This window comes from Pelmatolapia mariae, linkage group LG8, assembly GCF_036321145.2.
Source record: "Pelmatolapia mariae isolate MD_Pm_ZW linkage group LG8, Pm_UMD_F_2, whole genome shotgun sequence".
NCBI classification, from domain to species: domain Eukaryota; kingdom Metazoa; phylum Chordata; class Actinopteri; order Cichliformes; family Cichlidae; genus Pelmatolapia; species Pelmatolapia mariae.
Window position 1 is genome coordinate 11,614,744 of NC_086234.1, and position 56,009 is coordinate 11,670,752.

Here is a 56,009-nt window from a genome sequence, read left to right on the forward strand (position 1 = left end):
TTAATCCCATAAATCATCAGTTAATATTTATCCAGCTTCCTGATTCATATAAATTAATGAATAAGGAAGCTGGATAAGACAAATTTGGGCCTTTTTTTTCATGAGACTCTGTGGGGACAGATTTGCTTTTGTGATCTTGCCTCAAGTGGACATTTCAGCAACTGCATTTCTTAATTTTTTTTGGTTCATTTATACAGTTTTTATTATTCAGCAGCAATAGCAAAATGGTTTTCCATGTAAATCTGCTTTATAACACTTCATAGCAAATCCAGTTTTTAACAAAACCAAAACAGAATTATCATGGTACTGAAAAAAAACCTTTCAATGTACACTCTGCTCTATGTGACTGTAGAATTTATGGCGACCACATCTTGTTGTAGTTTTTAATCTTTTGGTATTTGCTGACTATATAAACACATTTACCGGGATAAATAGTTATTTTACGTTTTATAATGTTTATTCTAACCAATAATTAGGACGGACAAACTTTAAACTACAGCTGTCAATAGCAGAGCCTTGACCTAGGGACAGTCATGGCTCATGCAGTCGATTATCTAACAATCGGAAGGTTGATGGATTGATCCCGAGCTCCTCCAGTCCTTGGGCACGATACTGAACCCTGAGTTGTCCCTGACGCATTTGTTTTCATGTTAGTTAGCATCATGTCAGATAAATGAATGAGTGTGGTTGGGTGAATGAAAGATGCTATATAAGTACCAGACAATTTACCTCCCATCTGACTCCAATAACTGCTTTGAGGCGGTTTATATTGCAAGGTAAAAAGACCCTACATAATTCAAAAGAACCATCCACAATCACATGATCCCCTATAAGCAAACACTTGGCAACAGTAGGAAGGAAAAACTCTCTTTTAACAGGCAGAACCAGGCTCGGGGAGGAGCGACCATATGTTGTGACGGTTTGGGGGATGAAGGGAAAGAGAAGAAAGCAGAGAGAAACAGGACAAAAGGGAAACTGTAGGACAGAGCCAGAGTTTAATTATTTCTAATGATTAAATAAAGCAGTGGTGTATAAACAGACAGAGCGTGAAAAGAGATAAATGAAGAAGAAACACTCAGTGCATCATGGAAAGCTAGCTAGTTAAATTAGCTGGATGAGCAGCCTAGTATGATCAGACTATATTTGCAGTATTAACACTTCATAACCAGTGAGCATGGTCTTAGGGCACGAATGGTGTCGGCTGTTTCTAGTGAAGAAGGCAATTTCAGATTCTGGGTTATTTCCCAAGGGTCACCACAGATCGATCCACCTGTCACATATTTTACACTGGATGCTTGTGTCTCCTCTCAGTATCAAACCAGGGATTTAGGTCTAAAAGGGAAATGTGCTAACTACTACATAGAACCACTTTTGCCATTTCTAGAGTAAGCCATTTAATTATTTTTCTTTTTATTCTTAGGGTATTTTTTATTTATACATATTTATATATTTCAGTTGGATTAAAAAACACTGATTATTTTTTGAAATTCATAGTAATCTAAACATGCTTACACTTCACATTTTTTTGCTGATGTAAATCACTCATAATGAACCTAGTTAGAGGACCCGCATCTGTAACTCCAACAACGATTAAATATAACACTGAATAACTAAATGCTGTAAGTCTAGCCTTGGGGAAGAGGCACTTGAATAGGATAACTTTGTCTAGCATCACATCATTTCTTTTGTTTACTTTGATGTCTGACATTTGTTAACTTAGTTCGTTGGATTTAGGACACGAGCAGCAGAGCTGAAAAGCTAGTATTTATATCAATACTTTATAACCAGTCTGCGTGGTGTAGGGCATTGTTTTGAAAATGAACATGTCCTCTCCAGTCTAGAAGGTCATTTCAGATGCTCTCTTATTTCCCAAGTGTCACCACAGCAAATGCATCATGGATTTTTGGCATGTAAAGACAAAGAAGATCCCGGCAGAACCACCTCTGCCATTTCTAGAGTTAAGTTATTTAAATAATTGTGTTTTGAATTCTTCTTTAAATCGTCTTTTATGTTATTATTTGTACATTTCATGTTACATTGAAAATTATAGTAAGTAACTTTGGAAATCTAAACAGTTTCTATTTCAAATTTATTTTGTTGGTGTCAGCTTATTTATAACACAATAGTGATGACTCTTTGCAGAGTCATCATTCCCTTTCTGTGAATTTTTGCTTAAGGTCCCAGACTCCACAGTTAGAACTGATTTCTACATTTCTTCTTAGGAAACCCGCGTGTCATCCGTTTGACCTCTCACCCAAGCATCACACAACACCAGAGAGAGACTGAGAGAGAGAGAGAGAGAGAGAGAGAGAGAGAGAGACTGACTCCCACTGTTCGCGTCGGGAGCCTGAGCGAGAGGCAGAAGCGAAAGAAAGACTGTCACACAGCCTGGCTTGCATGCTTTAACTTGTTCTCATGTAACCGCCCGTGAAGGAAAGAAACAGAAGAAGAAAACAGAACAATTGCATGGATTTACAAATGCTTTTAAATCTCGTGACCACTGACCAGGGAATATGAGCCGGCTATGAGAAGTTGTTTGATCCGACCGGACGTGCGAGCGCTGCCGGCTCCAATAAAGAAACTCGTGGTAGGTTTTATTTCACACAGCAGCCTGCTGTGTTTTCACGGCTGTTTAACCTTTTTTAACATCAGTTTTCTTCTGTGAAACCTGTTGTCTGCGCCAGTTCAAAATAGTTCATGCACTCGCTTCTCTGGCTGTGTGTCTGAAGGGAGCGGGTGCAGAAATGGAAAAGTTTATGGCTGATTTGACTGTGCGCGCACAGTGTATAGCTACGGCCGGAGACATCATAAGTATAACGGACTCCTTTCAGCGCAGAGGCGCCCGCTCTCCCTAAAGGGAATGAATGGGTCACTATGTATTCTAATCAAACCCAAGATTTGACTCATTTTAAAGCGGCGGAGAGAGCCGCGGCTCCTGAGAGTTACCGACAAGAGCGCCAATCGTGGGCGAACATCGTGGAAATCATTCGCAAAACTATCGAGGAAATCTTATTCGAGTCGCAATCAGTGAAGCGGTCGCTTTTATTCTAAACTAACCACAGCGAGGTCTTTGGTCACATTTCCTGCGAGAAAATGTGGCTTCCATTCATGAGATGCAGGATTTTCAACCGTGAGAGACCAAACAAAAGGATTTCCTGCTGACCAATGAGAGCAGGGGAAGCCTCTGGAGGGACGGAGCGGTCCTCTCTTTGTCCAACAACACCAGACCGACCACCGATGCCTGCCGCGAAGCCAGCGTGACCGGGGGGTGTTTGGGAGGGAGACGGCATCTTTTTGAGATTGCGCGTAAAGGCGCACCTCACAGTCAAGCAGGATCTGAAAACACCTGCACATTTATCTTTAACTGTCTGAAAGAATTTGCAGGAGGTAGACATTTAAATTAGAATATGCTGGTGCTTTATGGAGTCATGTAATGTGCTTGGTTAGTGGCTGACACATGCCCCTCGGTGTGAATCACCTCACTTTAACCTCCTTCCCCCTTAACTTTCGGCTTGGTTAAGTTAATGTGCACAGTAGCTACTACAAGGGATTTTAATTACTGTAATCGAGCTTTTAATTGAGCACAGGTAGCACAGTGGCTGCAGTCGTCTCAAACGCTGAGAGAACTTAATCGGCGAAAGAGCACTTAAGTGGCAGGACAATGCAGAGGTGATGGGAAATCTGTCAAGAGCACTAGTGCTGGCTGAAGCAGTTCATTGATTAGATGAATGCCAGGGAATTAATGAAGTGTTTAAAGACCTGAGACATTTATCAAGCAGAAATGCCAAGCATCCTATAGCAACCATCAACTTAAACGATTTGTGTCACCGTACATCTCATATTTGTGGGTTTTAAGGGCAGTTAACTGTGCAAGCAATGTGAAGACGTCATCTTTTTTAAAATTACATATCATGAACTACTAAGCACTCATTCAAAAAATAAATTAAAGAGCAACCAGTGATGAAATTAATAATTGCTATCATCCATAAAGAACACTTATTTTTAAAGCTTATATATCATGTCATGTTGTTTACATGGCGCGGCAGGATATATTCAGTGTCAGTGTATGTGTGTCTGTGCCAGGGTGTGTAGCTGTTTGTAAGTTGACACAGTCTATGTGGGAAGCCGAGTCGTAGGCGTAAGTGTGGTGGGGATTCTCTTTCTCACCGCAGTATATTATTATACAGTGAGTGGGATGGATGATTAAAATGATTTAAATGCCTCGACTGAGGGTAGCGTGCGTGGCCTCTAGCAGCCTCACTGTTTTTGTTTGAGCTCTTTTTAAAAAAAAATTTCTACCCAAAACAGATTACTGGAGTGACTGAAGCACTTTAATGAATTACTCTGGCCAGCCCAAGTTGAGCTATCATATCAAACTTCTGACTGGTGTAGCGTCAACGTCGCTCTTCATACTGGGCTGATGAGGCATTCATTTCGCAACTTGAAGAAGCAGAGCTATGAATGAATAATATTTCTGTCAAGTATGAGAAGAAAGATTTTTTTCAATGAGGCTTTGATTACGTGTAAATGTGAGCACAGCGGGATTAACAGTTTCAAACACTGTTTTTTTCTCCAGTCCTGAAGATGATCACGCTTCTTTCACAGAAAGGATAAGATCAGTTTTGATGTGAAACATCACGTCGGCAGAAAAATGCATATAAATATGACGTGGCGATCATCTTATTGCTAAGCAGACCACAGTCTGTATGTAAAAGATGCCTCGGGTTCTGAAAAACGATGGGGAATGCATGAGCAGATCAGCAGAAGCCAAGAAGACAGAACTTTAAGAGAAAATAACCCTACTTCTCTCCTGATTTATGACCTCAGTATACTTTTCTTTTGTATACATTTCTTTATTTTTGGCCTTATTTACAAGTTTCAAGCCATATTTATTGCCAACACGTTCTCACTCCCTAAGGGTTATTGCAGCACTATAATTATTTTCCAAGAAAAGGTTTAAATTGACGTAAAACACATGATAAGCAGAAAATGACTATGACAAGTCGTTACCCGATAAATGACTGACAAGTGACTCCTCGTCATGGGTAAAGAGTCACTTCCACTTCCACTCCCTGCCCATGACATCTGAGCAAGGAGTGGAAGTGATGTCAATGGCCAAAATGCAGAACTTATAATAAATAAACTTGCGGCTTAAAATTTGTCATCTCCAAACCATTACGTGTCTATATCTCATTTATAAAATCGATGGCTCAGACTTGATGTAAATGATTTTTCTGCTGGTTATGAAGTGGAAGCTGCTTGTACTGAACTTTGCAGCTCTCTTTTTCAGACCTATCTTTGTTCACTGCAGTGGTGAGTTGTGCGTTTTCCTTTGTTTTTCAACCCACCGTTTAGTCCATGAATAATGCATGTTGCCTGGCTCCAAGTGCCTCTACTTTCACCAAGAATCTTTCAAAAGGGGCCGAGTTCGTTTAAGTTGATATGAGATTTATATGTAGATCACAGGAATATAAATAACAAGCTAAAGCTGTTTAAGCAGGGTTTGTTTTTCCTAATGCATTTTTTTATGTATTCAAAATCAAGCATTCTGTTGAGCAAATGACAAAGGCTAACTTTAAGTATATTTCCAAGGATGTCGTTTTATAAACTACACCCAAGCTATAGGCTGTTATATATTGTAAGTTTGATAAAGAAGAAATGCTAATCTATCTTTGTTGGAATTTTCTCAGGGGCAGGGGATGCAATAGACATAGCAGATGCAGTCTATAGGAATTCAATTTAAGTGACCTTTACCATTACGATTACCGTAGAGAATTTAAAAGAAAATATGCAAAGGGCTGTGGTCTTTTCAGAGTCATGGATTTAAGGTCATTAGACACTGACAGTGATGAAACGTATCCCAATGTTTGGACGAAGGCTGAATTACACACCGGATTAGTGCAAGTGCACAAGATGAACCCAAGTGTTTTGTGCAGTGGGGCAGCTTTTATTAGCAGAGAGAAGTGAAGACTTTCATGTCAATCGTGCCATTGTGCATTTAGTGTCACATGCATTTGCCACGTCGGTGCGTTTGTTTATTCATGCAGTTTTAATTTAGGTGTAATTTTCACCGGGATAATCCAGTCCATAAATCTTGAAACGCTTTCATATTCTGCTGAGGCCCCGGCGGTGTCTTGATTTATCAAAATGAACTAGAAAGCGGAAGTATTAATGAACACCGGTGCATGGTCTGTCTTCCTGCCAGCTTTCTTTTGCCCCACATTTCTTTGTTTTCTGTGAGAACTCGTCTGGGACATTTTGCACCAGATGGGGCAACAGTGTGTCCCAGAGAAGCTCTGTCTCATCCCAAAAGCCTCTGATCAGACCCTGTGGCATTTTTTCCCTGGTGGTCAAGGGAAGCCAACTACCCCCCTTTCTGTTCAGATTTTAGTAGTTATTTAAAGAAAAAAAACAATCTGTCTAACACTTTTAGTAATTCTTCTCCCCTCCTGTTATCTTTCTCACTCACCACTGAGGACTTGTCTGTAAAATACACTGAATCACTGTACTTCTGAATGCTGGAGAGATTGTGGCTGTTTACAGCTTGTGCAGGCTTGTTTGTGTTCTCAGTCTGTTATGCTGGGCCCTGAACATTTGATCTAGCTTTAAATGATAAGGAAGCATGGACAGTATCATTGTACATCAGGCAAGTAAAACAGGGTTTGTAAGCAAAGGTGCTCTGATTGCATTGGGAATGAATGGTTCTTTTCTATTCATTATGAAAGAGAGCACATTGCATGTCGGTAAACTTCAGCATCGGGTATGTTGCATACTCTCTGCATATCCTGTATCTGCATGTTTTGTGTAAAATGCAATCGTGTGGTTTAGGGTTACTGTCTCACTTGGCTTCCTCAAAATTGTACCTCACACCACACCACAGATCAGTGCTTTTGATATTGAACACATAGCTTTCTTTTTCTCAGTGACTCACGCATTCCAGCCCTGCACTGATAACTGGCACCCATTTTGTTCTCTTACATGGCCTTTTTCCATCCTGTAGCACCACTGTGTTGAAGCATCTGACCTCTGTCTTGTTTCTTTTAAAAAAAAAATCAGCCACTGCTGCAGGATGCTTTATATCAAGTTTTCACTGGTGCACCGATCACTAGACATATCGAAATATGAAAAAAAATCTGTCAAGTTTTCACCCTCCTTTCAGGCTTTTTACGAAACCTTTGTTTTCTTCAGCACTGGCTGCATGTTGCATGCTGTAGATTCAGTATGTAATCAACCCTCAGCAATACGAACCCCTCCCACTCCCACGACATGACGTCTTTTCAGTTAAGCTGTGTCCTTAGGGTCTATGAGTCTGCTCTGAGGATTAGGGAGAAACTTACATTTTTGAAAATGTCCATATTTAGTATTCACACTTGCTTAAATAGTTTCAGTTCTGTTTAGTTTGAGTTCTGCTTTTCCAATTTTAGATATCTGCGTCATTTTTCTTATTAGAGATTTTCAGTGTCATTGGAGCCCCATTGTGCTACTGTTGACGCATACTGACACATCCATGTTTTCCTTTAAAAGGTGAGGTGTGGTTGCTGTGAAGGCATTATCAGAAATGCAGCGTAGTACAGATTCTGTACTGTTTGGTCAGTTACTGAGTTTTGTGTGGGAGAATCGTATGAAAAGAAGCAGCCATAGCGAGATGAAAAGGTCAGCACGTGTCTTGGTCCTCGCTGTTGTTTTCCACTGTCACACCACAACACATCAAGGTGAAAACTTCCACTGAGCCAGGGTGTCTCAGTTGCTCGCAGTCGCTCATGGCATAGTTTGGTGTGACTAAACCCACCACAGTGGAAAAACCCTATAATACTTGTCTTCCTGCAATGTGCATTCATAAACTGTGCTCACGGCCACAGAGCAGTTTTGTTTTGAAAACTAATCTTTGTGGGTTAGACACCCACTTGGCTAAGAGATTTCTGGTCAGTGTTGAAACCCTCAAAATCTGTAAAGTGTTTACCCTCCCTTCATGTCAACAGAATATTGTCAACAAAACAAAAAACTTCCACCTTCTTTTTATTTTCTGTATTCAAAGATTTTCTCTTATTTAAAACTGAATATTTTTTTTGTGTTTTCAATGTTTGAGCAAAACAACAATTTGAAGACTTTATTTATTTGTCAGAGCTTTATCATTCAAGTAATTCTATGTCCCGTGAAGACTGCACATCTTGCAGACTTTAGTGGAAACATACATGTATCTCATTAGTATGCGAAATAGCTTTTTGCGTCACCGTAAACAAACCGGCTGTCAGAAGCTGTGTTGTTCTCTATGTCTATTTAAAAGTCTTAGGCCATTCAAGCAGTCTATCAAAAGAGACGTCGGCACTTAAAGATGTCGTCTTCAGCTTCTCGCCTGTCACAGGAAATCCTTTGTTGCCTTTGTAAATTTTCATAAACAGACTAGTGTTTTTGTAAGCTTGCGTCTAAGTGACAGCGGGCTTCAGTGTATGACTGAATGATCTGTACTAGAAACAGTATCCGGCTGCATTCTGGCTGTGTTTTAGTGTGGGAGTTGGACTTTGAAATTAACGGTGCGTGCAGGGTGCCCGGTGATAGATGGATCCTCCAATGAAGTCATGTTATGTATTCCTGATGAGACTAGTGAATCAGTGGAGAGGATTTATGTGGCGGTGGAGGAGCAACCACTCCAGAAGATGTTGTCTGTGTGAAGTGGTGGACTGAGGCTGTTTGTCATTGTGCTGAGCATCCAGTGATTAAGCTACCATGCTGACAGACATTCATCTGCTTTATCAAGTGAATGACTTGCATGCAAAATGCATTTGACTCCAGTAAACAATGGGAAGTTTAATGGCAAGTCACATGCTTCATCTTCTTTTTGGTGTAATCCCATAAGTCACAACGATTTGCTAGGCAAACAGTGGTTTGTCTCTGGTTCCTTGCAAATTTAAAGCAATGAATAAAAAAAAAAAAAAAAAAAGCTACTACATGTACTGATAAGTGGGAAAAATTAAAGGAAAGGAAAAAAATCACATGAAAACCAACCTGTTTTCAAGCAGCATGTGAGTTTTAATGTGCAGAAATGATTGTTGTGAGAAACAATTTCAAATTTCTTCAATAACGCAACAAACCGTGTGCTACTGAGATATCTCACTGGGACTTTGAGGTGCTGAGTATGTCTGGCAACTCACGGTTGCGTGACACTGCCAAGCTGGGGGTCATTGCTTGTATTAATGATGCATGGTGAGCTGAACTGGCTTTTATTTCCCACACCATCTGTATCCAGTTGTGCCATGTAGATGGATTTTGGCGAGCTGAACAACCCCCCTTAGCAGCCAGTAGTATGATTTATGGGACTGTGGCACAAAGGGATGATGTGTGCAGAGAAAACTATTTGCAATTATGCAAATATCCACATTCACAATATACATCTTATTTATTTAATGCAAGGTTTAATATTGTGTTTTCCACTAAATATTCAAAAAGAAGTTCAGTGATCTCAACTGTTTTTGTTTAGTAAAAGCAGAGACATTTATATCTTTCAGGAGAACATAAAAACTGAAAAGGGTTGGAAAAGGATGAAAATTTAATTTAGATAATTGAGAAATAATTGAACAACAGAGGTTTGTGAAACCACTAGGTCTAGATGTGTAGTATGATATTAAAATAAGTAGTGATAAAGAAATCTTGGAGCAGAGAGAAAAAATGGCTGATATCGAGAAATCAGACTGAAGAACAGCACAGAGTCACTAATCATAGCAGCACAGGAACAAGCTGTGAGCACAAGAATCATGTGTATATGAAATATTTTAAAATATTTATATTCACAATATTATTGGATGACCACCTTTACTCCTAAAAGCAACTCTTTTTGGCAAGTTTTCTTTAAACAGTCTTCAGGAAGCTCTCAGGAAGATCATGAAGCCTGGTTCTCCGGGCTTCATGATCAATCATTTCTGCTGAGGCTTTAGCCAAAAGTACAGTGGATCAGCTGAAAGGTGAGATTTATCTCTCAGATACTGTGTCTTATCTTTTTTCCTATTTCTTAAGGACATGACTTATATGTTCATCTGCTGTAAAAAGAATAGTTTTTGTAATTTTTTTGTTCTTCACTTGACGAGTTTACTAATTTTCTTAAGGATTGGCTGCACACCAAAGATAATTCATGATTTCCTGTAATAGCTGTTTGGAATCATCTTCCTTTTTTCAAAAATACAATTTGAGGCCTGTCAAACTGTTATCTTCAACATTTGTCATTCTATTATTTAGTGCTGAAAAACTTGTCCAGTGTGACCTTTCATTTTGTGACAAGCAGTCCAAACATTTCATGAAAAAATGAGAACAACTGTTAAACCTACTACTTCTCATCAATTATTCATTTTTCATATTTGTGAAATTTTTCATGTTTGTGAAATATTTAATTAATATAAATTAAAAGAACAGACAAATATATACCACAATTTCTATTAAGACTAATGTGACTTAACATATTAGATTATATCTTACTTTCTTAACTATTCAGTACGCAATTACTTGAGTTTGGATGAGTCCAGCATACCATCACACTATCTATCTATATCTATATATATCTCTCTATCTCTCTATATATCTACCTCTATATATAGATATATCTATATATCTATATATAGATAGATGTGTGTGTGTGTGTGTTGCCATGGAATTTCTTGGGGTTGCAGGGCAGTAGAAAGACAGAATTAGTGGTTCTCTGTGTGTGTGACTCCAGTATCTTTCTCCCAGATGTCACTCTAATGGGCCTCAGCACAGACCTGTGGGCACCTCAACAAAGTAGAGCACCACAGATAGATGTGTTGATTTCCCAATTACCCCTGGCTACTCTTTTTTTGATGAGCAGCTGGGAAACCTTTCAGTGTCCCAGTCATTTCTCACCTGTGAGAAATGACTTAACTGAGATTTTTTTTAATAACCGCACTATGCTGAAAGCTTTTGCTTTTGGTCGTGTGTTACTCTGTGTTACTTGCAATGTACCTTAACACAAGGTTAAAGCTGCAATTAGAAGTACCAACAGCAACAGCTCGGGGGCTTATTTAACCCAAAGAAGAGGATGCATCTTGGCATGCACGTGCAATTTGGCAGCACGTCTGGTTTAGCTGAAAGGCCAACACCGAGTTCCGTTTATCAGACAGGTCCGAAATGTTCAGCTAAAGTGTCAGACGTACCTGCAAGGCTGTTTACATTTTTGTGAATTTTTGGCAGTGAGGACACAGATGTGGCTTGGGTCACAAGGAATTTGTACAAATGTTATTTCCATCGCTTTAGCTATCATTTTGTGGGATTATCCCCGCGAAGTTAATTTGGAGCTGGAGTTTTATATCTGTGCCGGCAGCTGCTGCCAATATGAACCTTTGGTGTAGCAGAGAAATTGTTACACTTTGCAAGATGGATGTGCTGTTGTAGTTAGAGCATCCCTCAGCCTGCTGCAATTCATCAGGATATGGCCAAGCAGGTAGAATTGTGTATATATAATCTACTTCTAGGAGGAACAGGACAGATGTATTACCGTGATTTACCTGACACTCAAATTACAGTGTAAGTAATGCTTCTGCTAGAGGTGAAACATAGTGACAGCCTTATAAATTAAAATATACCATGGAATTAATCCTAGCTATTAAAAGGAGACCTCTTAATGCTCACCTTTAATTTGGAAAATTAACCTGCCTGGCTGTCTGTTAAGCCTGTCCAAGCCTTCGTTACTGTTGAGTCATTTGTATAATGTAGCAGGAAGAAAATAAAGCACAGCACCTTATAAGCTGAAAACCTACAGGCCAATTTAATATTATAGATCCAGTGGGATGCCCTTGAGTAGCCTTCTTAAAACTGTTTGCATCAGACCTGCTCCCTAGTGAGGGAGCCAACTGACTTAGTAATAGCTTACATTTTGTTAATTCACACGTTTTCTTGGCAGTCATAGGCTAAGACTCAAACCATGCTCATAGCTGGCAAGACAAGCTCTGACTGCTAACTAGGTGTGAAACACTATTGCATAGGATTACCATATATGTCTACTAGAGAACCTGCAGAAATCAATGAATTACAGATAAAACAGGAAGCTGCTCTAAACACGTCATGGCCTTTGGTGCTTCTCCTCATCACAAGATAGTAGCAGATGAAAACTTGTCTGACTCCAGTTTTAAGTGGAGATGGCGCCTTGCTGGGTGTCAAGAGCGTCCAAGTTGTATTTGCAGAGAGAGGCTGAATTTCTCTGATTATGTCGAGTTGCTTCTGGAATCCTCAAAACAGCAGGATTTTACAAACATTGTATTTTTATTTCCTCCAGCTTTAGTCAGAGTCTCACAAGTAAACAAGTTTATTTGCAGGAAACTGGAGTTACAAATTAAGACAAATACCATCATACATATTACAAAAGAATCCTTGACCATTACATTAGAATTAAGATAATTGAATTGAACCTGGAGCTGCAATTTTAAACAAAAAAGAAGTTAACAGTTTGTACAGTTTGATAGTTTTAATTTCATAATGTGCTCAAATACATTAACAAAAACAATTAGATAAACTCATAAATCTGTTAACTACCGAAACATTTTTTTCTGATCAGCAAATAAGTATTTTCTTGTCAAAAGATCTGCAGAAAGGGCTGATTCAATGAATAGGAAAGGTAAGAATACTTAATTCATAGGTATATTTTTTTCTTCCCTGGGATGTTAAAGTTGTTTTTAGTACATAATGCTAGAAATGGTGGGTAAGTTGTAAATGTCACTGAATATCTTGTTCAGCAGCAGCTCAGATAATAGTGATAGCAATAAAGAGTTAAATGTTTTCACTTAAGGTGGTAAGATGGAAAATTATGTCCCTGAAAGCTTAATAAGCATTGACCTTATTGATTTTCAAAATACACAGTGTATATAACATAATTCTGTATATACTGTATCTGTTTATGTCAGTTGATATATTGATTGATAGTCCAGTCTCAGATGTGCATGGTGAGATGGAAACACATTGCTTCACTCTAAGGAGTCGGGGCAAGGTTGCGCTCATATGCTTAAAAGCTTAGGTTTAGCAGATACAATATTTATGTTTCTTGAATATTGCTATAATAAAATATGTTTGTAAAACTGATGCAAATATATAATAATATATTTATATATAATAAAGAATATTTCATGTATATTTCCCATTCATGTGGCAGTCATGCAAACTTCTTTGCTCAATCTAGCTGGGAAAAAAGGGGAACTCATTGAACTCATGCTACTATTTAATCTTTTGCTAGTTAAATATATTTATATTGGGGTGGCTGTGGCGCAGTAGGTTCAGTACAGCAGGTCATCTATTAATGGTTTGACCTCTGCATGTCAAGTATCCTTGACCAAGATACTGAATGCCAAGTTGCTCCCAATGCTTTCATCAGAGTGTGAATGCTTGTGAATGATACAAAACACTTAGACATTAAAAAAGTGCTTATATGAATGTGTGTTGGTGAATTGGTGAATAAGACATACTGTAACAGTATAGGTTAGGAAACATCTTCTGATCCTTCAACTTGGTGGACCATAAATATTTGTACTGGTTTCCATGTCATTGTATCTGTAGTGATGATCCAAGCACCAAAAGGCCACTTGACTGAATTTGAAGTCATTTCCAATCCACTGTGGTGGAAAAAACTAAGGTCCACCATGGCCAATACCTTTAACACTTTATCATCTAATTCTTAAAAAAAACAAAACAAAAAAAACCAAAACACAGACAAAAACTGAGAGAATGACTGAAAGTTAGAAATGAGCTCAAATTCATAGTGCAAAAAGAGCACACGACACTACCATCAGAACCAAAAACCACACGGTTGAAAGATCTGTGTGGCTTCCTCCTGGCTCTAATTCTCTACACCTGTGCTCTCAATGCCTTTCTTAAATAGGGTAATGTAAAACCCATTCCCCGTGTTGCTCAAGTGACACTACTGCATAAACAAACAACAAAATACACTTTGAATGAGATCGAATCTAATTTAGATAATTATCTGTCCAACACTTTATTCGTTTCAGCTCCAGTCAAATACTACAATAGTTTGGAATTGCTCTCTAAACACATTCAATGCTCATGCCTTGTTTTGGGGAAGAAAACATGATGAAAATTTTCGCATAGGTCCTTTAATTTCTCAACCTGGACTCTGACCAAGTTCCACTGAGTGTAAACCAAACCTTAAATATATTTATGCATGCACAGCTGCTCCATAAAGTCGTATTTTAGTAGTGGTTCACCCTTTTGAAGTGTAGCGTGATTCCAAAGTATAAAATAGCATTTACAGATGTGTTTGTTAAGAGGGTCACTGGGCAAGACACTGAGCATGGAAAAATACAACTGCAGTATTGTTTTACATCTAAATTTAGTCTTGACAGTCTTAACCACAGCATATGGTTTCTTTTTTAATACAAGTGTTATTGACTGAATATAGTTTCCCCTGAATTTTTCTGTGAGCCAATAGGGATCAAAATCTTTTATGCCGCTCTGTGGGTTGAGAGGCATTCCACTGGAAATGGTAAACATTCCCACTGGATTAATTACCAACTCCTTTTCCTCTGTTCTGTCTGTTTCTTGTCAGAATGGAGGTTAACAGTGGAATGAACTTTGGTCCACATGTAGAGAGTTTGCCTGTCAGGTCTCATAAAGCGCGAGGAGGTGAGTAGGACCAGGTGTCGGTGGATTGTTCAACAAATGAAAAGTTGGATGTCTGAAAGAAGAGGTCAGATTAGGTAAAAGGGACAAGTTCTAGCATCTTGTAGTTGTTTGTAGTGTTGTCTCTTGTACAGATCTTTGAAGTTTTTACAAAAGTGTTATTGCAAGTTAGAAACTTTCTATGTCTATCTTGCATTGTTTGTGAGTAGTCTTTTTTTAAACCTAACTTATAAGAAAACAGGTGCGTTGTTGGGATTCTAATGTTGTCCGATATGTTATAGATGTTTGTGGCTTGTATTTTCAACTTATTGCTATTTTAATCATCTACACCTTACCAGACAGTATAATACACATAAAAATCGACAATAATATCAGCACAAAAACTTTACTTTAAAATTGCAATGGCAATGTGCTGTTGTGTCACCAAAGACGGTGGGATTCACTCACTGGGGACAATGACTTTGATATTGGGATCAGTTAACAGATAGGTACCACCATTTACAGCTGCTACAATGGCTGAAAATTATAAATGACCGAAACTAGCTAATTTCAACAATTATCTGTTTATTTTTAAACTCTACCTTCTAAGAAAACAGGTGGTTTGCTCAGATTTTGATGGTGCACAATATCTTATACATGTTTATGGCCTGCATATTCAATGTGCATTGCTGACAATTTTAAATTCCAGAAGTAAGCCTCCACTAACAGCTACTCTCATTACACTCAGTGTTATTCAAAGAGGCACACAGAGTTCACTTGAGCAGTCCACCCAGGTGTAACATCCACCTAATAATCTAAAAACAACACTGCACATTCCTTTTGCCTTCATTTTAAACAACATGAGAAGAAGGGATGTCACAATACCCAACTTGACACCCAGTTTGATAGCAAAAGAAAATGATTATCCTGCCTACTTAAATGTGCACTGCATAGCATTAATAATAATAATAATAATGGATTGCATTTATATAGCGCTTTTCGGGACCCCTCAAAGCGTTTTACAATACCACTATTCATTCACTCTCACATTCATACACTGCAAACATTTTAGCCTATGGAACGTGGGGGATTTTGTAACAGCAATGCCAGCTGTCTCAAAAGATAACACATTCAGACTAATATTGGATGTTGTTGAACTGAAGCACATTCACCTTTTTAATTATTTTTTTTTTTACCTTTTAAATCCAAACAGATTTGGATGCTGGACTTTCTGGTGCTTTCCTAGATTGGAAGTATTTACTCCCTTGATCTGAAAAGCATGATAGCATTGTTTACATATTGCCTTTAGGAAATAAGTTATCCCCCTGCACCTTAATGCCTTCATTATCTATGCATCAGGGTTCAGGTTCAAGTTACTGTATTTGTACTGGCAGACAGCTTTAGTCTCTCCAGACCTCGAAATGAGACTTTGGAAACCAGTGGCTGATGTCACAGTAGCTATGTCCATCTTTTATTCTATGAACTTTCCCTGTGCCTGTGGTCATCCTTCAGCATGTAAAGATACAACAGAATACTTGTAGCCATATACTACCCCATTCTGCTTACAGTACCTATGATAGACAAAAAATATTTTGTGGTCAGAATTACGGTACTTTAAGGTATCACAAATATGGGTTCTGATAGCATCTCTGTTGAGATCTACCTCATTAATTGTTGCTATGCTGAGATCACCAAGGCTACAGAGCATAAGGATAATTATCAGGTAAATTTGGTGTCCATCTGCAAAATGAGTGACTCACAGGTGATTCAAATGTGCTATTTGTCCCCAAATACTTTGCTATTAAAAGATACAGAAGAGCACCTCATGTGGTATAAAATGGTCTTCTGTACTTTGCAGCATTTAGAAGTCATGGCAGATGGCTGCCCCTCCCTGAGCATGTTTTTGATGGAGGTTTCTTCTAGTTAAAAGGGAGTTTTTACTTCCCACTGTCACCAAGTGCTTGCTCAAAGGGGGTAATTCGATTATTGCAGGGTCTTTACCTTACAATATAAAGCAGATTTGGTGCTATATAATTAAAATCGAGTTAAATTGAATTGGATAAGTAATATAGTTTATGTGGGTTTGTACTCTTTTGAACCCATCTCTACAGCCACAAACAGAAAAACCAGTCACTGTGAATTAAACTAGTATTTCATGACATCTTCTTCCCCATCCCATGCAACTTACTGACAAGTTAGTGCTGTATTCAAGATCTCTGGATCTCTTTTATCGCAAAATCTGTCAGCAAGATGGATTAATATTTCACAAAAATAAGAAGAATAATCAACATAAAGGAACATAGACAGACATAAAACACTTGATAAAAGAGAACAGAGAAACTGAATTTAATTGACTGGAAGATTACTATTAGAAAGCTTAAAACAAAGGGAAAAAAGAACAGTAGCAGGGAAAATGCTGAAATGCACACAAGGATCTCTTCAGAATTATTTTTACTCACATGGGTATAAATTTTCTAAAGTTAGATAATAAGTTACAGACACATCACATCGAAGTTCATCCTGATAAATTATTCATTTGAAACTGCTGTGCGAACGCAGCACTGTTTTGCATATGCCCCTCAAGTTTGAAACACCATTTTATCCACACACATACACCTTAATTGTTTATTGTGTTACAGACAGAGCTCTTCAAATAAAACCATCATCCCTTGTTCAGGGTTTGATGTAAAGTATACTCCCATCCAACATAAGACACATGACCTGTCACTTTCCCAGTTATCATTTTCAGGCCTAGTTTATCCTCATTATTTGTGTTCTGTTTGGAGCCCAGAACAGCTCTTCACAGCACATCCATTACCACAATCAATAATTTAAATAGGAGCCATTGTTTTTCTCTGCTTTTTAAATGACGCCATCATAAGCACTTATTCACCTCAGAAGGTGCTAAGGCTGTGGGAAGCTGCCACTGAAATTAAAATAATGAATAAAAGATAAGATGGTGGAAAGTGCTGAACTGGGACTCCAGCCGTCTGAGATCCCAGCTGAGAAGCAGTTATGAATGCAGGGCAGAGGCCACGTTTCTCACCACCCTCCTCGGGAGTGAGAGCGGCTGATGGTTGTGTTTGTTAATTTGACCCGGTGTGCTCATTGGTCGGGCTGAGGTCAGATTGACTTCCTGGGGATTAGATTCTGATCTTTTGGGCCACAGAGTGTGTGATCCGGATGAATGTGATGGATGACTTCTCCTTGGGTAATATGACAAATGAATCCACTCTAAGCCACAGTGAATACAGATCTTCTCCTTGTTTTTCTTATGTGTGCTTGTGATTTACATGATTGAACTGGGCCACAGACCTTTGGGGGTGCTGGAGAAGGAGTGACATATTCGACAGGTCAGGGTGCTCCTGCTCACTCTATTATCAGCCATCTTTGTGGTACACTGTAGACATGCAATATAATACAATCCCCTTTTCCAGGTGTTGTCTTGTAATCCCAAACTATACTAAGGATTAATTTCATGGTTCAGTAGATAGCTTTGGTTCTCACTTTATTTGCACTAACCAACCTTTTTCAGTTGCTTTCAAATAAACACATCAAAGTTAAAGCTAATAATTCTCTTTTTGCCACGTTATGAGTATTTAATAATTACATTTAAATTGTTGGTTTTAGAAAAATATATTAATATGGGTAAAACGGTTCACCGTCTGTTTTTACAGATTCTAACACTCAACAGCATATTAGCTCTACTGTTGTTTACTCAGATTGTATAGAAAATATGTGGACATAGCCACGGTGAGGGCAAATCCAAAAGCTATAGGGCGCCAAACTGTTAAGCTAAGTAGGTGAAAAATGTCTGTAGTGCCATTATCAGTCAAATTACTAAATGGTAATAGGTGAAATTGTGGGTTACCTTATATGAGTTGCTTCGCTCACTTGTCCAAAGTAAATTTCTCCCAAGAGAACTCTGAGTAGAGTCGCTGCTCCTCCACATTTAAAGGAGACAGCTGAGGGCGACACATGTTAAGGAGCTGAAACTCCTAAACCCTTTATCCAATTTGAATGTTGATACCCTCAAATGAAAGCTGAAAGGCTACATATTATGCCCATGTCCATTATCTAATTATAATTGGAATATGTTTTAGTATACAGGTAACAAAACAAAAGTTGTGTCAGTGTCTAAACATGTATGGACCTAACTGCATCGGTTGGCCTGGGAACCCCTAGACATTTCCCTGGATAAGCTTATCCATTACCTCCTCCTAGATAAAGTTGTTTATCTGATTTTTACTGCATTGCAAACTTCTTAAAGTACATTTAAAAAAATATCAAAGAAATCAAAATGTTTGGATACAAAATATAATACTATTCCCTTGACCATATATACTATCCAGAGAGTGAGCTGCCTTAGGGGACGTTTGAGCTTTCCGAGTGTTTCTTGTTGATGTCTGTTTTTAGGTTTCACTGATCAAGCCCTCCTTGTCCATGGGGCTGCACACCCACGTATCTTCAATAATGAGTAATTACATCTGATAAGGAGTTTAATACATAATAACATCAAGCGAGTAAATTTTCCACGTGTTGGAGCTTGGCGTTCCTTTCATCTAATGCCATAGGGATACTCAACAAACCAGAAAGTAGTGTCATTTATTTTTCCTTCTTATCAGACATACTTACAGATGTCTGATAAGTATTAGTAAGTTAATGGCCTCAAGTGACTGCAAGTAAAAAAATTTGGAAGGGAGAACAGAAAAAGGAATTATATGTATTAATTTTATGTATACTACTAAATATCAAATTTTTAACATGCATAAATGTGCATATTAGGTAGTTCCATAGTGTAGTGGTTTACAAATATTCCTAACAAGGAAAAGATCCCAAGAAGTGGCAGAAATCCCTGGAGTGTTGTATCCGGACACCTCTTGAATAAAGGAGCAACTAAAATAAGCTTTAGATTAAATATAATCTTTCCACACAAATCAGTACCAGTTTGGCTTTAAAGCCAAAGTTGTGTGAGGAAAGAATTCATCAATATTCATGTGTTTCATCAATGCTTCCAAAGATTTTGATCATGTAAATCAATAGAAAATTGTTAAAATCGAGTCATAGAGTGAGTTCTGGCTTACTTGTGCATCAACCCAACATTGCAAGCCTCATTTGGAGTTTTGTTGCAAGTTTTTTTAATGATGCTGATTTGCCAGAAAGAAAAGCTGAGAGCCTTTAACCCTTTAAAGCCGTTCGGCACGCTCCGTTTTGCATAACTATTTTTAAATCCGGGTAGCACTGCAACCACATAAGCTAGCGCAATAATTTTTTTTGCATATGAAACCGGAGGAGTTGTACTTACATCTTATGCCATCAGCTTGCCCTAGGTCACGGTTTCCTTCCACATATAGCTTTGCAAACATTGCATAAAAAGCGCTTGCAGCAACAAAAAAATAATATTCCAGAAACAGGCTTTGCCGATCCGATCAGCTGTTCATAACACTTCCTACGCTGGAACAGACGTCAGCGCGAACTATCGCATGTCCGCCAGTACCTGCCCGAAACCGGAAGTGACGTCATATTCGCGGAAATGTAGTTTTTTTTTTTACTATCATGGCCTTGTAAGCCTATACTGGTGTTTTTAAAAGTTATGTTTGACTTTATAACTTTCTGTGTCGTTTCTGAGATGCTTAGAAGTCAAATTGCACTGCTGGAAATAGTTTATTTTGATGCATATGCTGTTTTTTTTGCAAATTTGCACTATAATATTTATTTTCGTTTTTTCTGCAGTATATAAATATTGGTGTATTTCAAAAATAAAACTATGAAGACACTCAAAATAAATTTCCTGTGGTGGGAAACTATTTTGTACAACTTTTTTGTATTTACAGTTTTGAGGGATAGGCCTCTTAAATTTTTCTAACTAGAAATATATGTTAAAAAAAACAAAAACGTTTTTCAATTTTTTTGTAGTTTATTGCACTTTTTTGCAATTTATGTAATTGCTATGCACTTAATACATACATATTATTAAAATTTGGGCTATAATGGTTGTATTGATGTATAGCAACTTGAAATGCTCCCAAAAATGGCACTACAGCATGTAAAAATATAATATAAGCTCTGGCGGACTTGGTTCTATGGTAGGTCTTAAAGGGTTAAAACTGGGTGTATGACTGGTAGGATTCTAGTGAACCATATTATTATATGTGGATGATCTCGTGGTTTATAGTCCTAGCAGTACTGGTCTCCAGTAGTTCCTTCACATATGTTCTGCTTTTGGTGTCGAGCATGACATCAGATATAACGACTGTAAGAGCGCTCCCATGACTTGGAGAACCAAGGATTGCAAACATCTAGAATTTCAAAAATTAAAATTGTTAGAGAATATTCTTATTATCTCTAATAAAGTCAAATATTTTGGACATCTTATTACAGATAAAATAATGGATAACGAAGATATTTATATGCGATGCTAGATGTTTTATGCACAAACAAACATCCCCTTATGTAAATTTAATGTATGTACAGAAAGAGTGAATATTTATCTTTTAGAGAAAGAGACATCAGATGATATACACCAAATACATATATTACTCCTAACATACATTAGCATACATCACATTACAATAACAGAAATCACTAAAAATATTCCAACGTTACCCTAAGGATGCTAATATATAAATATCACTAATCCAATATATCTAGATAATCAGCACATGAAAATAATAGCATAAACTTCATATAGAAAGCTACTGCAGGTTGTGAAAAATCCTTACTATACAGGATTTAAAAGCAATAAAAACATTTTGACAGTAAGTATTGCATTAAAGTTTGTTTGAAAACAGAAAATGATGTTAACACTTTTAAGATGCATTGAAGCTTATTCCAAGTTTGTGGACCTCTACAGGTCACACTAAAAAAAAAGTATTGTCATTAAGTAAGTCACGCAGTAAGTAAGTACTAGATTATACATTTCACAGGCATTATAAAAAATACCTATGTAAACAGCTCTATATACAACACATATGTGTGGATGAATTATAGAAAAGCAAAGTTTATGGAAACCTAATATAACTTAAAGATGTTGTTATAAGAGAAAATGTTTGTAGCTGCTCGAGTCAGTACATTTACTGAAATTCCTTATTAAGAATAATTAGTAAGAAACATCATGTCCTTATTAAGAAAATCATGTCACTGCTTCTGAGAATGAGATCAGTAGTTTAATGGATATTAGTATAGTTTGAAAAAAACATTGACTGATTAAATAAATTATGTTTGTAATTCCAGGGGAGTAATTGAAAGAAAAAGGTGATCATAGTGAACTATGGTCATATGCAAATCTGCAATTCCTCAACAAGGTAGTCAACTTTACTGTCACAACACTGTGTGGGAAACATCGCTTACTGATAAATTCAGTTTTCATTGTTATCACAGTAGAGTCATTACAAAAGTCTGCTTGAAATGGAATGATTAAAAATTGAAAGACATACAAACAGTAAAATCAGTGGTCAGGTTTGGTAGCTGATTCAGAGTATGTGGGTTTTATATATGCAAAACTGCTGACTTGCTAACACTTTTGACACACCTTACAAGTGAGAGCAAAAGCACATTTAAACAGTAACCCACAGTCTCACACAATTTAGCAGAAGCAGGTTGTTAAACCAGGAAACCGAAATGTTACACAACATTTTCGGGTTTGAAGCCTTGCTATTTTTTTTTAAACCTTATCTTTTCGAAACACTCATCTGTAGATTGATTTATAGACAACATGTTAATGAAAAATTAATATTTAAATATGGGACATATGCATCATTTATTATAAGAGAGCTTCTGTCCCTTTATATCACCCTGGCAGAATAAAAAAGCCTCAGCACAGGAGGAGGCAGTGTCATTGTCATCAGCAGCTATTTATCACAATCCCAATATGACCAATCAAGCATTTGCCGCAGTGTCACATGTCAGAGAGCATTTAATGGCTCTACCACCCTGGCAGTGGCCTCATGCTGAACTTTAATTATTGTGAGTGGCCTGGTTGAAAAACTTTTTTTTTCAGCTGACACAGCAACTACAATTCCTTTCTTCTTCCATCTTACTACTTCTATCACATTCTTCCCCTGCCAGTACTTCCTGTGTTTTTGGTGGACTTCAACCAAATTCAACTTCCTGTCTCTTGGAAATGTTAAGAGAGGTGAGGCAGTAAGAAGGACCAGATGGTTTCACAGATGTGAACGTACAGTAAATCCACGTTTTCAGCTTCTATTAGCTTTTACAGTCAACTTATCAGCTGTTTTTGTACAAAACACCACAACAGGAAGTTGCCTGGAGTCTGCAGGCAAGTAGGCTCATTAGCTGTCTCCTCTGTTCTTCTGTTTTTTTTGCTTATTTTCTTTGGAGGGTTTGTAAGTGGTCCTAAAAGGGAAATGACTTTATAATGGTGTGTGGACAGGATCGTCCCTGAATGATAAACCGTTTCTTCACTATAACAATGGATAGTTGGAATCAGCCTGTCGAGAGCACTTCTGGGTAGCTGCCCAGAAGGACTCTCTGGACAGAATGTGCTGTTCTGTTCTCAAGGTCTCTCAAGTGACTCCACTGCAGGGTTTGCAGTCCACTCTGTCATACTGTTTTCATGTTTTATTTTCCTCCGCACCTTGAGCAATGCAATGGTATTGAGCTCTCTGGCTCTGTCGCCGCAGAGGAAAGCTGGCAGTAGATTTCATTTTTATGGTATTGTCATATTCCACTTATGTTCATCTATTTTTATACCTCCATGCTGTCGATGGCCATGGCTAGAGGCATTATGTCTTTGGGATTGTTTTGGGACTGTACATTACTCTGCCATCCATTCATTAGTCCATCCATTCTAATAAATTTGAGATATTGTTGATAGCTTCTAAATGTTCTTTAGATCTGCAACAACCTTTCACAATGCTGAACTGATTAGATTTTGGTGCCCATAGTAACCCCAAAAAAGCCTCATAAAATACACACGTCACACTTGGTGTGATTGTGTTCAATTTAGTTTTTGTTTATATAGCACCGAATCACAACAAGTCACCTGAAGGTAGGGCTGCACGATTTTGCATAAAATGAGAATCACGATTTTTTTGCTTAGAATTGAGATCACGATTCTCTCACGATTTTCTTTTCCAATATAAATATTTATTGCACTTATTAACTGCACATCAACTTCGTAATAGTTGAAACTGAACATAAAACAATAAATAAACATAAAAACAATAAATGCCTCACATTTTGTGGTTGCCGCAAAATGTTGTACTGCTTGAAATTCCGTCTCCACCGTTGCTCGACACTGCGTGCATAGAGCAGGTAGTGCAATAATAGAAAAATAGTTGCGGGACGGCACTGTGTAGCGTTTGTCTAGGGTGTTGATCATTTTCCTAAATCCCTCGTTTTGCACAGTGTTGATATATCTTTGGTCAGGTGAGAAGTAATAGCCTCCGTAATTTCTTTGTGCCTGCGGGAGTTCGACGTGTATAGGGAAGCGCTGTATAAGGTTCCTGTTATTGATGTTTGGGTGGTTGACCGGGACGAATTTTCTCCTGTCACTTTCTCGTCATCCCTAACGTGTTCTCCGTTGTTTTTTCCCTGCCAATTTGAGCATCACGGCATAGCTTCTGTATCACGTGGTATAAGGCTCCGCCCTTGTCATTTGTTGAGCAGGAAGAGGGAGCGCTTGTTTTCATGCAGATTACGTCCCGGATCATGCGGTACAATCGTCGTCGTCTTTTTTTTTTTTTTAAATCGTTGTCATTTGGAAATGAGATCGCACATAAGTATGAATCGAGATCGCGATTTTCTAACGATTAATCGTGCAGCCCTACCTGAAGGCACTTTATATTGTAAGGTAAAGACCCTAGAATAATACAGAACAAACCCCAACAGTCAAATGAGCCTCTATGAGGAAGCATTTGGTGACAGTGGGAAGGAAAAACTCCCTTTTAGCAGGAAGAAGACAGGACAAATGACAACTCATTTATGCCATGTTCACTGGAAAATCTATGTGATTCAATGATGATGGATAATATTTTATAAGCCACAGATTCAAAGGTGAACATTACTTCCTTTTCTTTATTTTGGTTGCTCTGTTTAGAGATGATCTGCCTGACACCAGGCTCCCAATGTATCCAGACTTGGGATCGGCAGTAGGAGTACAGTGGCTTGTGTCCCACAACCGAGCCCTGGAGCTATGTTCAAAGGTCAACTTTAGTGCATCATTATTCACCATAGCCTCAGAACAGAAGTGGAAGAAATGTCCAGATTTTTCATCATTTCGAATTTGTGAAACTAATATTCGGTGCCCATGTATTACATGTCTTTGAAGCCATCTTTACATGTATGTTTGGATTTACATGGTTGTAAAATGCAACTTGACTTGTTGGCAGAGGCGGTAATTCTACATTTACTACTGTCACAGATATCACAGTATTATATAGGGAGATTATATAAGGACCAACACTACAAGAGAATATAAATGTTTGCTTTCTTCCTTCTATCTTGATTTATTCCTTTATCACCCACATTTCTGATTGAACACATGATTATGGATTGAGTTTCCGGTGACTAATAAATGCTTGAGGATTCAACAATTTTTCATTGAGTCTTTCTGGTGATATGAATCGAGCTCGCCTGAGCTTATCAACTGACCCTGTGCAAAACCTCATATAGCATTTCGCTTCACTGCATTCCAGCCACGAGTGCAACTTCTAATCTGCCTGTTGCTTCTCCAGATAAGTGAAGTTTTAGCTATCATGCAGTGTAAACAGCACTGAATATTAAAAGATAGTCTGACATTTTAAGAACACCCGGAGACACAAGAGGACACAAACATATACTCGGCCAAGTTATCTTGCGGAACATCTTCAAGAGTTTCTTGCACAATGTTTCAAAGAGAAAGCATTTAGTGCTAAACCCAGTAGAAACAAGACCTTTTAATCTTCTCCATGAGTCAAAAATGAAGACATTCATTGCCTGGTATTTTAAACGTTTCCTGTGAGTTCTCCGTAGCCTGAGAAAGCACTACTGGTTTGCTTTGAATCAAAACAAAGACGGCCCATCAGCAGGCCAGCAATTAATTTCCACCATTTGAAATATCAGAGAGCTGAGGAAGTAGGACAGTGCACTCTCTGCTACACAGACTGTTTCTCCAGCCAGGTATAACAATAATCCCTTGCTGTGGTTTGAGCAATGAATGGTTAAAGGGCTGTTGAGTGTTTTTGTCATTCGCTTTCTCTAAGAACGAGACCAAAACGCATGGACATGTTGCTTTTGTGTCACCACTTTTCCATTTTTTTTGTGTGCAAAATCAATGCCAAAGAAAGCAAATTTTCATCTTCAGAACATTAGAAAAGCTGTAGCATAGCCTGTTTAAATTTGATTTGCTACAGCCAATAGCGGGATAGTGATTGCCAACAATAGATTCAGATTGGTCAAAAAATGAGTTACACACAGCGGCTTTTCACACAAAGAAACATTTTTGTATTGACAGAAATAAACACAAAGAAAATAATTGTTTGTGAAAGAAGGGAAAGTACAAAAGAGAATAGCAATTAACTGCTGGTGTGAGGAGGGCTGTTTTTTTTCCAGAGCCGGGATGGGAAGCTTGGAGGAAAGCAGACAGCAGACTTTAAACAAATCAGCCTGATTGGCTGTGCTGATATGTCCCTAAATGACAGGGTAGATAGTATGGAGAGGCCTCCCTTTCATGAGTTATTAAGACTGTGGCCAATTCCATTTGTACCACACAGGGAAGGAGCCGTCAGCGCAGCACGCACACCACTACTACTGAGGCTTATGTATTCAAAGTTAATTACAGTTATTATGAATTTGAGTTATCTGCGTGGTTATGTGTTTGATCTCTCCAGCCAAACCAGTTTTCTGACCTGCGGTCTCCCTACATGAGTGATATTTCATTTCTCAGTGCCAATTTCTAATAAAATCTGAAACTACTGGTGGTATTGATTGTGCGATAATAATTTATTAAGCATTTAGTGATCACTAATAATTTTACAAAGCAAGAAATCGTATTATCAAATTTATCCAGTTTTATTATTCTGTTGTTTGAAAAAGACCTGAAAATGAAGTACTGATGCACACACAAAGAGCTTTTCAACAGGTTTTATACTAGAACACGCACACAAATGGTTTTATACTATATTGCACTCAAATCTGTTCTATTCAGATTTGAGTGTGCACACAATTTTTTTTTTTATTCATAGCTAAAACATCTCAGCCTAGTCTGATATCAAGTTTTATCTTTAAAAAACACACAGTCATTTGCATTACATTTGAGTAAAGACTAAATACATAATTTACATATTTACAGATGAGATTTCTTTCTTCAAAAGAGGTTTATTCTCACTACTCACAAACTGCAGGGCATTGGAGCCTGATCAATAGGACTCTTAGGACAGATACCAATATTTGTCAATTTAAAAAGAAATCCAATATTTCTTATGCCATTTTTCTTCTTCTTTTAAAGACATGAAACATAAACAGATTTCCATAATATTTATTTGTAGTTTTTTTTTATTTATGCTTCACGCGATTCTCCTCAGATCAGCTGGTTGTTGTGTCTGTGGCATTTCAAACATGTGTGCTGCCAAGGGAAGCTGGTGAGCGCCTGGTGAACAAACTATGCAAAGTCAACACCCATAATAATATTGATGATTGAAGGGTGTTTCTCTTATTTATAGATGTCAGTACAGATAGATATCAGCCGATTATATCAGCAGTAAAACTATACCTAGATTTTTGTGTTTCCTCCTTAATGTTGTTGGGTTGACTTTTGTTGTTGGTGCAATACAGTATCAGTACACTTGAATTTAATAGGAAGAATTGAACTGAATAGCTAGTGGCCAGACAACAGTTTGAGATTTTTTCTTTTAAAATATTTGCCTTATTAATGCTTAATATAGATTAATTACACATTATTGAAAGAATTATTACTAATGCTTTAACTTAGTTGCAAAAAAACTTTTCAGCTACTTTCTTACAGGCAGTGTTCAGAGGCATTAAGGATGCTAAAGGTGGAAAAATGAATGTGACGGGTGTCCTTCAGTGCAGAAAGTCTTCAAATCCACACTTTAATTATTACATATTTGAAGGTTTATCAGCTGAAAAAGGTACATGATGCAACTTTGCGTTCTCTTTGTCCACTGCCCTCTACACATATTTCAGTTCCAGTTAAGCTATTTCATCATATGTGATGGACAGGAGCAACATATTTGCTTTATGAGTATAGGAGATCTGTCAAGCTGCCAGTCACCCACTGCTACAGCTTGCTGACTGATTGATTTAGATGCAACTTCCCTTGAGAGTGACATTGTTGTGTCAATGACACCGTCCCTTATTTGCCTTTGCATTTTCCATCCATCTGTCTTTTTACCTGTCTCGATCTCTCTTCATATGTAACCCTCATGCACCATTTTTCTTTGCCTTCATCCTTGTAGTCTTTGCCATGACTCCCCATTGACTGATAAAGGAACAGAACAGAAGAGTGATACAGAAGAGTGATATGCTCATCAACAGTAATCAGTGGGCTTGTTAGGTCTAATTCTGTAAATGTCATCCTAACTTTAGTGCTGTGATTACAGTGTACTATCCTTTAACTGAAGAAGCTATCAATTAAGATCCATTATTCTGCTGGCGTAAAGCAAAAACATATTTTACATCTGCGTCTTTCTTTTTCAAACTGAAGGTACTGTCAGGTGAACTTCTTGTAGGTTGGAAAGGAGCCTTTTCAGAGCAGAGCATGTTATTTCGACACCTGTTTCCTAGAAAGACTGTTGCTGTGGGGTGAACCTGATGGCCCAGCGGGGGGTAAATGACATTGCTTGAGCAGGGAGGCAGTCACTCCATCTTCTTATCAGCTTTGCCTGCAAGCTGCTGGAATACAGAGCTGCAATGGGTAGCTGGGGGTAGACAATATCAGCAGCTGCGAGGACGAGCAATGACTCACTTCCACGGTGCCCTTATCTTATGATGTATGCGAGCAAGAGCAGGTATGGCATACATCAGCTTCAACTGCATGGGTATGATATATATATATATATATATACATATATATATATGCAGCTCCAAGTGTGAAGATGGGAAACATTTCCAAAGCCTTCAGCTATAAAATCATTCTGCTCATCCTTTTAAAAAGTATCCTTTTTGTCATCCTGCTGTATTTTGTTCAGAGCAAATCATTATGGCTTACCTTTAGACACAAAGAAAACCTCAAGGATAAAACCAGAAGGTAGTACTGCGAGAGCATTATCTTTAAAGATCAACATTTCTTTCACCCTTTAGACATTGGCGTTCTTTTTTATCTGCAGGCAAGTGTTGATTCAAGTGACTTCACAGTGAGGAATACTATTTTCTGATAATATAATCCCTCCTGTGGTCCAGGCCCGGCTGCGTATCTCTTATATCCATGTCTCTCCCCGTGAGAGTCTGACACGCAGCCTCATAGTTTCTGGGCTGAATGTCTCTCTCATCCTTATCGTTTCTTCCATATTGTGATTCCAATGCACAGGAAGGATGGGAGGATGGACCATGAGTAGAGTGCTGCTGTAATGTCTGATTGAAACAGGAAGTTTAAGAAGTCATTCCAATTAGTTACATTTTTCTCATGATTATACCGCTTTGTTGAGGTAGAAATGTTGACATTTTGTGAGCTGCTGCAATTTTATATTTTCTTCATATTCATATAGCAACATAACAATTTCGCACAATCAGAGAGGTTTAAATGAGGGTTGTTTTTTTTATAATAATTCTGCTCTTTTATAATATTTCAGCCAGATAATGAAAACAGTGAGATAATGTTGACTCCTAGTCATCTCACTCAGTTTTCTTTCTTTCTCTGTCTCTCTCCATTTAGTTAACAGAAGTCAGTGGATGAGGTGGGCTGTTCTCCATAACCCATTATGGATATCAACTACTGGCTATTTACCCATCTCAAAACATCCTGTCTGAAAGGCTCCTGCTCCATAACACCTCCCTGTGTTTGAGCTGGGACGCCCGGGACTCACAGGCTGTGGACATCATGACACACATGGACTACAAGTACAGCCTGCTGGGCTCCACGGTGGAGGACTACCGCAAGAGACCGCTACTCCTGCAGGTGGATGAAACACCTATGAACCTGTTTGCAATTCTGGAGGTAAAACGGGATCTACCAAGACGATGGAGCAACCTGGGGTGGTTCCGAAAGATCCGTGTCTACAGCTTCCTGTTTGGCCTGGCTGTCATGTTCCTCATCACGGCTTCATACATTCTGACTGGGGACAAAAAGGGCCTTCTCCTCACCCCTTCTCCCTATCACTTCAGCAGCCTAGTCAGCCCAGGACCTTTAACCTTTAATCTCTCCTCAGTCAAGGATTACATACATATTAAAATGGTGGTCAAATCCATTGCATCTAAGGTGGAGTTTCAGAGCAGTAGACAGCTTCCGGAGCTTAAAGCACTGGTTAAGAGTGAGCCACATGTGAGTATCCAAATTATTCTATATCTTCTTTTTCCAATTTAACGCATGGACTTTGGCTTTGAATATCAAATGCTATCACAAAATTGATTTATTTAAAACTGATTAAATTCATACTTCAGTACTATATAACTATTTATATTACTCCTTTAATCAGCCTGAAGAACCTTGTGCTATAATTAAATGTGTTGAAAAGGTGATTGAAATCAGCATTCCTGCCTACATGCTGTCTACCCAGGGCTGAATACGGCTACTCTGGTGTAATTCCCCACTGGCTACAGTGTCTAATTTAATTCAAAAAGAGATAAACCTGTACTGAAATCCTTCTATAACTCTTTATGCCGAACCAGATAATTACATAGCTCCCCTTAAGCTCAAAGCCATCCCGAGGTCCTTCAGCATGTTGGCCTTGAGGCTTTCTTACTGTCCGTCTCACCTCAAAGCTTAGTTCAATTAATTGCTAATCGTAATGATAATGGCTTGTGCTTGGGCTATTTGCAATATAACTAATTTCTTATTGAACAACCTAATGAATTGGAGAGAGTGGCTGCAGGACAATCAATACTGCATCTGTGGACGGATCCGGCATTAATTGTCCTTAAAGTAGCCACGTCTTACAAAGTGCAAGCAAGTCAGAGTGACGTGATTATTTGCTGTCTTTCATCAACAAAAAGAAAAAAATAACATCTTAACAATGTGAATGAATGCATGCATGCTCATGTATAGTGCTACCAGAAAGTGTGAGATGAGATTAGAGGTTAATCTGGTTACAAGATTACCAGAATGAAGGTTGTGAGTTTGCACCTCCACACTTACTCAACAATGAATTTGAAGCTCTTTTTGTGAGTGTGAGGGTGGGTAATGGATTTGAGTTAGATTGTTTTTATGGCCACAAATTGTAATGTTCCCGTCTGGCCAAATCAGTCCCTCAAACTCAATTCAGCTAATGTTCGTTTTAACTGTTCAAGACCAGACTGAATGCAAAAAAGCCTCCAGAACAAGGAAAAAGGTATGAATGGCTGGAGCATGTGGCTGAGCATCAGCAGTACAGATATGATAGAGTGTGCTGGTGTTTATTGGAACATTGCTCAACAAATTTAGCATGAAGCCACTTGCTTGTGTTTCCAATTTATTATAAGTCTGACCTGCCAGAGACCACATTCTAGCTGCACAAACTTGTCATGAACGCACACAGTGCTTGCCTAGTCCCACCAAAATAATGGTCTGTAGGCTATACAAAAAAACCCCCCAACATATTGATCTTCTACCGTGCGATGATAATTGAGAGTTTACAAAAAGTTTTGCGTGAAATGTCTAAATGGCTAAACAGACTGATGCAACCTGCTTTCTCTGCATTTACAGATGTTTTCTGTTATCCCTCGCAAATTTCTGCCTGGTGTCAAGAACCCCTGCTGGTATGAGGAATACACTGGGAATATCACTTCCGACCCATACAGGACAAACTTATATGGACGCTATTCGCGGCGCTTCAGAACAGTTTTCCAGCACTTGAGGAACACTTTCCATGAACATTTGCTTCATCACAACAGGAAACTCTACCGCATGCGGTGCCTTCCTTATTTCTATATCATTGGTCAGCCAAAGTGCGGCACAACAGACCTGTATGATAGACTAAAGCTGCACCCGGACGTCAAGTTCACAACTTTCAAAGAGCCACACTGGTGGACCCGCAAACGTTTTGGTGAGTAAGGAACACGTAATTTTGAGCGGTACGGGAGCCCAGCCTGGGACCATGACATATGCTAAGCTCAAGTCACTGTCATTATTTTGGCAGTGAAATAGCCTCAGTGGACCCCACAAAACCACTAAGTGACATAATATTGAAATTGTCTATACTATAACTATCATCATATTGTTAGATGTGTGAATTGCACAGTTTCTGCATATTTTAGTAGGTAATTTGAGTTCTTTGGGTATTGACTGACAACAATGTTAGAGTAAGACTTTTCTGAAACAAATACACATTTATGTATTTATTTTTACATTTCTGATCCATATAGTTCAGTTTCCGGCTGTCTTGGGTTTTCTACCAATTTCTACCCCGGCTGTCCAGTATCTTATGTATCTATATTAGTATATTATATATTCCCAAGTAACCTTGGGCAAGATACTGAACCCTGATGCCCCTGATGTTTGTGTGAATGTTAGATAAAAGTGCTTAGGCATAGATAAAAGCACTGTATGAATGTGTGTGTCACTGGGTGAATGAGACTTATAGTAGAAAGCGCTTTCAGTGCTCAAAATTAAGAAGAAAGGTGCTATAAAAGCTTTTCCCAGTGCAATTACAGTATAATTTCAGGGAAATTAATACTCAAAACAAAAGCACTACAATTAACAGAAACTGCTAATTTTCTGCCTGAGAGTTGACCCAGATCAACATCCCTAATTGTATATTTACAATCTTTATGCAGCAATTTGAATTATAACCATTCCCTGTTCCCCTCCTGCATACTTTTACACCTTCATTAGACTCTTACCAGTGCAACTTTCTCATCTTGGTATGTGTGGTTAAGCTTATGTGCTAACAAAGCTCATTAACAGCTCGACTAGAACTATACGCAGAAGGATCTAGATTAACTGTACTTTACTGTCATCTGTGACATAGACTTTTCTCTGTGGTAGAAAGCACTTGAAAGGAACATAAAAACAACCGAAGCTTCTTCAGACACACTGAACCCACGCATGCTGTTATTTTGCACTTGTTTAGCACGTTAATGTTGCAGTCACTCCTTGCGACACATCTCTCTACCGTGAAATTTGCTTCCCTCAGCTTCTAGGTGCATCATTTGGGCTGTTCCCACTGTGCATAAATTTGAATTTTATACTTTCCTTGAAAAGAGTAACAGAGCAATTATAGGTTTATTTAATTATACAACAAATCTTTTCATTTTATGATAGAGCTGTTGCATAAAGGCAATTAAAGTTGTTACTTCTTATTGGATAGAATATTGAATAAATAATGGATAAATAGTGAAAATACTGGCCAATTTCATGGAGAGTTTAACACTATCTGTTAATATATTGGCTTGTTTGTTTAGACACACACAAATTACTGCCAAAATTCCGGCTTACAATTTTGGCACTCAAGGCGTTTGAACAGGTGGTAACTCGAACAAGTCATTTGCACAAACAAAGAGAAAACCCTGTGCGTCAAGAAGTAAGAGCCGCCTCGCAGCAGACATCTGGGTCGTATGGCAGTTCTAACAGTGTGGCTGACATTGTGGTGTTCTTCCTCCACGAGCATCTGTGATGTAAAAAGAACCACCACACCATCACAGATGGGATTAAAAGCTACGCAAGACCCGGGAGTGAGACTGAATGCACCTCATGTGAGAAGAAAACCCTCTGGACACCCTTAAGTTTAATGTTAAATTGCTTGTTTGGTTTGATTTAGTGATTTTTGACACCACGAAGGCTTTACTCTATTTCCTCTTACATCTGAAATATTTTTAATTACAAATTTAGCTGATAATAAGGCTTGTAGTAATAAGCAGATCATCATACCTATGTGTTTTTTTGTTTCCCTTTGATATTGAAAGAGTCATTAGGACTCATGAATAATGGAAATTCTTCATCAGCCCAGGATGCGGACATCAGTGAGTAAGTCAGTGCGTGTGTGTGACTAATGTGTGCCTGAAATAAAGAAATACAAAGCCCAGCAGTTAAACTGTAGGGCAACGATCTGCCTTTTGACCGATGGCTCTGTTTTCAGTTCTGATTTCAAAATCAAAAGTCAATAAGACAACAGCTTTATACTGAATTTTGTATATGCAGTGCTCAGATTATTTCATAATTATCTTTTAGTAAATGAAGCTACGCTATAACACGAGTGCAATACAAGCGCTCAATTTTTACCGTGATTTCTGGGGATGGGGGCTATTCTTCTGCTCAACAATGACTGATTTGACATTTTATTTTTCCAGCAGCTGTCTGTCTAAAGGTTACTTAATGATTTGAATAATTTCACTCATGGCTTTGGTGTACTCCTTGTTAAGGGCACTACATACAGTATTGGCCACAATCTTTGGAAAAAAAATCATCCAAATTCTCACCACAAATATCAAAAGAGGCTTAAGTGTCACAGCCAAATCTATCCCTTTGAAGTTTATCCAGTTGCTGACTATGCCCCTAATCCTTTCGAGACTCACAAAACCTAATTGGTGGATTGATCAGTCTGCATGCAATACTTATTTTAATGTGTTGGGTTTAGTTTGAGTTGATAATTATTTGAAGCTCGTAAAGCTGTGGGTTGTGGATGAGTTGTTTGCCTTAATTTGTCTGCCTCATGCTCCGTGTTTTCTGCTGCTTGTGATGTTGCATAGCAGCAAATGCAGTTATATCCCAAGGACACAGGTCCCCCTCAGTTACTGTCCCCCCTCGTTTGGCGCGCTTTCATCTTTGCTGTCACTTTCTTTCTCTCTATTCCTTCTAGTCATGAACTTCGGGCTGCTAATCAGCACTTTTCTCTTAAGACATCCTTTGAGAGCTCTCAGAATTCAAATGGTCTTGTTTTGTATTTATTTATTTCGATCCCCCTCGAGGCGCTGCATGGTCGATGCAGTAAAAAGGTGATTTGATGCGATCCGTGCTACATAACTTTCTTAGAGGAGCATTTTGAATCTTAAGCAGATGTGTCTGTTGTGTACAGTTCCCATCAAGAAACACAGCCTATTTGAAAACTGCTCTATGCTTAATTCATATCAAAAAGCACAGGGACGGGGAAAAAAAAGAAAAGCACTGAAGCAAGACTCGCCAGAGCCATCACACCTCATACAAGTGTGACCGTTCTGGATGAATAATGATGCAGACTGGGTGTTTGGAGAGTTTACTTGAGTTTTCTAATCATGTTTTTCCTCCTAAGAAAGGTGTTTTAATAGGACACCATCAAAGCATCGCTGAAAGTAACAGCCGCCTGAGTTACCTCATTATCCTTATGCTGCATGGATACTCCCAAGTCCTAAACCGTATCTCCACGATAGCCTACTAAATTATAATTATAATGTGCACCACAGCAGCTAAGATGGAAAACACATTTGCTAGTCCTGCATTTCAAGGATTAACTTGACATTGGCCTTTAATTGGAAACACAAGAAAGTGAGCAGAGACAGTACTCCCTGCTGAATTTGGATTGGATCTTTACTTGGATTTTATTAGGTCATCCTGCAGTCAGGACAACAACAAAGCCCTAATGACCCCCTTTAGTGTGAGCACAGAAACACATGTAGAGAAACAAGAAGGCGGGACTGAAAACACACCCACTTTTGCTTCTAGAATCCCATTTAAAGCCAACACATCCACTCCAACAGCTTTTTAAGTGTAATAACTTAGCAAAAAATTCTAAAATATACCTGCCTAAAGTCAACGTCTTTTTCTCTGTCAGGTATCATTCGTCTCAGTGAGGGCTTCCATGATCGATACCCAGTGGAAGACTACTTGGACTTGTTTGATCAGGCTGCTTACCAAATCCAGGGCAACCTCACAGCAAATACCAGCGGATCCAGCCAACCTAATATGATCATAGGTAAGTGAGATGACAGCCAGCTCCCATTTGTAGAAATGAAACTATTATAACATATATTATTGCAACACTTCGAATTAAAATTTACTGAAGCATTTTCTAACTGGGCTCTGCACCAGTAGGTGGTAGGTGAAGTGTTTTGACCAAGGACACAACAACCGAGAGTGTCCGAGCCGGGGCTCGAACCGGCAACCTTCTGATTACAAAGCGAACTGCCAACTCTTGAGCCACGATTGCCCTAAACAGCAATAATAGTAATAATTATTTGATATTTGTGAAATCATGATACATTTGTGAATGTATTTTAACAATCTAAATATGCATATGTACAGACAAATACATTTAAAAAACAAGAAAATTATGTTTTATTACATTACAGTGATTTTACGTTAATTTACATTTGAAATGTGAAATCACAGTCACTGTATGTAAATTTAATGATATTCTAGAAGAACAGAACAAAACTGTAAAATACACAGTAAAATACTTTTATATTAGGACTTTTTCTTACAGTGTAGTTTGATTTCCGGGTGGTTGAAAATTCACTCTGTGTCGTTTCTACTTGGTGCTACTGTAACTTGCTAACAAAGGCTTTAAAAGTTATACAATGGAAGATTATAAGCTTTAGAATTAAACAGTCAGCACAACTGAATACCTACATATACTGTAGTTGCCCTATGCCTACTGCACAGCAGCCTCCAGTGGATGTCAGCAACATTACCTTCCTGGTTTATGTCCCATTGCAGTAATTTAATGGATCTAACAAGGACTGCCAAAGAGCAGGGAAAGGTCATAAAACCTGGTACCCATTGCTCAGATGATTAGCAGCCATGTGGTATAGGTACTAACCACTTGGCAATTGGTTTGTCACGCATTATGCAAAATGCTGGGAGCAGGAGCAGAGATTTAGAAGTGGAAGTTTTGCAAGCAAACAGAAATGACTTGAGTGCAACGATATAGAGGTTCAGTTAGAGGACAAGATGTCTGTGCGGGCAGCAGTCCGTCTCAGGGCAGACATACAATATTGCGCAGTAGAGGAACAAATCTATGTGGTTTATTTGAGTCCAAAGGCAAAGTTTTGAAGCGGACTGTTGCAATATTTGAACAAGAAAACAAGAACTGATGCTCTCAAATGAAATGTCTCTTGAATAAATACACCGTGAGTAATATGAGGTGATAGGAGCAGGTATAATTCAAACGATGAACAATAAATGAGTACCTAGCCGTATCCTTGATAACACAGTTGTGAACCTCTTGTGTTGATCCAGTTCAAATCTAACTGTCATCAAAACCTTCATATTCCAAAGTGACCCAGCTACATTTTGCATTTAATATGAACTAAGATTGCGCAGAATGCAAACACTGAATATCATATTCCGCTTTTTGTGCTATGCAAGCACAGTAAATCAAACTCTGAGTTGCACATTATAACAGGAAGCTGCATATCAGCATTTGCCCACACAAAAAAATACCCAACTATTACAGACTGATTATCGTCAGAATAACATGTTTTTGGGTAGCTAAGCCAACAAGATACAGGCGATAGTGCGTAAAACATTGCCTGACTTCTTGCTAATCGCATCTCTTGGTAGTTTTCGAAGCGGAAACATTTCCTGTTGAGTGTAACCTCTGTCTTCCTGTTTTCTTTCACTGTTTCAGGGAACAGCTATTGTTCCCCACTCTCTACTGAGAATCTTATTAATTACTCGGGTCATGTATCTGTTGTGATCCATCTATAGAACGTGGTCCAGCAGCATTCTGTGCCCTCGTCGGGCTGCAGCATTGGGCCTGGGGTGACCTGACACTCACTTTAAACTTCGCTTGTAATCTTGTGTCCAATATTACAAAACTACTATTAAAGCAGCAGGTAGTGAGGATGAAGCATGGGGCCGCTCTGTAGCAGCCACTTTCACTTCAGTGAGGGACGGTATTTCTAAAAGAGCTAGTGACTCAGCCTTAAAGAGAGGCTCTAACAGCTTAATAATACTGGACTTCCTTCTGCCTCACTTAGCCACTTCACTGAAGTGCTGTATAAGGGAATCATTGTTTTGTGTGCGTGTGTGTGTGAATGTGTGTGTGCATCAGGACAGCAATAATACCCGCAGTGGGGTGGTGAAGTCTTACAAACCTCCTTCCTCTATCTGCATATCCTGTCTCCAGCCCCTCTGCAACTATCTGTTTCTGTCTTTTTTCCCCCTCCATCGCTTAAACACCGTGTCAAAGAAATTGCTCGGTCGCAAAGAAAAACTGATTTCAATTTTCAACAACAGGCTTTTCACACTTGGCTCGCTGCATTGGGTGCAGCTTAGCATGTTGCACTGTTTTGTTTGCGATTTCAAATAAATAATCCTAGTTAGAGGGGTGTGGGGGAGCAAAACCCCACTCAGTATTCACGCAATGCCCTGGGAGAGCCCAGCACGGCGCAGGCCTATGGCCAGGATCTTGGGCTTCTGATTCTTTTCAACCCCCAGCCAAGACCTAGCCACTATGAAACACCAGAGAGACCAGTCTGGCTCCTGCATTTGTTTGTCCTGTACAGCCTCTCCTTCTGGACCAAAATAAGCCCTTTTAATGGATACAGAGACCTTTAAATAGACTTGATCACAGTGTGTATCATTTTAGGTGTTAACAGCATTAACAGTGATCCTGTTTCACTCTCTCCGTTTTCATCACAAAAAAATAGCCCTGGCTACCGTCCCTTTTTTCTGAGGAAGGGAGGCAGATAAGGCTCCTGTTGTGTTCCTTCCAAATACAGCTTTGCTTCACAGATAAGAGGATAATGAAGGTGCAGACAGTCTAATGAATCCAGGATATCATTTCTCAGCTTGGCTTGATAAAGTTTATGGTCCTAAATTGTTTGAGAAGCAATGTCCTCTGACTTGGTATGAGCACCAGTCTGGACAAGGATTTGAAGACTGCAGTCATTGTACTATTTAGCTGCCTTTGCTGTTTGTCTTTTTCTCTCTCCCATTGAGCACTTGCTTTAGAACATCTCATTTTATTGACCTTTGCTTTCATGTTTTACTTCAAGCTTTAATTTAGAGGCTGTATGTTTCAAGTTCTAATAAATCTCTGAAAATCAGATAAAATCATAACAACGTGCGATTTAAATCTCAGACAATCATTTGCAGGTAATGACAAACTAAAACAGAAATGAAAAATGAAAATGGGCTTAAAAATAGTTGCAAAAACAACAACAACAATTGTTTTCCCAATACATGCCCATTATTTCTTAATAACCAAACTGTTTATTTTGTATTGTCCACCATATAAAACCCAACTTTCAGTTATTAATAACATTTGGCCAGTTTACATTTAAGCCAAACAAGATACCAAATTCTGTTTGGTTTTTTTTTAAAATATCAATCAACATAACATTTTACAATAAAATATGTTTATGGTGATAAGAATAGTAACGCTAAAATAACAATACAAAAGTGTATTAGTATGATGTTTTTATGTTGTTGTAGATTATTAGGTGTAAGATAACATATATAACAGTAATTTGATGTAATTTAACAGGGATCCTGTACTGTGTATATTTGGTAAAAATATACAAAAAACACAAATAATGAGCCTTACACTAAAAACTAAAAGTGTCTGTGACTGCACAATATTTTTGTGTATGTGTGCATGTTTTTACTTGAAGCACTGTGGCTGTATTTTCCAGGAGAAGCCAGCGCATCCACCATGTGGGATAACAACGCTTGGGTATATTTCTATGACAACACAACAAAGGGACAGCCTCCCTTCCTTATCCAGGACTTCATCCATGCCCTGCAGCCTGATGCCCGCTTCATTGTCATGCTCAGGGATCCAGTGGAAAGGTGGGAGAAATCTGCTTTGCTAGCGATGATGCAGATCTAGTTCTGATGTGCATGTCTTTGCACCCCTATCATAAGTGTTTACACTGCTGACACAGACAGACATTTTCCAGGTTCATAAGAAACAAAAGACCTGTTGTCACAAGAGATGTGTTGGCTTTTACTCAGACAGGCTGCCACAAAAGTATCATTATGATGCCTTTATCAGACATGTGGAGACCTTACAGCTGAATGCCTGTGTGATAATCTGTTTAGACGGGGGTGGGGAGGGTTCTTAACGCTGTTAATGTTGATTTTTACTTCTGAGAATGTCTAAGCATGCTCTGTAATTGCTTCTGTCTGTCAAATCGTGGCCCGTGGAACCTCTCCCCCGAAACAATTCTAGGAAAAAATGAGTTGCATTCTCAATTAGATTAGCTGTGCCATTTTTATTAGGTGAGATCTGTTTACACCCTGTACCGCATTTCCTCTATACGATCTTACATTTCAAACTAAATTGCAACGTAGAGTTTATATGGATCAGTGTTGCCACCATTCCCTTTCATTCTCATTTGACAGGAGGCAGCAGAAACATGTTTTCAGTCATAGAGTCAACCATTAAGAACTGAGTTGAGTTCACAGTGAATATTTTTGGTTGACTTAAAAAAAAGCCTAAATACAAAACATTAACAGACTGACTGGAAACTACAAATACCAAATTGTAGGTCCTAATTTGGACATCTGGGTTTCTCTGTAAAGGCCTGTCAACTCTGGAACCCATTACTGACTGATCAAATTAATTACAGAGAGAAAATTTTTCACAAGGGCTGGCTGAAAGCAAACAAGAGTAGCAATTTTTAGTAAATTGAACCCCAAATAATTATTTTGATTAATTTAATCGTCACTTAATCAGGCGGCTTCATTAAAATCAAAATATCTTTTTTCATTTTAAGAGAGAACAACGGAAGTATAATGGAAGCACTAAGATGACAGAGATAAGAGCCAAGACCAGCGTCAGCCTCAATAAACATCTGGCTGGCTTAACAAGCTAAAATAATTTGCTGTCAGAGGAGGCTGAGGCACTGGGGATTCCCCTTGCTGGACCAATATGATGACTGTCTACAGTTTAATTAGGAGACATATTAAAAATACCAGAGAAGAGGAAATATATCTGTAATATTACAGCTTGTAAATGCTTGAAGACAAAAACCTGAAACATAATGAGGTGTCTTTTCCATGTTCAAATTTGTCTCTTGTCTTGCAGGCTGTACTCTGACTACCTTTACTTTGGTAGTGCCAATAAGTCTGCAGAGGATTTCCACGAGAAGGTGTCAGAGTCACTGCAGTTGTTTGAGGGGTGCCTTACGGAGTTCACAATGCGCTCCTGTGTGTACAACACCACCGTCAACAACGCCATGCCAGTGAGTGTTCCCCGCCTCCTGCTTTTGTCTCAAAGCCCCGCTGAAAAGCAGCACTTAGTGACCAGTTTATTAGCTGGTGGGAACGAAGAAAGTAAGAAAAGACAGACGGAGAGAAGTCCGTGCTTCATTAGCAAACGCTAAAGTTCGCAGAACAGACTTAATGGAAAGGATTGGCAGCACTGTGGGACCACTGAGCAGTTCAACACCTCAAGCCTCTTTGTGTACTACAAAAGCTCGTTTACCATTCCTGTGAACTTGCTTCTTACTCATGGACCACGTATTAGTGCCAGCCAGTGCCCGGGCCGGTGTTAGGTCAGCTTTTCTCATAGCACCCTGAGGCAGACTGTGTGAGATGGGGATGAGGATTGTCCTCTTTTGGCTTTCCCCTTATGCTGCCTTGTATTTAGAGGTTCTCCAACAGTCTTTATGGCCCTTCATGAGCATGTTTGCTCTCTAGCGATGACCTAATTGTTCATCCGCAAATATCTATAAGAGTTATTAGCCCATGTGAGAAGCATTACAGCTGTCCCTACAGCAGACTCTCATGCCTGTGGTTTCTTGATAAAGGTTTTAGAGCTTGGATTAGTGTCTTAGGAAAAAAAACAAATAAACCCCAGCATGAGAACACGACTGACCTAAACTGTTGTACCAAATTGATTTAACAAAGAAGGAATTGCTGAGCTGGCTTGTAATCATCGATTCTAAATGGCCTTTCAGTTTTTGCTAAAAAGGCGAAAGGACAAGGTATTTTGTGCACACCTACTGTTCTGCAGTGAACTGTCACAAAGGAATCCAAAAATCAATTTCAACAAGGGTTAGGCTGCGAGCAAATGCTTTGATGAGATCTCACAAAAGATCAGTGTGCTCATTTATTTCTGGGGTTGATGAATTGTGTAGTGGTTTAATCTACGTCTCAAATAAAACCTCAGAAAATTAAAAGAAACGTCTATCCTGTGTTCCCAGAGCCCGATCTTTAAAATACTCGTTTAGTCCAGAAAATAATTTAAAGATTATTAAATCTTTAGATTATTTCAATTTGCACTTTTACAAAAGAGGGAAAATCACATTATTATGATGCAAAACTAAATTGAAATACTATATAATGTTTGGCCGTAAAGTATTTAGTTTGGTTGTGATGATGATGCAGGTTTCCCTCTTTCTTATCTCCCTCTATCACTTCAAATAATAAACACTACACATTTACATGCCTACATGGCATCTAGCATCACCGAGCCGAATTCATGGAGAAGACGAAAAAGAAAGCAGTTAAAATTTCCTCCCTCTGGCCTTCCCTCCCTCCACCTGTTTATCTCCTTAAAGAAGAGGATGCACGCACCACTTTGCTAAGAAAAAGTGCCTTGCATAGGAACTGCTTATCTCATGTTGACTTTCTTCTTCTGTGCCCTCAGGTCAGATTGCAAGTTGGCTTATACATTGTGTACTTAATGGACTGGCTGACCGTCTTCAGCAGGGAACAAATTCTGGTCCTAAGGTTGGAAGACCATGCCTCTAACAGGAAATACACAATGCATCAAGTCTTCGAGTTCCTTAACCTGGGTAAGTGAGCAAGTGAGTAAGTGTAGTAATGGGGACTCTGATCAGTACAGTACCAAACAGTGTCCTAGATACATACAAATATGGATATGTAGTGTAGCTGTGATTGTGATTATTAGAAAAACAAATGCGCCAACGTAAAACCTGTGCTGATCAAACAAATGTCACTTTAAAATGGCATGCAACAATATGATTAAAATCTGTCGATGCAGAATACGGGAGTATAAAAATCTCCACTTAGGAGTAATCCTGAACAGTTTACCACACACACACACAGGTTTGAGTGTATGAATATGACAGCCAAAAACAGCCCCTTCCAGCTTTGTGGAAGCTTCCTTATCTGAACTCACTGGTTTATCCCACAGTGTAATTGCCCCAAAGCTCAGACTTTGCTCTTCAAAGAGCTGCCAACACCATCTAAGGTGTGATTACCTTCCAGAGAATCTTTTGCCTTTCTCACTATTTTGTTCCATTTGTTTAGTGCTGTGTCAAAATCAAAATAAGTGGACCAGAACGAGGGGGTGTGAAAGAAATGTTTCTGTGTTTTTCACAGGGCCGCTGACAAAAGAAATTGAGTCAGAAATCACAAGAAGCCCAGCGTCAAACACCAGGAGGCCAGCTGACAAAAACCTAGGACCCATGCTGCCCATCACTAAAGACATCCTGCGGGACTTCTACACGCCGTTCAATGAAAAATTGGCCAAAGTGCTGCAGAATGACTCCTTCCTCTGGGAGAATAACTCTAAACTCTGAACATCCCAACATCACAACTCCTGTTATTTTAGACAAAGAAAGAAAGAAAAAAAATACCACTGATGTGTCAACCAGCTCCTTTGGACTTCATCTCTATCAAGTGCCCATTAAAAAAAACAAACAATAAAAATCTATGTTTTTTTTATTTAAATTATTTTTTTAAGTTATGATGAAGAGATGAATCAAAGATAGAAAAATAGCACAAGCAAGTGTGGTGGTTTTGTGTGAGAGTGTGTGAGAGAGAGTTGAGTTGTTCTTGGCCCTGATTGTTGTTGGTTTTTTTTAACCAGATGTACAAAAATTAAATAGTGAAACTGAAGATATTATGTTGTCTCTTTATGTTTAATTAATTTAAAGAGGAAGAAGTCCAACAGGACTGAAAGATGAGATGAGAAAAAGATGAGATCTACTAGTTTTGGTCCTTTTCTTCCAAGATAGCTCTACTCAGAGAGATAAATTACTTTGATTGTACCTTTATCAGAAGGATTGTAAATATGGCATGGTGAACCGAGCTTGTAGGGGCACAATGGATTAGTGAAACAACAGCGCCCTCTACTGTGAAGCAGGTGTAACTGCAATCTTAAAATTGGCCTCATTCAAAAGGTTAAAAACACAGATGTGAAATGGAATATATGTTATCCTCAAAATTTAAGACAATGGTTTGTCTTATGTTAAATGTTAGCAGAGATTTTAACAGGAAATGAAAAGAAAAAGTTTTTTTCTGAATTAAACTGAAGGACTTACTATCTGGCAGATGACTTCCTGCCAGATAGTTATATTGTATTATGCATAATAGTCCATGTGGTATGAAAGATTTCCTGTATCTGTTTTTGTCGCAGCAGAGCTTAATCAGTCTGTTAGAGAAGGTGCTCTGCTGCCTGTTCGGTAAGAGGTACAGAGAGTGGTCAGGATTATCCATAATGTATAACAGTTTGTTCAGTAACCTTCTCTCCACCACAGCTTCTGGGCTGGGTCTGTATAGTCACAGACCAGCCTACCTCATTAATTAAGCAGTGCTGGAGTCACTACCTCCTATGCTGCTCCCCAAGTAGACCTCATCAAAGTACAGTACACTCATCACAACAGACTGATAGAAAATCTCCAACATTTTGCTGTACACATTGAAAAATCATCTCTTCCTATAGAAAACAGAGCCTGTTTGTACCTTTGTGGCGTACAGCCTCTGTATAGGTTCAGCCTGTTGCTGACATGGATGTCCAGGTACTCCTCTGCCACATCAGCATCCTGGTCCACAAGCTCTATAGCTGTCCTCTGTCCTTTATTTGCATCCAGAAGCAGACAATTTCTTCAAGACCACTCCACAAAATTATCCACTAGTGCTCTGTACTGCTCCTCATGCCATTTCCAACCTCATCCAACCACTGCGGAGTAATCAGAGTATTTCTGCAGGTGGTATGACTCAAACTTACAAAGAAGTTCTGAGGTTTGCAAGGTGAGCAGGAAGACAGCACAGTCTCCTGTGGAGCTCCTGTACTGAACATCACCAAATCATACAGAGCATTGCCCAGTCTTACATGCAGTCTGTCTTGTCGGGTCATCAGTAATCCATAAGCAGCATGTAGACGATTGCAATGTCCACTCCTCCACTTTTGGATTTTCTCTAGGGTAAAAAAAAAAAATCTTTTAATAAGTGGTGCTGAATGAGTAACCGCTTTGCCAACGTCTGGAAGAAGGCCCAAACTGTCGCCCCCAGGGCGAGGGAAAATTGATTGATAGCATTGTTTATTCTTGGACTTCTGTAGCTGCAGAGTGTTGCTGAAACACATAGCTCAAATTAATTTAACAATGCAAATAATTTCACAGTTTATACAGTAGCACACCTAGAAAAGAGCAAAATGTTACCAGAAAAAGTCCCCGAAAAAAATAATTTCACGTCTTTAAAACAATGCCGCATGACTTCAATTAAGAAAATATGAGACTGTGAAAATGAAATTCGAGCACAATCCATTCTCTACACCAGAGGGCAGACAAGACTTAACTATACCTAATTGTAACTTAGATTTTAGCAGGATGTTTAGTAAGTTACAGCAGTACAAAATATTAACGGCATCATTAATGAGAATAATTATTAAACATTGTGATACTTTAAGAAAATGTGCCTCAATTTTGAATATGGGTTAAAAAAACAGAACAATCATACAGTAATTTTTCTTTCCTGACTTTATATATAGTTTTCCATCTTAACTTCAAGACAACCTGACCCAGATAGCTATGAGAGACCTCAGTTCAGAAACTTGAGCTGAACAGTTTAACGACATGAGATCTTCTTCTTCTCGCTGCTGTTTTTTAAAAGGCAATGCAGCCCTTTCACTCTGCAATCCCAAAGTGCCAGCAATTTTGGCTACTTTATCCTCACTGAAATCAAGACAATCTGAATGGAAAAATAGTAACTCCAAGTCATTTGCATACTGTGTTTAGAGTTGGACGTGTATATGACTGGCTGAAGGAGTTTGGCTTTAGTGACAGCCTCCAACCAATTTCAGTTGTCTTTGAATTCACAAATATTATCAAAGTATTTTTCATCCTAATCTGGAATACAGAATACAGTGACTGAGAAGAAACTGAAGAAGAGACTTTCTGAAATGCACACTTAGATCACACTATTTCAATTTTCTTAATGAATAACCAAACATGGAACAGATTGGCATTTAGGTTCTGATCTCAACACTTCCCACAGGAAGTGGGAAGTGTTGAGATTATACTAAAACTAGCACTGCAGAAGCTAGAGAATGAGGAATTTAAACTTTAGCCCAGGGGAACTTTGAAATTTAGCCCACAGATGAATTCTGCTGATGTAGGTGGAGTTTATGAAATGCTGCAGTGTGCAGCAGAAGAGCTGGACAGAGCAAGCATAGCAGGGCAAAGGGCAGCAAAGACTATAAGGGAAATACATTGGACTAGTGTGCATGTGGGTTGTGGTCTTAAGTTACGACCCTGGCATGTAACAGTATGTAAACTACAGTATGAAACATACACTTATCATGGGCATGAATGGCAATTTGGGGCTTTTATTTTTTATTTTTTATTGATGCTCTTTTTCCAGGGTGCAAAGATTCTTTAATAACTTTAGAAAACAAGAACTGGGTGCACAAGGTTGAATTTAATTTGGATGTTTTGGATGACAACAACAATAAATAATAATAATAATAATAATAATAATAATAATAATAATAATAATATCAGCTGCAGGTATTATAACATCTAGAAAATATATTATCAGCATAATTATCAGCACATACACACTGAGGGCTGGAAGGAATCCAGCTAAATATAGAGTAAATACCATTGGTCTAAGATGGATTTTTGAGCTATTATTTGCCTGATTCTTAGATGACATAAGCATCAGGTGAAATATTCTAGCACAAGCAGTCATATTTCCACTCCTAGAGTCAATACATATTACTGTCCTTTAGTGTTGTGAGCCAAAGAAAACAAGACAGCAGGAAATATGCAGCAAAATGAAACAACACAAAACATATTCAAACAAAGGTATGTGACAAAAACCAATAACATAAATATTATATTGCACAAATAGGAGACCAAAACATAGAAAGTTAACTAAAATAAGTGTAATAATTCATAAATGACTGCAATATTAATCCCAGAATTACGTCATTCAAGAGGTTCAGCAACACAGTGGCCTGCAAGTTCTAACGGCTACTAACAAAACTCCAAGTTAAGCCACCAATAAACTCATAACACGTATTACAAATAAATATTAGCAAATAAACTTACATGCGTGAAGACGTGATTCCCAACAGCTCCTTCAGGAAAAGTGGTCACCAAAATCCCAGGAAGGAAGAAGAAAATCAGATTCCAGGTTGGTGAAATGTTGCAAACAATTAGCTAGTAGCATCAAAGCCTCTATAATTGTTTCTTCTCCATACTGTCCGGATGCAACGTTATTAGCTTTCAGTTGTATGCAGGATGGCTTAATTATGAAGTGGTGTCATAAATGATAAAGTAGTTTACTTAGAATATAATGGAACAACATCAGTAAAAAAAATAGTATATAGACTATAGATATGTGCAGTAGGTATATATACGCTAACTCATTAGACACTTTGTTAGGTACACCTGTTTAACCTCTTATGGCAGATATATGGACGTAGTCAAGATGACCTGCTGAAATTAAAACCGAGCATCATAATGGGGAAGAAAGGTGATTCAAGTGACTTTGAACATGGCATGGTCGTTAGTGCTAATCTGGTATTTTCCCACACAGTCAATGGAATGGTCAGAAAAAGAAAAAATATCCAATGACCAGTAATTCTCAGGGTGATAATTCCTTGTTAATGTCAAAGCTCAGAGGAAAAACTGAGCAAAGGTATTCAGAAAACCATCTGTGAACATATGTAATGTCAAAACTTGAATCTGATCGGTGACAACTCTTTTTAGAGAACCGGCTCTTTCGGCTGGACTCACTAAAAAGATCCGACTCTTTCGACTCCCAACCGACTCTTCAGGTTGTTTTGTTGCTTTAATTAATATATTATTAACAACAATATAAAATTATGTACAAAAGGAATTACTAATGTAAAAAGTGGTTTTATTTATATATGTTTATATAGAAATATATACAGTGGCCACTAGAGACAAAGGATGTACAAACTCCAAAACACATTTCTAGCGTTAACTGAACTTTCAAAACAGAGCTACCTTGATCACTTAAATTACAGAATTGAAAGCATATGTGTATTGTTTGTGTATTTATACACAACCACTCATATATATTCAAATAATAAAAAAAAAAATATGTTCATTTACCTGTTACTACCACACACCAAATCCGGTCGTTGGTAATTCCTGGCTTGTGTAGCCACTAGGTAACAAAAGCTCAACACTGCCCCTAGCATCCTGGAGCACTTCTGTTGTGTTTTGTATGTGTTTTGGAGTTTGTACGTGCTTCGGAGTTTGCACGTGCTTCGGAGTTTGTAGTGCTATGGAGTTTTTACGTGTTTTGGAGTTTTTACGTGCTGTGGAGTTTTTATGTGTTTTGGAGTTTTTACGTGTTTTGGAATTTTTTACGTGCTTCGGAGTTTGTATGTGTTTTGGAGTTCATACGTGTTTTGTCTCTAGGGCCCACCGTAAATATATTTTTATTTATTCACTCCACATAAAATGTAATAAATAAATCATATAATACAAAAACCAACTATTTACATTTCAACTTTTAACTATTTAAATTTTCAGCTTTTTCCTTTTAAACAAATTTAAAGTGAAACAACACAAAACACTGCAAACCACAACACAATTGAATATAAATTAAAATATGAAAACAAAAAGAAGATGCACATTTTCTGTCATATGGGCCTGCATGAATAAACTTTCTGAATCCTTTATCATCCACAACTGAAAATAGTTGTGGATGATTACTATACCTTTCTAATGTGACGTTGTTGTCGCTGGCTCTCTTTCTTTCTCTTTCCTTCCGGCTCTGTTCCTGTGCTACTGCGAGTGTAACTACCGTCCCTCCCCCCTCTTCCCAGCACAAAGCACAAGGCTCGCATGTGGAGTGAAGCGGAAAAAAAGTGCGAGAGAGAGGGTGAGAGAAAGAAAAAAAAAAACCCGACTCGCGTCGGTCACTTCAAAGAGTCGGCTCTAAGAGCCGTTTCGTTCACGACCGACACATCACTAGTGACAACAGCAGAAGACCATACCAGGTGTGTCAGGCTTCTGGGTGGCTGCTCTAGATGTGTTATTCACCTTCTCTGCTAGGGTGGCATCTGGACACCTGTGCCTTCCTGGATCCTCACCCTCCTTCTACTCACCTGATGCTGGTTCTGGCTGATTGCCCCTGACGCCATTTAAGGCCTCAGTGGAGTGTTGGTCCTTGCTGGATTGTTGTACTATTTTCCGTTAGTGTAGCCCAGCTCTCTATGATAGTCTTCCTTGTGCTTCTTGGTTCTGTGGCTAATCATTGGTTCTCCATCTCCTTCTGCACAGACCTACCTGGACCCCAGCCTGCCTTCCCTGGAAACCCTTTGGATGAGCGAGAGCGTGAGTGAGGAACGGTGTGGACATCGGATTGAAGAGGACTGTGAGCGTGACTGTTCCCCAACCCTGGACCTACCCCTGGAATCCCTGGACCCCTTTTCTCCCTCTCACTGTACATATGTAATTATTCCACCCAGTGCTGTAAATAAACCTTGTTCTGTCTGCACAGTTGTCTAAGTCCTGCACTTGAGTCCAGCCTAGTCACGATGACAAGGTGCCACTTCTGTTAGCTAAGAACAGGAAACTGAGGCTACAGTTTGCATGGGTTGACCAAAATTGGACCCCGTAGAAGATTGGAAAACTGTTGTCCTGTTTAATGAGTCTCAATTTCTGCTGTGACATTGGGATTATGAGCAATGTACCCATCAGGTTGAATATGAATTCACTGTACTCAAATGACCTCTACAGTCACCAGATCTTAATCCAACTGAGCAACTTTTGGATGTAGTGATTTGCAGATGTGTAGCCTACAAATTTGCAGAAACTTTGTGATACTCATCTCAATATGGACCACAATCTCTGAGAAATGTTTCCAGCACCTTGTTGTATCTATGAATCCTGGTACTAGACAGGTGTAACAAATAAAACAGATGTCCTCATGTCCTGTGAGTGAATATATAGCTCTGGTATAGTAGCAGCATCAAAATATGATTTTTCAAATTCATGATGAGACCTGTTGTCAAAGAACATGTGAATGAGACAAGTTGCTACACTGTTTTTCATAATGTTCTTTCTTTTTTACTATAAACACGTCCACTCTCTTATTTTCAGTCAGTCTGCACACATGTTAGATCCCCACCGCCACTTTGTGTTAGAAGCAAAGGTTTGTGTATAAATCAGTGGGCCGGTATCTAAGTTTTACAGACAGGCTAGGAAGGTTGGAAGATAATGAGAGGTTAAAACATTCTTTTATATGATTTGTTGACAAAAAGGAAAACATGAAAAAAGAGGAGTTGGCTTTATCGTCCTAGGGGGTGTATGCCAGCAGCATGACGATGGAGTTCTAAACCTGTAATATTTAAGGCAGACATCGTGTTTCAGGTCACATTTATGATATTCACCACAGGACTTTAGATGTGGTTGGGAGACATTTTCTCCCCAGGTCCATTTCTTCTCTGTCAGTTTGGATAAGCTTCGAAGCAGGGCTTTAGCAGTGAGGGCTCCCTGTTTTACACCATCGTTTTTTCTTTTCTTCTCATTAAATATCTCTTAACTCTTTTGCTGTCCTCCTTCAAGTCTTCTGCTGTCCTTCTCAGCTCTCTTTAGTCTTCTGTCAAATTAAACTTTCATGGATCTTCCGGGATTCTTAATGCTATAGTGGTCTTTTAAGTTAACGTTAGACCTTCAGACCTTTGACCAACTGGGTATAAAATTATGTTAGGACGACTACTGCTGCTATTCTTGCTCATAACCATCCTTCATACCCTGAAATGAGCTGAGAAAAAAATGAAAAAATATATTCTTTTGAATCGCAGTTCTGTGTGTCTCTATTGTCTGTAAGAGAGAGCGCCACAGAGAGTTTCTTGGGACAACAAGAAAGAAAGATCTGGATAAACAAGTTTATGCAACAAACATTTGCAATCCATCATGCTAATTGAGTGCTCTGATAGCCTGCCAGTTGTATCTGAAGAGGCTGTGTGAGGCCCAGTTATGCCCACTGACGTTAGAGAGACTGAGGAACGCAATCTTTAAAATAAAACCATTGCCTCAGTTAGGTAAAATATAGCAATATTAATCAATTAACTTTTTTAATAGTATACACAGGAATGCAAAAGTAAGCTGATGATATTAAACAGAACAGTCCTGTGAGATCTGTTCAGCTTTCTGATTTGTTGGAAGGGCTCAGCTGAAAACATCTGCTTGTGATATACAGTGCTATGCAGTTTTATCTGTTTTGGACACACATAGAAATAGAAATGGTCCTTGGCAGAGATTGTGATTACTGATTGGCCTGCTTCTTTTTTTTTCTCCACATAGTCTAAACTAAGCTAAGACACTATTGTGATGGCACTGTTAGAAAGCTGTTTCTCCACAAATAAGGGAAGCCACTGCCTTTCATGCTTGTTTACCTCCTTGTCCTGATATGGTTCTGTTTAGTGTTGACAAGTCTCCATATGGCATATTTGTCAGTTCAGCTATTTTTAATCAGGGCAAATTCTTAAAAGCGGAGAATGTGTTAAACCAGATGTTACTTCTTTGCTTCTTCTGTCCTTCCGAGCCTCTTGTGCCCTTGAAATTGTGTCATTGTTCAACAAGGTTCACTGGATCTACGGTCGTTGTTCTGCATTAGCTTTCACATCAGACTCTAGCCAAGCATTTGAGAACAGCACAGAATTCTAATGTGGTTACATCTGTGTCTGGGCGGATCCTCGTCTTGAAGCAAAACTGACACATGTCCTTAGAGGTGCCCACTCTTGAACAGTGCTTTAGTATCAGTTCACTGGATGCAGCTGTAATATCAAACCAGTTTGTCTCAGTCATTCATTCATTCAAAAAACTCTCTCTTTATATCACTGACATTAGATGTGAACATCTGGCCTTATTTTGGTCACATCCAGTTGGAATCTGCCCCAGTCATAGCCAGGGCAGATTTAGACAAAGAATTAGAAACACAGGTGTTCAGGAAGGGAATCTTTTCTGGGAGGAAACTGAGGGCGGCTGTGCTGAAACACATCAGCACAGCAACAGGATCCAGGCCACTGTGTTATAAAACTGACATTGCTGAAGAGCAGCTTGAGGTCTGAGTATGTGATAAATAGATAAAAACGCTTTACAGGTCCCCAGTGGGGCGACATTCTGAGCTTAACAAACCAAAAACAGAAATAAATTTCACGTAATTGCAGAAATAAAATAAATGTAATCGTTTCTACAGTAACCACGCAGTGCTGTTATATGAGAACACGGTCAATGCGAAAGTAGAAAACCAAAAGACTGGTTTGTACCCAGTGTGAAAGACAGATGTCCAAGTATATTTAGCTGGCCTGAATAAACCAGACACTACACACAGTGACAAACCACTATTCACTTCCAGTTTAAACATTTGCTTTGAGGATTTAGAAGAAGTAACTTTAACAGATTTTTGAATTGAGGTCAGTAATATTTAGCCCTGAAAGTATCATAGTTCGTTAAGCATGGTAGAAATAAGCTATAAACAATGTATAATTGCATATAATACTAATACCATATTATGAATTATGAGTATTCACTTTGCTTTGCACCAACTAACTGCTAATTTTAAGAAATGGGGTGTTTTTTTCTGCTAGAATTAACTGCTGCCAGCTTCTAGAAATAATCCAGATGAAAAAGCAATCATAGCAATGTTTAAAGTTGTTGAAATGCTGTGTATAGGAACTGCAGGACCTACTGTTAGAGATTGACGTTTCATGCTCCAGTCCAGACAGGGCAGTCGGCTGCAGTTCTCCTTTAGCAATATTCTCATTATAAAGATTAGGAAAAGATGTCACTATGCTGCACTAAATAACAATATAATTTGATTTAATATATGAATAAAAACAAAACTGAAAGAAATGAATCATTTGAATGTCATCACATCAGTCCATCCATCCATTTTCTTAATCACCTCTCAAAGTCAGGATCATAAACAAACATATAATACATTGTGGGGTTATTTTTTAAAGAAAGGCAGATATGAAATGTGAAAGTGAGATCCGAGGAACCCCCATATATAATTCCCTATATGCCTATATATTGTCAGTACAAACAATACCAGTAAGAAACTTTGTTTTAAATAGCTCTGTATAGCATTATTATCAATTTGACCTTCAGATCAAACTATTGACCATAAAGAAGGGGTCAGAGGTCAAATGTGACATGACATTTTAAGTCTTTCGATTAGTTTACAATATACACTACTCTTGTAAGAAGCATAGTTTCTAAGTTATAAGGCTTTCCGTCAATTTTCAACCAGAAAATCATTAAGGTGACCTTAGTTGAGGACCTTGGTGGATGTAAGTCAAATTTTAGTGGATTATTAACATGATCCCACTCTATACCCCTACAAAGATGTATCAGAATTCAATAAAAACCTTTGATGCTACCTTGTTTTCAAACAGAAAGCGTGACACACATGCAGACACGCATACAAATGGTACCAAAAACATAACCTCCTTGGTGGAGGTAATTAGGAAAGTGTTTACTGAGGTCACAAATCAGTTGAGAAGTAGGTTCATTTTGTCACTGACTTCTATACAATTGACTTATTTTTGCAACCACATAAGTCATCTTCTACATGCCATTAAAATATTAATATAATTCTAAAGTATTTCTATACTGTCTTTATATCCAGAGGCTAAAGCCATCTGTTCAAATCAAATAAAAGTGAAAAATAGAGAGGAGTGTTATTTCATTTCATTCATTCACTATAGCATTACACAACAGCAAAGAAATCTCACCACCTTTTGTGTGATGTGATCCCACTACCTAAAGCAAGATTAAGTACTGCATCTATTGGCTATAATCAGACCAGTAAAAATTTGTTGGCATCTTGAGTGGTGAAACAGGCTGAGTTCCATGAAGGACACCATGAAAACATAAGCTGACACAGACCTCCAGTCTCAAAACAGACTGCTCTGCATGTGTGCTGGTCGAGCAAATTGACCATTGCCACATTTCTCACAGTTTCCATGGACACAGGAGAAATATTGCTAAGACCCAGCACTGGGCTGTTACCTTCTTGTCAGACTATGCTGTGATGAGAGATGTTCACCACTTAATTTTGCCAATTTTAGTGATACAGACACAGTTTTTTAGACTTTTCTATGCAGCAGACATTCCTTTTTTATGGATTGTTAAATATGATCATTCTAATATGCATTTCAAGCCTTAAGAGTGTCAAAGCTCTACTGCACTTATTTCTGCGTCATTTAGATTAATATAGCACCACTTTTACATTTGAACTCTGACAGCACCAGCCTCATCCTTGTGTGGAACACATTTACCTTTCAGTGATTTAGCTTTCAGCTTTAGCTTGCTTGCTTGTCAGACGTAGTGCCAAGATTTGAGAGTCGTTCCTAATGAAATGTACATACTTTAAAGCAGTAAATCCCAAGCTTGTAATATGCCCCGTTTTGAATCTATAAATGTGTCATATTACATTTTGTTTTACATGTAAATAAATAAATAAATAGGTCAAGGTGGGTTTGTCCCGCTCAGGCAGGATAAACTCTTTGGATGTGAATTTAGTAGAAATATGGGGCACAAGCCAGTGTGGCACATCCAAGGTTGTTTTTGATGGATGATCACTGAAGGTGTTTGCATGCATACATTTCAGCCTCTTTGTGTGAGACTTTAAAACATTAATAAGGTTCTCTCCTTGCACGAAAAGCAAAGCACTCTCCATTTTAAGCACTCATTACAATTACCACTGTACACCAAACTTGGCCTTACCATGCCCTACTATACCATTGGTTTTGCCCGGAGATTCACCGTCTCAAGTCAGTTTCCCCTTTTTCATCAGTTACATAGTGACAAAGCAGCAGCAGGGAGAAATTTGCCATTGAGTTTCTAACCTGTCACTCTAGGCACTGACGCCCAGTTAATGAGAATTCAGCCAGGGGATTTTCTCCCTGTGAGAGATTATGGAGAGAGGCAGAGGCCATCACTCCTACCTTGGGTGTTCTTCACTGAGAAAGACAGCTATTGTCACAACATTCCTGCCTCAAGCTGCTCTATACTTCACAGCCTGATAAGCAGCTGTTTGATCAGCCGGCACCAGAGCAGGTATATTAGTGCAGGCTCTCTGATGTCGAGTTTAGGAAATCATTTCATGCTTTAATAAATGTTAACCAAGATTAAATAGCGTCTACGCTCTAATATATACGTTCTGTGTAGGTCACGTTTCTACTGACAAATGAAGTGGAAGGCGTTTAGATTACATAAAGGTTTGTTGGGCCTTTTTGCTATCAGCATTTCATTTTGAAAGCTGCACAGCAACAACAGTGAAAACTAATTTTCAAAGCAAACCAAGGAATCAATAACAACAACAGGAGCTTGAAAATAAAACACAAAGACAAGTGGAGTAGTACCTAGATAATTCTGCAGACTCCAAACACCTTCATTTTAGTCCACATACACACACTTTCTTCTCATAATATTAAATTATTATTACTTAATCAAACCTTATCCAAAAAGCTGCCATTTCCCCCAAAATGTTTGTAATACTTCTTATATGAAACTTTGCAAGGTGAACCTGTTGAAACTGCCAAAATGATCTGTCCACTGATGTCACAAATATTATACTGCACTGACTCCAGTGGTAAATATCTGAAGAGCGTGTTTTGTGCACCATGTTAAAATAAAAAGAAAGATGTGCTTGAGAATAAAGATAAAGACTCAGCTGATGTGCAGAGGGGTAAAGGGGGTTATTTAATTCTTGCGTGCCTATTTTGCATTTAGTAAAACAAAATATAGCTTCCTTTTAGTTAGATTCAGTTACAAAAAAATAACTGGGCAACACAACTTGTTGAGAATCAAAGCTGAAATCCTAGAGGCTGTTTCAAAGAAGCGATTCAACCGCATCTGTCATATTACCAGCTTTTAATACAAGACATTCTTGTCTGCAGAGGCATCACAGCCACGGTGCGGTCCTGCATTTGAGAAACTCACTGACAGTTGTGGTTGCTTTAGCAGAAAGGGCTGACATTTGTCTCAAAGCCTGTGCAGTAAAGTTTTATAGTCCTTTATGGATGCCTTCTTCTCATCCCTCCTTCCTTTCCTCCCATACGGCTAAGGATGGGTGTAGTCTAGATGAGAAGTGGGCGAGCAGTGAATGGCTGCCTAGCTGGCGAAGGATTATGCCAGCTGAACAGAGTATTCCAGCCCTGAGCTGTCCACCTACTCAAGATCCTGTTCTTCTGTGATTA

The 56,009-nt window shown here is 38.6% G+C and overlaps 1 protein-coding gene across 1 annotated transcript; it reads left to right on the plus strand.

Moving 5' to 3' along the window:
- The first annotated feature begins 2,351 nt into the window (after positions 1–2,351).
- On the plus strand, positions 2,352–43,423 carry LOC134633101 (carbohydrate sulfotransferase 15-like). Its single transcript, XM_063481958.1, has 8 exons — positions 2,352–2,587; positions 29,438–30,043; positions 31,403–31,742; positions 35,442–35,582; positions 39,250–39,406; positions 40,647–40,803; positions 42,213–42,360; positions 42,911–43,423. The coding sequence occupies exons 2-8, from the start codon at positions 29,603–29,605 to the stop codon at positions 43,108–43,110; spliced, it is 1,584 nt and encodes a 527-aa protein (XP_063338028.1). The 5' UTR covers positions 2,352–2,587; positions 29,438–29,602; the 3' UTR covers positions 43,111–43,423.
- Positions 43,424–56,009: the final 12,586 nt, after the last annotated feature.

Bases quoted from the DNA above. Each gene is read 5' to 3' on its own strand.
- LOC134633101 (XM_063481958.1), top strand. From the start codon at position 29,603: ATGACACACATGGACTACAAGTACAGCCTGCTGGGCTCCACGGTGGAG. The intron at 30,044-31,402 runs GTGAGTATCCAA...CTGCATTTACAG, and splicing joins TGGTTAAGAGTGAGCCACAT to ATGTTTTCTGTTATCCCTCG. The intron at 42,361-42,910 runs GTAAGTGAGCAA...TGTTTTTCACAG, and splicing joins CTTCGAGTTCCTTAACCTGG to GGCCGCTGACAAAAGAAATT.